Source organism: Fundulus heteroclitus, unplaced genomic scaffold, assembly GCF_011125445.2.
Source record: "Fundulus heteroclitus isolate FHET01 unplaced genomic scaffold, MU-UCD_Fhet_4.1 scaffold_45, whole genome shotgun sequence".
Taxonomy (NCBI): domain Eukaryota; kingdom Metazoa; phylum Chordata; class Actinopteri; order Cyprinodontiformes; family Fundulidae; genus Fundulus; species Fundulus heteroclitus.
The window spans coordinates 2739522-2811610 of record NW_023396868.1 but is presented as its reverse complement, the minus strand read 5'-3'; the positions used below and the strand labels follow the sequence as shown (position 1 = coordinate 2811610).

The window sequence follows — 72089 nt, the reverse complement described above, 5'->3', positions numbered from 1 at the left end:
ACATAAACTGTTGCTCAAAACCCAAAGAGTATGGTTTTAGAATGATTGTTATGGTGAAAGAATCCAAAATGTATTATGAAATGGCATTTAATAATACCTATTGATTAAAAAATTGTATGTGGCTGAATTGAGGCAGGAAGGACATACATTACTTTACAAAAATGTTGCATGACTGTTCAGTGATGAAGTAACTTATATACCTGCAGTATCAAATATGATACACACATTTTAACACGGTTTAACTGTGATATAAATATTTTTCTGAGTAATTGGGCAATGTCTCAAAACATAAAGCATTAATCTGAAAAACTGAATAAGAATGCTTTGGTTATTGTTAACTTAACCCCCCTAAAACTGGAAAAAAAAACTTTCCTGCAAATCGCATGCGACCCAGCTCACGTGAACAGACATTTTGAAAAGGGAAAAAAAAGCCGTTCCACTGCCTGCAGTGCAACGATAATCCAGTAGGGTGCAGAATACATGTATCAAAATATATCCAACAGGTTGTTGAGGTAAATATTGCTCACGTTTAAAGAAAAGAGTCCCTAGAAACCTATGTAGCAAATATGATACAATTGGCAATAAAGCGTTAAGTTGAACAGGTATACAAATCATGCTTGAAAACTGACACACTTACTCTTGTTCAATACATTTCAATTTTTATTTATATAGCGCCAAATCATGAAACATGTCATCTCAAGGCACTTTACAATGTCAAAATCAATCAGATTATACAGATTAAGTCAGATTATACACATTGGTCAAAAAAATCTCTATATATAAGGGAACCAGTTGATTGCATCAAAATCTTGACAAGCAGCATTCTCTCCTGAAAAAGCGTAGAGCCACAGGGAGAGTCGTCTGCATTGTCCATGGCTTTGCAACAATCCCTCATACTGAGCAAGCATGAAACAACAGCGGGAAAAAAACTCCCCATTAACGGGAAGGAAAAACCTCTAGTAGAACCAGGCTCAGTATGAACCTCATTTGCCTCGACAGACTGGGGGTTACAGAAGACAGAGCAGAGACACAACAAGACAAAAAAGCACAGAAGTTCTACATTAGATGGTAGTAGCGGGTGATCTGTCTTCCCTGGATGATGCCACAGCTAACAGAACGCAAGACCAGGTGTACCTACTATGAAGAAAAAGAGAACAAAAAAAGGTAAAAGCTTAAATGACAACAAGCAATGCAAAATTATAGAACAATAGACCCTAAAGTCCTCCAGCAGCCTAAGCCTATAGCAGTATAACTATAGAGGTAGCTCAGGGTAACATGAGCCACTCTAACTGTAAGCTTTGTCAAAAAGAAAAGTCCTAAGTGCCAGCTTCTAGTGGAGGAGTTCAAGTATCTTGGGGTCTTGTTCATGAATGAGGGGAAGATGGAGCGGGAGATCGACAGGCGGATTGGTGCAGCGTCTGCTGTGAAGCGGGCGCTGTACCGATCCGTTGTGGTGAAGAGAGAGCTGAGCCAAAAGGCGAAGCTCTCGATTTACCGGTCGATCTACGTTCCTTCCCTCATCTATGGTCATGAGCTTTGGGTCGTGACCGAAAGAACGAGATCACATATACAAGCGGCCGAAATGAGTTTTCTCCGTAGTGTGTCTGGGCACTCCCTTAGAGATAGGGTGAGGAGCTCAGTCATCCGGGGAGGACTCAGAGTAGAGCCGCTGCTCCTCCACGTCCAGAGGAGCCAGTTGAGGTGGCTCGGGCATCTGGTCAGGATGCCTCCTGGACGCCTCCCTGGTGAGGTGTTCCGGGCACGTCCCACTGGGAGGAGGCCCAGGGGAAGACCCAGGACACGCTGGAGAGACTATGTTTCTCGGCTGGCCTGGGAACGCCTTGGGATTCCTCCTGAGGAGCTGGCCCAAGTGGCTGGGGAGAGGGACGTCTGGGCCTCCCTATTACCCCCGCGACCCGACCCAGGGTAAGCAGAAGGCGATGGATAGATGGCTGGATAAAGGAAAGTTTTAAGATTAGTCTTTAAAGTAGACATGGTGTCTGCCTCACGGACCAAAACTGGGAGTTGGTTCCACAGGAGAGGATAGCTAAAGGATCTAACTCCTATTCTAGTTTTAGAGACTTTAGGATACACCATAAGACCTGCAGTCTGAGAGTGAAGTGCTCTGTTAGAAATTACTAAAGTTGGTACACAACATACACATGTGGAATATTGCTAAAGTAACACTTTAGCAATATTCCAATTGCTAAAGTGTTACTTTTACATTATTATGGTAGACAAATGCATTATTATTATTCAACGGCTGTACCTCCTCGCTGCATCAAACGGTCTGCACCAGATTTTTTGTGAGTCGTGGGGGAGTGCTGCCCAACACGTTCGTGTGTATCGGCCGGTGGACAGGCGGGGAAAATGCGTGACAGCTTCTGCGGTGGCTGGCGACCGGCGGTGCGTGAACCCCACGGTGGTCAATAGGTCGGAGCGGCGCTTGGCTGAGAGGGCCGATAGACGCCGCATGCGGCTTTAATTTAGATTTATGATCCAAACTTACTCCCAGTAGTTTTGTCAGTTTAGGGAGGTAAGATGTATACACTTGTTGTTAAGAATTGAAATGGTAAAAAGTAACATTGAAGGTTACTTGTGTTCTATGTTGGCTGCACATCTTATTTGAAAGTTACACTTTTCAACACTCTGAAAAACTCTGCATAATTTTTAGTTAGTACAAAATACTACTTGTTTGTATATATATATATATATATATATATATATATATATATATATATATATATTATATATATATATATATATATATATATATATATATATATATATATATATATATATATATATATATATATATATATAAATAAATAAATAAAATATTACCCCGTTTACACTACCCGTTTTTAACCGTGCCAAGAACGGTTCGAGCTCGGTAACTGAGATAACTATCGAGTGTAAATGGAACGCAAACTGAACTGAACCGAGCCAGACACAACCAGGCCGCGCTAAATGCAGACCAGTTCCAGAGGTGGGTTCAGCTCGGTTTTTCCTTATCTCGGTTATCTGATAACGAAGAGCGCATGAGCAGACCGTGTCATCTCCATGCGGTCAGCTGACATTTCAGACATTCATAAAAATACTAGCTACCCTACCGTGACACACAATTTCCAGTGATGATTCTGCTTAGCAGAGTGATGAACCTCAGCGTCTGTAAATCCTTATTAGACGTTCGTTTGTCTTATCCACTTCCCAAAAGCCGACTGTCAAGTAAATTCACCAAAAGTTGCCGTCTATACCTGACTCCGTAAACAACGAAATATCACAATTATAACCAAGCATAACTTCCTGAATGTTACGGGCGGCGCCATTTTTATTTGCTTGATTTCCTCCTTCAATCCCAGAGAGCAGTAGTACCGCACATTGTCACTAGGAGGCGAGGAAACCAAGGAACCGAGATAGCGTGATGTGTAAACGGTCATCAGAACCAAGCTAGGATTGGTTAACTGATCCAAGCTCGGACCGAGCTCGGCATGGATCGGTTTAACAAGGGTAGTGGAAATGGGGCTTATATAAGTTATATAAAAATGTGTGTGTGTGTGTGTGTGTGTGTGTGTGTGTGTGTGTGTGTGTGTGTGTGTGATATTGGTAAATATCGGTTATCGGCCATACTAGCAATGTTAATATCAGATATCGGTCCAAATTTTTTCCTAAATCACTGTTTTTAAACCCCATTTTTGTTATAGCAAAAGCTTCTCTTTCCCACAGCCTGGGTCACAAAACTAGTTTGTTGGTTTCAATGAAGTTTTCACATGGAATTGTTTTATAAGGAAGTACATTTCCCTACATTTTCCCCTCGCAGAAAGTGTGGGAAATGTCACAAATGTAGCCAATAGGTGCGCTCAATTATCATGGGTAAAATCTGTGGAGAGTCTGCGCACTTCACATTTCGCACAGAACACCCAAGTGTGTGGGAGCCTTTAATGTTGCTCCTCTACTTTTAGCTCAGTCACCTGGGTTTGCACGCAGGTAAACTCACACTCTCCCCAGGAGACAGAGCGCGCAGAGTCGCAACATATTTTTACCTGCCTTGGTTAATGTTTTTGCAATTTGTAAATGGATCCAGTTGTTGAGGATGGCTGCACTAAAGACTACTGAGTCAGCATCACTGAGCGTCTCCTGGCCGTGAAGACGTCAGTGGAGTCTGTTCTGATGGGGGAACATGGGGCGGTAAACATTAAAAGGTCAATATAGCACGTTCTCAACAAGTAAACGGCCCTACGGTCATTTCCAGAGGTCCAATAAAAATCTAATTTGCTTAGATTGTTGCAAATCACCAATGGTTTATCTGTTGAAAAAATAAATAAATAAAAATAAAGCAGCCATCTATGAAATAAGATGGCTGCTTTATTCTAGGAAAACATATTTTTAAGTGGCTAGTTAGACCCTATGAATGGATCAGAAGCACATTCTAAATGTAATAAAATTTTAATTTAATAAAGTTAAGCTCAAAAATATTCTAAACTCTGGTAGATGTAGGTTTTAAAGATATATTTATTCAATCGAGAAGTAGGAAGAAAGAAAGGTAGCCTTCAAAATATAACCATGTATAAAGATACATGATGGAGGCAAACATAAAAAGAGACAGAAAGATGGATGAATAAAAGAAAAAGAGACAGACAGAAGATGGCTGCTCATTTAAAACTGTATTCCACAATATTAATGGTAAGCTAAGTGGAAGTAAAATCTTTGCAACTGCCAAAAAAAAAAAAAATAAATAAAAATCAGCACTACATCAAAACAACATTTCTAGGGGAAAAACTGAAAAAATACTGCATTCCTGATATTGTTGCTGAGTCCTTGTCAGGGGTTGAAGTTCATCCAACTTCTTAGTTTAACAATCTCACGTTGCCCATGAGGATGGATGGAAGTGAAGACTTGAACTTCCTCCTTCTCTCGCTCCTCTTTGCTCCTGCTCTGCAACCACGACGCCTCCTTCTCAACTCCTGTGGGATTTCTGGCTTCAGTTGTCATATTGTTTCTGCTTTTGTGATGTTAATCTGCTGTTCCCTGTTGCTATGGTTATGCATCATAACAAAAAAGAGTAAAATATAGAAAAGTATTGGGAAAAATCTATCCAGCTGCACAGCATCCAATACAAGAAGAAACAGTCGTCCAAAAATGTTTTTTCCAAGAAAAGCAAGAATGAAATATTGAAAAAAAAAAAAAGAAAAATCAAAGTAACGGAGCTACTTAAACGTGCTGCCACCCTGAACCATGCAATTCTAGAATGTGGTAAAAAAAAAAAAACAATAATACATAAAAACAATAAGGAAATAGTCAAATCTAGATTTCCTTGCGACATACCAGTCCACAACAAAGATGTTTGTAAAAACATAGGTGGCTGTGTGGTTGCATGCTACACAAAATGCTACACAAAAATGGGTTAGAAGAAATGTCTGTAGTTTCTGCTTTAAGATCTATCAAACCTATAGATTATGTACAGGAACAGACATGTTGTCGGGAGAATTGGCCTGGCCCGCTGGCCCATAGAGGTTTGGGTCAGTTTTTAAAAATTCTGTGCTGTTCATGCGACTCACTCGGGTAGCCGCCTGACTGAAACTCCCACAGATTGCAGCTGTAAAAAGGCAAGCAGCTTATCCGGTACAAGAGTTTAAAGAGGTTAGACTCACTGTGAGGAACCAAGCGTCAAAACTGACTCACTTAAACAAAGGTTTTACGGTTAACAAAGAGCTAATGGAAAATAAATGTAGGTGTAAAATGTCCTTGAATTCAGATTTTATGTACCCTGCATAAACTCAATAATTTGTAGGAAATATTGAAATCCTTGTTATTGTATTCACTGTTTAACCTGGTAAAATCCAATTGAGTTTAAGAAAATATTTATTATGTAAATATAGCCCATGCATTAAATAGTCAATTAGTAAGTTTAAAAATTATTAAAAAATTAAAAATTATTTTTTACAAGAAAGCAGTGTCAATTCAGTGAGTAGCAGTAGTGCTGCAATAGCTTCTGCTGGCATGGAAGTAGCGAACAGCAGCAAATAAGGAGTCAGAGCTGGAACCTTAGAAGAGGACAAAACAGACCTGCAGGTACAAAGGTTATGCTGGAGGCGGCATGGCCTGGAATGGGATGAAATTCCCGGCCAGTCTGCCCCTGGCAATGTATTTACGTAGTTGAAGGATGTGAAAGGATAAGTAGATTTTTGGGAGCACAAAAACACGCCTCATGAGGAGGCTGCACTAAAAAGTCCATACAGATTAACCTATAAATCACCTGGCACACCCGGTTAAGGGAAATCCTCCCTAAAGTGCTAGTAGCAAGTTAATATCTGTCATTTCAGGCTTTTACCCAAACATAAACACAACAAAATCCCAGTTATGAACAAACGTGGACCTGTTGATTACGGGCAATATCAATAAGGAAACATCTTAGTCTTAATTTTGCTCTTAGTACAATGTATCGTCACTTTATTCTCTACACAATACAATGAAGTTTAACTCTCCCTCAACACTCTAACTTGAGATCAAATTTCAAACTTTTACTCCATTTCTGTTTACTCTATTCTGAAAAGAAGAGGAAAAATATATCCATCCTGATACCCCACCGTATCGACTGAACTTTAAGGTATATAAACAGTGTTTATAAACTTTTAGAATTTCTGCAAGTGTTTTAGCCTCATGATAAAGATGTTGAAATAACTGTCATATGACAGGAGAGAGCGTAAAATCATAAAACCAGTCATTATTTAATTTGGCTCTTGAACATTGCAAAACTTGCCAAAAAGGGCGCTCACATACCTTAATTACCCCTAGTCCCTACAGTCCCTGACAAAAATCTTGTCACATATCCATTTTGTAGAAACAACAGCTCATAACCTGACTTTTAATTAATCCCTTGGTTTTAGAAATGGCTCATATGAAAGCTAAAACACTCCCAAATTATGTTGAATAACCTAAAATATGTTTGCTTCACTGAAGAAAGACTGATAATTTAATGAACACAAGGGTCTGATTTTGGCAAGACAAAAGTTTTGTCGTCTACAGAGAGTAAGGTGAAAATTTAACAAAAAATTTACTTCAAATACAAAAATAAGTTGCAAAACATCAGTGAATTAAGTAGTGCTGATGTGAGATTCCATATTTAATATTTTGTAAGACTACCATGAGCTTGAAGGACTACATCCATGTGGTTCGACAATTGTTCATACAATTTATTGATAAAGTCTTTAGGAATAGCACAGAAAGCAATCTTACATGCCTCCCAGAGTTCATCAAGATTCTTTGGTTTCGCCTTCCATACTTCCTCTTTCATTCTACCCCAGACTTGCTCAGTAATGCTCGTGTCTGGTGACTGGCTGGCCAGTTCTGGAGAACTTTGATCTTCTTCGCCTTGAGGAACTTTGATGTAGAGATGGAAGTATGTGACGGAGCACCATTCTGCAGCAAAATTTGACCCCTTTTGTGGCTGGGAATGTAAGAGGTAGCTAATACTTGATATTTTAGTCTATTGATATTGCCGTCCACCCTGCAAATCTCTCGCACACCCCCACACTGAAAGTAACCCAGAACATGATTTTTCTGCCCCCAAACTTAACTGTTTTCTGGGTGAATCTCGGATCCACGCGGGTTCCAGTAGGTCTCCTGCAATATTTGCGGTGGCTGTGATGTAATTCAACCGAAGATTTGTATGAGAAATCCACCTTCTGCCACTTCCTTCCCTCTAATCTGGAGGGACAGTCTATTGTTGTATAACAAGACCCTTCGCAGAGTTAGAGCAGCATATTTTTCATCATTAATAGACCCCTTGCAACCACGTGACTCCGTTACCCAGAACCCCTTGCGTGGCGGCCATATTGGTTGGCACGCCATTTGACAAAATGACGAGTTCTCTAGGTATTTTTCTTCTTTAGATAAGGTATCACAAGATCGTTTTAAGAGTAAGTTGATGGTTGATGGTATCAGATTGCCAGATCCACACAGCAAAAGCCTGAAGGGACGATGCAAGTCTGTGAAATGCTGGCCAAGGTTCTGTACCGCGACACAGCTGCTTTATAAACACGCAGGCCAGTACGGACAAGAGAGCACGAAAGCCCCTGAAACCACTGGACGGCTGCAATTATTTTATATCAGGAAAAAGGCTCCAGCAACGCCCGCGACGCCATGAGGGATTAAGCGGTCAGAAAATGGATGGATGGATGTTCAGACATGTTTGTGCAACAGCACAAAGCAGAGAGGAAGACCCGCCTGGTAGGTTAAAAAAACATCACTCACTACGGATTATTTAGGTGTTTTTGTCTTGTTAAAATGGGTGGGGGTGTCGGCGACATTGCAGCGTAAGCATAGAAGTACTAGCGCCCGTCAACGGGCGGAGGGGAGGTGGCGATCGTTACACGGGCCGGAGAGCCGCCGCTGTCTGGAGCAGCAGGAAGCGGGTGCAGCAACAGCGGCTCTCCGGCCCGTGTAGCGATCGCTATAGCAGCCGCCGTAGCCGCCGCTGTCTGGAGCAGAAGCCTGCTCCAGACAGCGGCGCTACACGGGCCGGAGAAGCGGCCATGTAGCGCCGCTGTCTGGAGCAGGCTTCTGCTCCAGACAGCGGCGGCGGCTACAGCAGCAACAGCGGCTTCTCCGGGCCGTGTAGCGATCGCTACCTCCCCTCCGCCGCTATTTAAGTAGAACAATGAATAGAGCAGAATTAAGTTGTATTTACCGGAGATGAAGTGTAGACTGCAAATTCTCTCGTAGTATGATGCCCCCCCAGTCCATTGGGAGTGTCTGCCTGCGCTCTTTTCATTGAAAATATCCATTTCTTTCTTCGTCCTTTCTCCTTCGGTAAACGACAGAAACGTACATCCAACAATTTGGAATGCCTCTGTGTGCAACCGGGAGCACAACAAGTCGTAGGCATTGCTTAGATTCAAAAAATAAACTAACTAAAAGTACGCTCTAAATCACCCGTTTTGTCTTGTAGTAGACGGGCTGTCAGGCTAGCGTGCCCACCAAGATGGAGGCGCGCACCCCCAATCACGTGACTGTGACGTCAGATGCAAGGGGTCTATTGAGAACAAAAATAATCCTAGATTTCTCTTCAGTACAGTTGCCAAACTTACCCAGAGCCACAGCTCTGTTGATCCATCCATTCCCTTAGCTCTTAGCAGTAATGATTTTATGGGATTCTTCATAAATAAAACTGATTCCATTAAAAATAAAATAATTGGCATCCTCCCAAACATGATTACCTCATCCTCATTAAGTGAGGCAGCGTTGGAGGAATCTTTAGAACCTGCGCAGTGTTTGAACTGTTTAGAAGCAGTAGAGCTTTCTGAGCTATCTAAAATTTTAGCTTCATCTAAACCTTCTACCTGTATGTTAGACCCAATCCCAACCAAGTTGTTTAAGGAGGTATTCCCTCTGATCAGTGGTCCTATTTTAGACATGATTAATCCATCCTTGGTAAATGGATATGTACCACAGGCTTTTAAAACAGCTGTTATTAAACCTTTACTTAAGAAACCTTCTCTTGATCAAAATGAGTTAGTAAATTACAGACCTAAATCTAATCTTCTTTTCTTATTTAAAATTCTTGAGAAAGTGGTTGCTAATCAACTTTGTGAACATTTACAAAGTAATGACCTATTTGAACTGTTTCAGTCAGGCCTCAGAGCTCATCATAGCACTGAAACAGCTCTGGTGAAGGTCACTAATGATATTCTCATGGCCTCAGATGATGGACTTGTGTCTGTACTTGTCCTGTTAGATCTCAGTGCTGCATTTGATACAGTTGATCACAATATTATCCTACAAAGACTTGAGCATACCGTAGGGATTAAGGGGAAAGCATTAGGCTGGTTTAAATCTTATCTGTAGGACAGATTCCGGTTTGTTCATGTTAATAATAAATCTTCCTCAAACTCTAGGGCAGGGGTTAAAGCAAAAATAATTAGTTTGACTGAAATTTATTTCCAGTCAGCCCATATATTCCCGAGCCATTGACGTCATGCCACATTAGTCTCCCCACTTGCTTATTGTGCAAAGTTAACTTTAACCAAATCTGGTAGTTTTAAAATATCCATTGACCATTCCTGTATCTCTCCCACCTTTCGGCTTCAGAGCCTTGCCGCCATCCTGGACAGCCCTCTCCATAATCTCCTTCACTTTCCACGTCATCACCTGGTTAACTTTCATCTCTGCAGCATCAAGTTCTTCCTTCACACACTTGACAAACTGGTTCACAGTCCACTCACCTCTTGACTTTACAATTTCAGCTCCCTTCCCTCCCTGTCCTCCAGAAAACCCTCCATAAACTAGAACTAGTATAAAAAAAAAGACGGCAGGTTGCATCATTACATTATCTTCTTCACACCTGTACATTAACTCCCTGTCACATTCAATATAAATCAATCCTATGATCATACAAGGCCAACAACAGCCATGGACAAAAAGGGACACATAACCAACACTATCATGAGATCATACATTTTAATTTGACACAGATTGCACATTACAATAATCAGTCGCTGCTTTGCCCGTTATTGCTCACAAATTAATTATCACAACTCATGAGTTTATAAAAAGGCATTATTTAACTTTTATAAAGTTTAATAAAAAGTTATATTTTAGCCATGTGACTGGAGACCTGTCCAGGAAAGATGAGCACCAATCACCCCCACGACCCTGTGAGACGTCGAGCCGCGTTTCCCCATCAGATAGCGCATGACGTCACACCAGTATGGAGAAGCGGGTATAAAAAATCCATGGATGGGATGTTACATTTTTAAAAAGTTTAATAAAATTTATCTAAGTTTATCAGAAAAAACGCAACTTCTTTTAAAGATGAACATTTTTAATTAGAAAAATTTTATTAAACTTCTGCGTAAAGTTAAATATTGCTGTAGGTAATCTTGGCTGGTGTTGCTTGTCTGTCTGGCAGGTGTTTTTGGTTGGAGTATATTTAGTCCATAAATCCACAGGAGGCTTTTTCAGCGGTTTCTGGTGCGACTCGCTTCTATAATGTCGCTTCACATCACGCTCCACTCCATGTAAAAATTAAAAATAACTTCATAAAAGCTCTCCGAGAATCGCCTTTCTCTGGCCTCACCCTGTTAGAACCTGTTCTCCAGTCCATTTTGTAGCTGCAGTTTATTTGTTTTATCTTTTTGACGTAGCTTCCTTAATAATCTGTATGCATCAAAATCCTTGTGATTTTATTTAACAAGTGTTCTGGAGCGCAGCGGCTCATTAGATGGACGCTGCTGCATACTGACTTAAAGTCGCTCTGACTGCAGCTCTGCATTCTTTGTTTCAGGCAAGCGCAGCTAGAATTATTTTTTTATTTACTTTTTCCGAATCGGACCTAGTCAAATGCAGAACACTGTTTCACATTCCGACTCAGGCTAATTTTGCATCATGCTAAATTAGCCTGAGCTAGAGCGTTACTCTTCTTTGAGTTTTAAATAAAACGTAACAGTGAATCTTTAGGAGATCCCTGATTGATCACCGTGTTTATCAGCTAAATTACTGGAAGCGAGGGAATAAACACTGACGGGTGACGTGGCCACAGGTGGAAATAATTCATTATTTAACTCCAAGAGCAGACAGAAACACTTACCGAGGGAAGTTGTTGTAGATCAGGGGTGTCAAACATACGGCCAGCGGGCCGAATCCGGCCCGCCGAACAATTTAGTCCGGCCCTGTGGCTATATGCTTTATCATTATAAAAATAAAAAATAAAAAAAAATAAAAAAAAAATTTTTTTTATTTTTTTTTGCCCCAGTGTCCTGTCTGGCAATGTGGCAATAATAATTGTTGTCTTAATGCCAAAAACAGCTCATCAGATTTGACTTTCATAAGTGGAGCAGTATAGTGCTCCGCTTGATTTATGAATGTGAATAGTTTTATTATGATTCATGTGGGGAATATTTCAAATGATATGGACACTACAATGGGAAAGTAGGAGAGGAAAGGAAGAACAAGAAAAAAACAAAAGGTGAAAGAAAGAGGAGATAAAAGGAAGAGAATGATAAAACAATTATTGAAAAAAACATGTACTTCGTTTAATTTAAAATCTGCAGTTCCTATATTGTCCACGAGGGGCGCTGTGTTTTAATTAGCAGATTAAGCAACAGGTGTGGAAAAATTTAAATAATTTCTTAATTTTTATCTGTTTGATGTATTTTGTCATGTAGGACAGTGTTTTTAAGTTCCAAAAATGTGAATAAATGTTTTTCAACATTGTATAATCACTGTGATCATTTCTTATGCATAATGCACAAGTAAATGTTTAACTGAGTAAAAGTATTGTTGAAATTGCACCTACTTTTCTTAAAAACGCTGAGGTTATTCATAATATATTGTGTAAAAGTGAAATTAATTTAATATAAAAATCAACAACAAGTCCACATTTATTAGTTCTATTTAATCTTGCAATGAGTTTACTCGTGTGGCCCTCTTGAGATCAGATAAAGCTGTATGCGGCCCCTCAACCAAAATGAGTTTAACACCCCTGTTGTAGATGTTCAATCCGCTGAACTTTCTGACTTCCTGGTTCGCATAAATCCACAGAAACCTTTGACTACCGCTACTTTCATTTATGCATCTGTGGCCAGTTTGAGACGCTCTTTTCAAAAGTTAAAATGATGAACGCGATAAACCTGAGATGGCAGATGTCTGCTTTGCAAAGACCCGCCCCACTCTCTGATTGACTAATGCTCCAGCTCTGCCAGATTTCATTGGTTGAGCGCAGCTTCTGTTTAAAACCTTGAATAAAAGGTCTACAAGGAACTTTTTGTGCTAATTTTCCAAATAACGGAAATCTGTCGCAGCAACGGAGAACTTTAACCCCTGCTCTAGGGTCACCTGTGGAGTACCACAGGGTTCAGTCCTTGGACCAATTCTCTTTACTATATATATGCTTCCAATTGGCAAAATTATTAGACAGCATGGGATTAATTTCCACTGTTATGCTGATGACACTCAGCTATATTTATCCATAAATCCTGATGAATCCAATCAGTTACTTCGACTGCAGTCATGTCTTGATGACATCAAAAGCTGGATGACTTTAAATTTCCTGCACTTAAATTCTGACAAGACCGAAGTTGTAATCTTTGGACCAGAGTCCTCAAAAAATAAACTTCTTAACCAATCACTTAATCTGGGTGGCATTAACCTGGCCTCTGGTAATAAAGTAAAAAATCTTGGTGTTATTTTTGACCAAGACATGTCATTTAAATCCCATATTAAACAGGTTTCCAGAGTTTCCTTTTTTTCACCTCAGGATTATCGCCAAAATTAGAAACATTCTGTCCAGGAGTGATGCTGAAAAACTAGTCCATGCATTTGTTACTTCAAGGCTGGACTATTGTAATTCTTTACTATCAGGAAGTCCACAAAATGCAGTTCAAAGTCTTCAGCTGAGGGATCATATTTCTCCTGTTTTAGCTTCCCTTCATTGGCTTCCTGTTAAATCAAGAATAGAATTTAAAATTCTTATTCTAATGTATAAAGCCCTTAATAATCAAGCTCCATCATATATCAGAGCTCTGATTACCCCGTATGTTCCTAACAGAGCACTTCACTCTCAGACTGCATGTCTGCTGGTGGTTCCTAGAGTCTCTAAAAGTAGAATAGGAGGCAGATCCTTTAGCTATCAGGCTCCTCTCCTGTGGAACCAACTCCCAGTTTTGGTCCGTGAGGCAGACACCCCGTCTACTTTTAAGACTAATCTTAAAACTTTCCTTTTTGACAAAGCTTCTAGTCAGAGTGGCTCATGTTACCCTGAGCTATCTCTATAGTTATGCTGCTATAGGCCTAGGCTGCTGGAGGACATCAGGGTCTATTACTCTCACTCTGCTGATTTCTACTGTTCTCTAGTTTTGCATTGCATTACATTGAAATGACTGTTGTCATTTCAGCTTTTAACGTTTTGTTCTCTCTCTTTTTTCTTCATAGTAGGTACACCTGGTCTGGCGTTCTGTTAACTGTGACATCATCCAGAGAAGACGGCTCACCCGCTACTATCATCTAATGTAGAACAGATTACTAGATCAATGTGTGCTTCTGTGCTTTTTGTCTCTCTTGTTGTGTCTCTGCTCTGTCTTCTGTAACCCCAGTCGGTCGAGGCAGATGACCGTTCATACTGAGCCCGGTTCTGGTTCTGCTGGAGGTTTTCCTTCCCGTTAATGGGGAGTTTTTCTTCCCACTGTCGCTTCATGCTTGCTCAGTATGAGGGGTTGCAGCAAAGCCATGGACAATGCAGACGACTCTCCCTGTGGCTCTACGCTTCTCCAGGAGTGAATGCTGCTTGTCGGGACTTTGAAGCAATCAACTGGTTTCCTTATATAGGACATTTTTGACCAATCTGTATAATATGATTGATTTTGACTTTGTAAAGTGTCTCAAGATGACATGTTTCATGAATTGGCGCTATATAAATAAAATTGAATTGAATTGAATTGAATTTTCTAGCATCCATCCTTTTAGCAGGCTGGGCTGGGTTTTGATTCTCCAGCAAGAACCAACCTCGGAGTAGTCAGTTGTCAGGGTTATCAATCTGTGGAACAGGCATCAAATTGATGTCACATAATAGGACACACTTCAAAGTTTGTGTACTTCGCTTTAAAGTTAAACCTATGACATTTTTTTCCTATAAACTGGAAATTTATTGCTGGTTTTGATCAAATTATGCTCAGAATGAGTCCTGATTTAGTAATGGATTCTAACTGGTTTTGACCAACTCATTACCAAACTCACAGACCTCGGCATCAGTTCACTCATGTGCAACTGTTTGTTCCATTTCCTGACCGGTCGACCCCAACATGTTCGGCTGGACAACCACTTCTCATCCACCATCATAAACACCGGAGTGCCACAAGGTTGTGTGATGAGTCCCTTCCTCTACTCTCTCCTCACCCACGACTGCAGACCTGTCCATGGCTCTAACGCCATCATCAAGTTTGCAGACGACACCACGGTGATCGGCCTCATCAGAGACAACGATGAGGCCACCTACAGGGAGGAGGTGGACCGTCTGGCTGAGTGGTGCAACAAAAACAACCTGCAGCTGAACACCGAGAAGACCAAGGTGCTCATCATTGACTTCAGGAGGAACGCTGTCCTACACCCACCCATCCACATCAAGGGGACAGCGGTGGAGCGTGCGGACAGCTTTAAGTTCCTAGGAGTCCACATCTCAGAGGACCTGACCTGGATGACCAGCTGCTCCAAACTCATCAAGAAGGCGCACCAGTGCCTCTTCTTCATGAGGACCCTGAGGAAGAACCGCGGGTTTCTGTCCTCAGAGATCCTCACGAACTTCCACCGCTGCACCATTGAGAGCATCCTCACCAACTATATTACAGTTTGGTACCGGAACTGCTCTGTACCCGACTGGAAGGCGCTGCGGAGGGTGGTGAAATCTGCCCAGCACTTTGCCAGGGCACCGCTCCCTACTAATGGAAGGTTAATGGAAAACGTACTTTACTCCTCCTCTCTGCCTGCTCGTACGCTTTTTTCTCTGCTCCCTGCTTGTTGCATTTTCCTGCCTTTTACTTTTTATCTCCTTCTTATCTCTTAGCCAAAACCACAGAAAGTTGGATTTAGTTATTTTATTTATTTTCTTTTATTCATTTTTGATTTTGATTTTGAAAAGATGCCTACCTTCACCACAGTGGACTTTGACACGCTTCTACAGGAGATAGAAGCGTGAAATGTGAAAACGACAAACAAAAAATTTAAAAAGGACAGACAGAAATGTAAAAAGGACAGGCAGAAATAAATAGCATCGGAGAAATAAATAGGGCAAAAAAATACAAAGAAAGAATAAAACAGACAAAAATATTATAACACGCACATAAATAAATACTTTAAAATGTAAGTAATTAATAAATAAAGTAGCTAATTAAAAGATATATATATACATTTGTCTCACTGTATAATTTCATTTCTACCTACATTTATTTGCTTATTGTATTTTTGGTGGCAATTAATTGTATGCATATTTATTTATTGAGCATTTATTTATTTCTGTATTTATTTTTAAATATGGAAGACTTGGTCCTCCATACACCAAAACACCCTCATATAATGATATATTTTGTGAGCTAAGCCCCTGATGATGAGAATGTCTAGCCTTGCCCCTGCTGAAGAGACATGTCAGGTGGGAGTAAGAGTTTTTTATGCTGTCCCCTATTTTAAATGTTATAGTTAAAGATCATGTTTGTGTTTACTCAGAACAATTTGATTTTATTAGTTTATATAGTTTTCAACAGTGAACAGTAAGGACCAACCAATATACTATAGTAAACCACCCTGGAAATCAACTAGGATGGGGTTCATGAAGTATTGACAAAGACATTTGAGATACTAATTTAATCCCTTTGAATTTATTTCAGTATCAACTATACGACTGTACTGGAATGCATCACTGCTCTAAAGCGCTGAGTAGAGGCGCAGTAAACGGGGTGCATGACAGGGAAACTTATCCCGACACAACACCAACTCTGAGGGTTCTCGGGTTGGCACGTTTAGCTTACCTCTCCTCGCAGTCCTTATGTTTCACGTGAATCTGTAAGACTTTGTTGTATAGTTCCTCCATGGTGGCGGTTTTCAAACTAAATAGTCGCTGAATGGAACGAGTGAAGAACGCTGCTTTGTTGCCTTGAACTTTGCCGCTTTCAGCTTGTCACAACCCGATTTGTACCGGTAGCAACTTCTTCTTTGTGTCCTTGGTGGAGTACAATATCATCTTACACTGTATACTGCCACCTAACGGAGTGTGCAGGACAGACGTTTAAAAGTAAAGTCTGGAATATAGCGCTCTACGTCATATACGTAGACGCCTCGTTGGGCGCGGGTTCGTACGTCAACGTCACCGCCATATTGTATGTGGCAGAAAGAAGTTAAGTTCTGTTGTAGTGAAGGTCGATCAGAGAAGATGCCTCATTCCTGTGCTGCATGGAAATGTACCAACCGTTTCATATATGTGTATGTATATGTATGTATGTATGTATGTATGTATGTATGTATGTACGTATATGTATGTATGTATGTATGTATGTATGTATGTATGTATGTATGTATGTGTATATATATATATATATATATATATATATATATATATATATATATATATATATATATATATATATTTATATATAACTAGTGTGTGCTGCTATTAAATACCTGCCTGGGCCATTATGTCACAGATGATCTGGCTAATGACATGGACATTTATAGACAATGTCATTTGATGTATGCCCAAGCTAATGTGCTTGTAACCAGAAGAAATCCCTGATCCTACAAAAACCGGAGCTCTGAACGAAACATTAATCAGCAGAAATTCTTATTTAAGGTTCCTCACTGCAGTGGGAGAAAAGGAAATTCTAGATATTGTCAATAAATGTAAAAACAAAAGGTCAACTGACTGTGATGGCATTGATATGACAATAATTAAGAAAGTAATTGAGGTAATCATTCAGCCTCTGACTTACATCTATAATTTGTCATTTCAATCAGGTAAATTTCCAGAAAAGATGAAAATTGCCAAAGTTATTCCACTTTATAAATCTGGGGACGGACACCATTTCACAAATTATAGGCCTGTTTCTTTACTTCCAGAGTTTTCCAAAATTTTGGAGAAATTATTTGTGGTTAGATTAGATACATTCATTAATAAACATAAACTTTTTTCCGAAAGTGAATATGGATTCAGATCACAAAGATCTACAGCAATGGCTGAAATTGACAGAGGAAGTCCCCAGCGCCTTAGATAATAAAAAAATCTGCAGTTGGTGTATTTATTGATCTCAGAAAAGCTTTTGACACAATAAATCATGAAATATAAATTAAGAAATTGGAGTGCTATGGCATCCGGGGAGTAGCCCTGCACTGGATGAAAAGTTATCTAAGTGACAGGCAATAATTTGTGCAAATGGGTGACTGCCAGTCATCGTGCTTGGTCATTGTTTGTGGTGTCCCCCAGGGGTCAGTATTGGGGCCAAAATTGTTTATTCTTTATAGACCAATTCACCCGTGACGTCATGAGCTACATCAGCGCTACATCCGGGTCCCGCGGGTAGGCAAAAGCAGAACTGTTCCCGTCTACTATCATTACAAAATGGGTGATTTAGAGCGTACTTTTAGTTCGTTTATTTTTGGAATCTAAGCAATGCCTACGACTTGTTGTGCTCCCAGTTGCACAGAGAGGCATTCCAAATCGTCGGATGTACGTTTCTGTCGTTTACCGAAGGACGAAGAAAGACGTAAGAAATGGATAATTTCAATGAAAAGGATGCAGGCAGACACTCCCAATGGACTGGGGGGGCCATCATTCTACGAGAGAATTTGCAGTCTACACTTCATCTCCGGTAAATACAACTTAATTTTGCACTAGTCATTGTTCTACTTAAATAATTCTCTAAATAAAAATTAGGATATATATTTAAGTCAAGACGTAAACATTTGTTTCGTAATAATATATGTACATGTACAATATATACAAACCCTCTGGCATGAGTCTGTGAAAAGGATTAATAAGACAAAAACACCAAAATAATCCTTTGTGAACAATGTTTTTTTTTAACCTACCGGTGGCAGGTCTTCCTCTCTGCTGATGCGCGGTCTGTGTCCGACTCCGTTGAGTCCATTGATAAGGTAGCTGTATTTGTCGCTATACGGAACACTTGGCCAGCATTTCACAGACTCGCTCCATCCCCTCAGGCTTTTGCTTTATGGATCTGGCAATCTGATACCATCAGCCATCAACTTACTCTTATAATGATCTTGTGATACGTTATCTAAAGAACAGAAATACTACTGTTGTGACTACTGTGTGTGTAATGATAGACAATAAGATTTGCTGGAAACCTCATATAAAATACATAAAAACAAAAATATCCAGAAGTATTGCTGTTCTCAGCAAAGCTAAACATTTTCTAAATTATGCTGCTCTTCATATTCTGTATTGCTCACTTATCTTACTTTGCTTGAGTTACTGTGTGGACGTACTGTATGTGGCAACACCTATAAAACCTCAATGCGGCCATTACAAAAAATGGCCATCAGAATGGTTCATAAGGCAGGATTCCATGACCATACTAATGTACTATTTATAGAGTCCTGCTTCCTCAAACTCCCTAATCTGGTAGAATTTCAAACAGTTCAGCTGATGTATAAACCAAAAAACAAAAAACTACCAGAGAATATTCAAAACCTGTTTACTGACAGAGAGGGGGGTTGTGACTACAGGGAAAATCTTAACTTCAGAACCTTGAGGGTTCAAACCACCATGAAGAGAAAGTGCATTTCAGTCAGTGGAGTGAATTCAATTCAATTAAATTTTATTTATATAGCGCCAATTCATAAGACATGTTATCTCAAGGCACTTTACAAAATCAAGTTCAATCATATTATACAGACTGGGTCAGATAATACAGATTGGTCAAAAATGTCCTATATAAGGAAACCAGTTGATTGCATCAAAGTCCCGACAAGCAGCATTCACTCCTAGAGAAGCGTAGAGCCACAGGGAGAGTCGTCTGCATTGTCCATGGCTTTGCAGCAACCCCTCATACTGAGCAAGCATGAAGCGACAGTGGGAAGAAAAACTCCCCATTAACGGGAAGGAAAACCTCCAGCAGAACCAGAACAGGGCTCAGTATGAACGGTCATCTGCCTCGACCCACTGGGGCTTAGAGAAGACAGAACAGAGACACAACAAGAGAAACAAAAAAGCACAGAAGCACACATTGATCTAGTAATCTGTTCTACATTAGATGGTAATAGCGGGTGAGCCGTCTTCTCTGGATGATGTCACAGTTAACAGAACGCCAGACCAGGTGTACCTACTATGAAAAAAAAGAGAGAGAACAAAAAGTTAAAAGCAGAAATGACAACACGTAATGCATAATTGAAGAACAGTAGAACTCTAAAGAGTGAGAAAATTAGATCCTGATATACTCCAGCAGCCTAAGCCTATAGCAGTAAAACTATAAAGGTAGCTCAGGGTAACATGAGCCACTCTGACTAGAAGCTTTGTTACAAAGGAAAGTTTTAAGATTAGTCATAAAAGTAGACGGGGTGTCTGCCTCACGGACCAAAACTGGGAGTTGGTTCCACAGGAGAGGAGCCTGATAGCTAAAGGATCTGCCTCCCATTCTACTTTTAGAGACTCTAGGAACCACCAGCAGACCTGCAGTCTGAGAGCGAAGTGCTCTGTTAGGAACATACGGGGTAATCAGAGCTCTGATATATGATGGAGCTTGATTATTAAGGGCTTTATACATTAGAAGAAGAATTTTAAATTCTATTCTTGATTTAACAGGAAGCCAATGAAGGGAAGCTAAAACAGGAGAAATATGATCCCTCTGGTTGATTTTCATCAGAACTCTTGCAGCATTTTGGATCAGCTGAAGGCTTTGAACTGCATTTTGTGGACTTCCTGATAGTAAAGAATTACAATAGTCCAGCCTTGAAGTAACAAATGCATGGACTAGTTTTTCAGCATCACTCCTGGACAGAATGTTTCTAATTTTGGCGATATTCCGGAGGTGAAAAAAGGAAACTCTGGAAACCTGTTTAATATGGGATTTAAATGACATGTCTTGGTCAAAAATAAGACCAAGATTTTTTACTTTATTACCAGAGGCCAGGTTAATGCCACCCAGATTAAGTGATTGATTAAGAAGTTTATTTTTTGAGGACTCTGGCCCAAAGATTACAACTTCTGTCTTGTCAGAATTTAAATGCAGGAAATTTAAAGGTGGTGGGGGCCGGGTCAGAATTCGGGGGATTCCTGTGGATGCTTTGGTGAGTTGGGGGGTATCATGCTGGCCTGGGTTTCTGGGTCTTCTCTACTGGTGCTGGGTTGTATATATATATATATATATATATATATATATATATATATATATATATATATATATATATATATATATATATATATATATTTGTGAATTTTGGACTGTAACATAGTTGTTGAACAGGAAGGTACTTTAAAGTTTCTTTAAGTGCAATTAGATATGGAGGACCAAGTCTTCCATATTTAAATATAAATACAGAAATAAATGAATGCTGAATAAATAGATAAGCATACAATTAATTGCCACCAAATTAATAAATGTGGGTAGAAATTAAATTATACAGTGAGACATAAATGTATATATCTCTTTTAATTAGCTTCTTTATTTATTCGCCTTTGTAATAATTACCTTATTTATTTATTGTCCGTTATAATCTTCAACTTTATTTATTAATCACTTATTTTTTTAAGTATTTATTTATGTGCATGTTATAATATTTTTGTCTGTTTTATTCTTCCTTTGTATTTTTTTACCCTATATATTTCTGTGATGCTATTTATTTCTGCCTGTGGTTTTTACATTTCTGTATGCATTTCTGCCTCATTATGTAAATGAGGAGGGCTGTGTCTTAAGGGCTCAACTTCTTCCCATTGGATGGTTAGCATTTTACAGCGCCAAATGTGAGTAAATTTCCCGTTAGGCCAGTGGATTTCAGAGGGCTAGCTGCATCATGGCGAGTAAATCTTTGTGCCAAATAAATAAAAAATGACAAAAAAATAACAAAGCCCATCTGGGCTGCGGATGATCCGTTCACAGTTCTGTCCATCCAGAGCTCAGTCTAGACCCGCCTTCTGCGGAGCTGGTTCAGCTTCTTTCACATCTTATTTGTGCTGCAGGTAACAGAGCAGCAGAAAGAGCGATCAGAGTCATGATTTTTTAAGCGCCTTCATTCAGAAAACGGTTCTGCTAACCAGATGCAGTTTAAAACGCCACTTAGTCTGTTCATAAGTTTCGCTCTTATTTCGCTTTTATTTATCCTGCATTTTTTTTTTTTTTTTTTTTTTTACTGTGTATCATTTATTTGTTCATCAGGAGATCATACATATATTGTTAATACATACATTGTACAAAGCATACATGACTTCTCCGATTTCTTTTTTACACAGATTTTTTTCCTTTTTTCCCCCATCCCTCTTCCTTCACTCCTTCTTCTCCCCTTTCCCCTTTCCCCCTTCTTTCCCTCTTCCCTTCCCTTTCCCCGTAACGAACATAAATCCCCGTATTGACATAACAAAAACGAGACCAATTAAGTATAATTACAAAAACAAAAAAAGAATTAGGGGTGGGTTGGAGGAGGGATTGGACGACATAGAAAAGCTAAAAGGCAACAGCATTTCACTCAATTATTCTGTAAATTTAAGTCACATGACATGATGGGTCAGTCACATCAATCTATACATTATAAAGGCAGAGATTTTATGTATGTCATAAGAGGTGCCCACTTGTGAGTAAAGCTTGCTGAATTACCTTTTACTGTTAATAGGATCTTTTCTACCCTTAAGTATGATCTAACAGTATTAAGCCATTGAGAAGTAGACGGAGCTATAGGAGATTTCCAGCAGAGTAAAATGCATCGCCTGGCAAGGACAGAACAGAAAGCCAAGACCTCCCCCTGCAGGGGCGACAGATTAAGTGAGGTCCCTGGAACTCCAAAAATGGCAATTAGCGGATCGCTTCGAATCTGGATTCCAAAGAGCCCTGCGAGTGTGGAAAAGACATAGTCCCAAAATTTTTGTAAACTTGGGCAAAAGAAAAACATATGACTTAGGTTGCAGGGAGAGGTCCGGCACCGATCACACTGGTCCAAAATCCAAGGAAAAATTTTAGAAAGACGGGATTTTGAGAAGTGGACTCTGTTTATCACTTTAAACTGTACAAGCTGTAACCTGGCACATGGTGTGCTTTGGCGTCTACTGAGAATAACTTTATCCCTCCATGAATCAGACAGCTCAACACCCAATTCACGTTCCCAAAGAGTTCTGGATTTACCCGATGAGTCAGGCTCCATTCCCATAAGTTTTCCATATATATTAGAATGGGGTGATTTCAGATTGGGTTTCAAAACTAGTAGGTCGACCCATGGTGTGTCAACAGGAAGAGTTGGAAAATTTGGGAACAACAAAGAAACACAATGTCTAATTTGGAAATAGAGAAACAAATGAGAAGTAGGTAGGTTAAATTTTAAAGACAACTCTGTAAAACTAAGAAATAGACCATCTTTGTAGAGATCTCTCATTGTACAAATACCTCTCTCATGCCGAACTCTATAGCCAACATTAGTGGTCGCAGGAGAAAATATAGGATTTTTTAATAACGGCATTTTATTAGAGGGAGACATAAATTTATAATGGGATCTAAATTGTGACCAGATCCTAAGCGTAGAGAGCACTATAGGATTTGTAGTAACACAGGGTAGTTTAATTGGTAATGATGAATAGATAATTGAGGCAGGTGAAAAAGATGTGGATATTGATTGAATTTCAAGTTTACACCAGAACAGATTGGGTGAATTTAGCCAATAAATCAATTTATGAATATGTGAAGACTAGTAATACATTGCAAAATTGGGTAAGGAAAGACCACCACTTGTGGTGAACTGTTGGAATAGAGAAAGCCTAAATCTGGAGGCCTTATTGTTCCATAAAAATGAAGAGACCATCTGATCCAGGGACTTGAAGAACTGTTTAGGTAAGAATAAAGGGATACATTGAAATAAAAAAAGAAATCTAGGTAAAACATTCATTTTAATAACATTAATTCTGCCAATTAGTGAAAGAGGGAGAGAGTTCCATCTCCGAATATCTGATGCGATTTGAGAGACTATGGGGGCAAAATTCTGAGAAAACATTGAGGGCAGAGTACGAGTAATATTAATTCCCAAGTACCTAAACCCCGAAGGGCTGAGTCTAAAAGGAATGTCAGACTGCCCAAGTTCCAAAGCCAATGAATTTACTGGGTAGCATTCACTTTTAAGCAAATGAATTTTGTAGCTAGAGAAAGATCCAAATATTTCAAGAAAATCCAGAATTGGAGGAAGTCTATGTAAGGGATCCGAAACATATAAGAGAAGGTCGTCTGCATATAAGGAGAGTTTAAGTTCAACACCAGAGCAGATAATTCCATGGAAAGAAGAGAGGGATCTTAGCGCAGCAGAAAGAGGTTCAATGGCTAACGCAAACAAGAGAGGAGAAAGAGGACAACCCTGTCTAGTACCACGTCCCAACGGAAAATAATCAGATTGGACGGAGTTAGTGACAATACAAGCTTGAGGAGATGAATAAAGTAGCTTGATCCAGGCCAAAAACCTCCCTCCAAAACCAAACCTGTCGAGAATGGCAAAGAGGTACTCCTATTCCACTCGATCAAAGGCTTTCTCGGCATTAAGAGAAATTATCACCTCCAGAGACGAGGGGGAATGAGCTGAAAAAATTGTATTCAATACTGTACGAATATTAAAGAACAAATGACGACCTTTGATGAATCCATTCTGTTCGTGCGAAATAATCTGAGGAAGCACCATCTCAAGCCGAGTAGCGAGTATTTTAGACAAAATCTTAAAATCCACATTTAAGAGCGACAGGGGCCTATAAGATTCGCAAGCAGTGGGATCTTTACCCCTCTTCAACAGGAGAGAAATTGAAGCCTGAGCCAAGTTGGGGGGCAACAGGCCACGTCCTAAAGATTCATTATAGACCTCGAGAAGAAGAGGGGCCATCTTGTCTTTGAATTTCTTAAAAAATTCGGCAGGAAATCCGTCCGAGCCGGGGGCTGTACCACTCTGCATATTATTGATTGATGTAAAAATTTCTTCCAATGTAATGGCCGCATCAAGTTGATCAGAAACCAATTTATTTATCCTGGGGATGTCAATATTCTGAAGAAAGGCAAATAAATCATCCGAGCCAGATTGTAGTTCAGATTTATACAGATTACAATAAAATTTCTTAAAAATGTCACTGATAGAAACAGGATCGGAAACGAGATTGCCTAACTGATTTTTAATTTGTGATATTGTGCGAGAGCTAGCTTTTCATTTCAGTTGATGCGCCAGAAGCCTACTTGGTTTTTCTCCATGCTCATAATGAGAGGCTCGAGATCGAATCAAAAGACGCTCCGCATCAGAAGTTGTTAGGAGATCGAGTTCAGTGTGAAGATCCAGTCGTTGCTTCAGTAAAGCGAGTGACGGATTCATGGCATTTTGCCTGTCGATTTCCTGAATTTTTGATGATATTTCTGATATCTTAGCACGTCTATTTTTAGTAACATTAGCTGAAATAGAGATAATCTGACCCCGAAGATAGGCTTTTAATGTTTAACCATAGTAATGAGAAAGAAACTGAGTCGCTCTTGTTAAACGTAAGGAAATCATCAATTGTTGATAGGATAAATTTATTGAATGTTTCATCTGATAACAGGAAACTATTAAATCTCCAACAGGGGCAAGAACGAGGTTTATTCATGAAGTTTATATCAAGGCTTAAAGGGGAATGATCAGAAATAATAATCGGATGGTATTCAGAAGATGTGACTCTGTGTATTAAAGAACCATCAATAAAAAAATAATCTATACGGGAATAGGACTGGTGTACCTGAGAGAAAAAAGAATATGTCTTTGTTAATGGGTTACGTGCCCTCCATGGATCTACATATCCATTTTGGGTCATAAAATCCAAAATAGATTTAGACATATTTGACTGCGTAAAGGCCCGAGATGAAGAGCGATCTAATGCTGGGTTCAATACACAGTTTAAGTCCCCAGCTAGAATCAACAAATGACAGTCAAGAAAGGGAAATGTGCTAAATAGATTATTTATAAAATCAGGATTATCAAAGTTTGGTGCATAAATGTTCACTAGCCAGACTGGAGTATGGAACAGAGTACCTGCAATTATATGAAATCTGCCGTTCGTGTCTTGCATTATTTTTGATGCAGTGAAATGAACCGTCCGTCCGTCCGTCCGTCTTCTTCCTCTTATCCGGGGTCGGGTCGCGGGGGCAGCAGCTTCAGTAGGGAGGCCCAGACGTCCCTCTCCCCGACCACTTGGGCCAGCTCCTCAGGAGGAATCCCAAGGCGTTCCCAGCCGGGAGACATAGTCCCTCCAGCGTGTCCTGGGTCTTCTCCTGGGCCTCCTCCCGGTGGGACGTGCCTGGAACACCTCACCAGGGAGGCGTCCAGGAGGCATCCTGACCAGATGCCCGAGCCACCTCAACTGGCTCCTCTGGACGTGGAGGAGCAGAGGCTCTACTCTGAGTCCTCCCCGGATGACTGAGCTCCTCATCCTATCTCTAAGGGAGAGCCCAGACACACTACGGAGAAAACTCATTTCAGCCGCTTGTATGCGGGATCTCATTCTTTCGGTCACGACCCAAAGCTCGTGACCATAGATGAGGGTAGGAACGTAGATCGTCCGGTAAATCGAGAGCTTCTCCTTTTGGCTCAGCTCTCTCTTCACCACAACGGATCGGTACAGCGCCCGCTTCACAGCAGACGCTGCACCAATCCTCCTGTCGATCTCCCGCTCCATCTTCCCCTCATTTGTGAACAAGACCCCAAGATACTTGAACTCCTCCACTAGGGGCAGCACATCCTCCCTAACCCGGAGAAGGCACTCTACCCTTTTCCGGTTCAAGACCATGGTCTCGGACTTGGAGGCACTGATTTTCATCCCGGCCGCTTCGCACTCGGCTGCAAACTGCTCCAGTGAGAGCTGTAGATCACGCCCTGCTGAAGCCAATAGGACCAAGTCATCTGCGAATAGCAGAGACGCAATCCTAAGGCCACCAAAACGGATCCCCTCAACACCTTGGCTGCGCCTAGAAATTCTGTCCATAAAAGTTATGAACAGAATCGGTGACAAAGGGCAACCTTGGCGGAGTCCAACTCTCACCGGAAACGAGTCCGACTTACTGCCGGCAATGCGGACCAGACTCTGACACCGGTCATACAGAGACCTGACAGCCCTTATTAAAGGGTCCGGTACTCCATACTCCTGGAGTACCCCCCACAGGATCCCTCGGGGGACACGGTCGAATGCTTTCTCCAGATCCACAAAGCACATGTAGACTGGTTGGGCAAACTCCCATGCCCCCTCCAGAATCCTGCTGAGGGTGTAGAGCTGGTCCAGTGTTCCACGGCCAGGATGAAAAACCACACTGCTCTTCCTGAATCCGAGATTCGACTTTCCGACGGACCCTCCTTTCCAGAACCCCTGAATAGAACCTTCTTATTAAATAATATGACTACTCCTCTAGCTTTCGAGTTGAAGCCTGAGTGGTAAATCTCTCCCACCTATGAATATTTGAGCTTGGACCAATTTGCGTTCTGCAGATGTGTTTCCTGTAAAAATACTATATCAGGGTTTAGGCGCTTCAGATGAGAGTTTATTTTAGATCGTTTCACTGGAATATTAAGACCTTTAACATTCCAACTTAGGAATCTAACCGGAGCTGAAGAAGCTTTCAAGTCAACGGACATGTGACCAGTTGTTTATAACAGAAGTTGAAGGATATTGCCACCCCCTCCAACCCCAAGAAGGGACAAAAAAAAAGACATATACAAACAATTTCCCCCACCCCATGCTTGCACTCTGCCCTTCCCCAAATGAAGGGACCGTGCAGACTCCAACAGGAGCCACTAGAAAACGTATCCTTACAGCCAAATAGCGCAACATCAACATAAAAAAACTCCCTGTGATACTAGGCGAGTCCTGCAGAATCAGCAGAATAGAGAAAAAATTAAAATGTACAATAGGCACTATTCTAGCAAATCAACAACACCCACAGAAAACAACCAATATTCGAAATACACAAGTAAACTGCAACCATTTCGAAACAGTTTTTTTTTTTCCCCTTTCCCTACTTCCCATTTCTTCTTAATGTGAAAATATTATTTAACCAGACCAAACAAAGTTCCCAGAATGTGAAACAAATCTTTGTGATTATAGCTCTTATTTGGCAATAGACCCGATGTTGATATTGGCCTCCTCCGGAGAGGTGAAAACTCGCGTAGTTCCACCATGGGAAATCCGCAATGCGGCCGGATGAAGCAAGCCAAACCGGACCCCTTCAATGCCACGGAGCCGGCGCCGGCGGTCTGTAAAGGCTGCTCGTGCTCGGGCCGTCCTGGTAGTATAATCGGGGAAAACGAAGATGGACAATTCCTTCTTGAAGGATAGCAGCTCGGATTTAATCGAAGAAAGACTGTCACCAAGAATAGCATGAAGCTCTGCTTTAAGTATAGCAGTAAAGTCATCCCGGAGAGCCGCAAGCAGCTCCTGTTTAAGACTGCTGGTATCACTAATTGCAGCGGCACGGGCCGCTGCCCCCGACCCAGTAGCTGTGTTTCATGCTCTTTTGTATTTAACGACACAGAGCCAGTGATGCTTCGGTGGGCTGCTGGCTTGCGCTTGAATTCAGGTGCGCAAAACATTATATGTAATTTAGGTGCAGACTTTTTAAGGAACTTGTAAAATCAGGGGCTTCAGCTCAGATCGATTATTCCTTCTCTTCCCTCCAAATGAGCCCTTTACAGTCTTTATTTATGCATTCTCCCCACTGTTTATCCCTCGCGCGCAGCGCATGAGGATAAAATCCAGCAGCTGGATCAACCGCGGTGAAGTTTGTCTGAAGTTGGATATTGGACATTCAAGCTCCACAGAGTCAGCGGGATCTAGCTCATGGTTGATCCGGTTGAGGGACTCCGATTTCGGCCAGCGTCTCTCAGCTGCTCCCTCCTCCCACACGCGGTGGTGCAGTTAGGGACCGTCAAAAATATTTGAACCAAGCACTCTTGATAAACACAGCGTGAACCCAACTGTTGCAGCTGAGGGGAAAATGTTGGATCGGCTTGATGAAACTCCACCTCATTCACAAATTAGACCAACATGGATAGAATAATGATAATCTGTAGTGTTTTTTATTGCCTGGATGTGAATCTGATAATTCATATTGTGCCTTTTATAATCAACTACAGTATTTTCTTATCAAGCGAGCTCTGCATAGGGTCCAATGTAATTCACCCAGCGAGATGGGAGACTCGTTTTGAGGAAACTACGGTTGTAGCTCAGTGTCTGCCTTGCTGTGGTTGCAGAGAGGTGTCTGTTTTGTAGAATAAATCATCCGCCGATGAGTTATTGATCTGGAAAAGCCGAATCTGAAACCACCGAAAAACATTCAGATCCCAGATGTACAGCATTCTAATTCTTCCAGTCTATTAGTAGCTTCCCTTAAGAGGTTGGACACTGAAGGTCTGCCTGCTGAGTTTGACATTACTAAACAATGCTTTAGTGCAGGGAAAAGCCATGTAGATTTGACCGATGCAGTAAAATGCTAACCAACCAATGGGAAGAAGTTGAGCCCTTAAGACACAGCCCTTCCTCATTTACATAATGAGGCAGAAATGCATACAGAAATGTAAAAAGGACAGGCAGAAATGTAAAAAGGACATGCAGAAATGTAAAAACGACAGGCAGAAATAAATAGCATCACAGAAATATATAGGGTAAAAAAATACAAAGGAAGAATAAAACAGACAAAAATATTACAACATGCACATAAATAAGTACTTAAAAAAATAAGTGATTAATAAATAAAGTTGAAGATTATAAGGGATAATAAATAAATAAGGTAATTATTACAAAGGCGAATAAATAAAGAAGCTAATTAAAAGAGATATATACATTTATGTCTCACTGTATAATTTAATTTCTACCTACATTTATTAATTTGGTGGCAATTAATTGTATGCTTATTTATTTAGCATTTATTTATTTCTGTATTTATTTTTAAATATGGAAAACTTGGTCCTCCATAATTAAGAGGGAGAAGGGGTATGGAACTATAAGTATGAAATATAAGTTTTACTACTTCATACCCCTTTTCAGACAACTTACAATAATCAATGTCAGATATCAGGGTAAATATACTGACACGTTTATTTAGAGGAAAATTTTGTTTCTCTCATTTCTATTTATGTTTAAATGATTTTATTGATTTGGAACAGAAAATTTTATGTTTACCAATTACTTTTTATGTGGTACAGAAGTATTTCTGAAATCGATTTATTTATCATCATCATTTGTTAATTTCTCAAATTGATTTATTTATTCATTATTATTATTTGTTAATTGTCTGAAACAAATTCCTTTCTGTCATGGTTTTCAAATGTTTTGCCCACATGCAGAAACGAACAGGAGGCCAGGCACAAGTTTAAGATGTTTATTGGAAGAACAATCGGCAGGGAAAACAACAACGTGTTGCTCAAGCGAGGTCTGAACGTCGGGGCTGGAATGACTGTGGAGAGAGAGTGAGTTATGATTACGGGAGAATGAACCAGGGAAACTTCCAGGCGCTGCGCTATCATTTAGCTGGGCAGACCTATGGGGGGCGGAAATAATGCCGAGGGGACTATGATCCTACCCCAGTTGTTATTAGCGGCTCGAGGGCTGGCAGATGATTGCTGGTGAGGAATCCCGAGCGCACCACAACAGACAAGAGTGACTGATGGATTAACCAGAGTGCAGGGGAACCAGCAGAATCCAGGGGGGGGGGGATCTCAGGCCCGTCTTGGTAACGCCAAGGGGTAGTGATGTTCACTTGATACGCTTAGCTTGTTGTCTGCTTGGCTTAAAACTTTTTTTAATTATTCATTTTAATCGCTTTATATGTGCAGCTGTAGCATAAGCTAGCGAAAACAGCTCGCTAGCTATGCTAGCTTTTCTTGGCTTTTACATGTGGAATGTAGGTCTAGCTAATATCTTTCCAGAAAGTGTGAACTATTGTGAATAAAGTGAATGTTTGACAGGGTCTGTCGCCTCAAGCTGAGGTAGCAGCTCGGGCTTTTGTCCAATTACTGGCCAGGGCGCTGTCCTCGGACCCAAACACAGCAAGAGAGAGTGCAGCAGTGAGGGCTAGAGGCAGTTCTCCTCTGCCGGTTAGCGATGCTAGGGTGAGACAGACCATGAAAAGGTGATTATTTAAACGTTTTATTTTTACATTTCCTATTCAAGTATTAAGAAACAGCATAATCTCTTATCTACAACGCTTTTGCTACTGTTATTTCAAACTGTGTGGTTCAATTGGGAATCTGACCTCCGAAAAAAAAAAAAAAAGGGGGGGGGGGGGTTAATAATAATATTTTCTTTATAAGCCCTAGACCCAATTTTAACCTTTCCTTTTGCAACAAAAAGGCTTTATGTTTTTAAGTACCTATCTATATGTCATGGGCTGTCATCGCATCTAGTATATGGGCTTATACTTTAATGCTTCTTTTGTTTTTTGTCCTTAAAAATGTAAAATTATTATTACTTTATATGTACATGCTTAATACCTTGTCTATCTTTGTTTAAGAGGCAACAAAAAAAATTCGGCATGACATTTTTATTTATTTACATATTTGTTTCCACACTATGTAAAGATCAGGACGTTATTAGTGATTTAGCCATTATAGGCCAGAGTTTAAAATTTTTTCGCACCAAGATGTTTTCATTCAAAATCTCAATAGTGCTTGAAGATTTAAAAAAGGCCTGCATTCAGTCCAGAAAAGTTTTTGGTATGTAGCTAAAGCATCATATAAGTAAAACTTGTTCACTTTCCTGACAGTAAGGGATATTTTTCGGACACATTGCACATTGGTGTATGGAACAGTAATGTACACTGTGTTATTGAGACATTTAGTATTTAACTTATTGAGCCGAAGTAAGCAACACAATCTTTGGTCCTCCTACCAATCTTTTGGTCTTTCCCACATCAGGCAGTTCCCCAATATGTTTAACACTGATCAGCCAAGAGGAAGACAACGGTTTTCAACCCCTGCCCCTTGCATGGTGAAAAGGACAGACTTTTCTCTGTATGTTCTGTCGGAACCCAGTCAGCTCACACCAAAGGTCTCAGAAGAGCTGGAACTTGCGCATGCTGGCCTTGGGAAAAGAATATTAAGCATACCAGACAACCTGAAACATGACGAGGTAATGTTAATTCTTAAAATGTTAAATGTTGAAATGTTAATTATTTTTAGAATAGTAAATCTTATATTACCTTTTAAGATTGTGGCTCTTCTTGAGGAGGAATTTCCTAAACTGAAGACCTTACAAGGAGGCTGGATGTTTTTTAAGTCTACAGGTAGAACCTTTATAAAGTTTAAATTAAGCAAAATATATTGGTTAATCTTTGTCAATTTCAAAACCATAGACGTGTCTTTTCTTTTTCATTTTAAAATAGGTGGTAGTGGACGTCGCAAGCTGTCCATAATACCAACTGATGCTGAGGGTTACTCCACAAGGCTTCTTAAATCAGCATCACACAATGGAAAAAACATAGTGTTTGTAGTTCCACTACAGGAGAAGCTATCTACTGAACCTCTTTCCAGTGATTCAGTAGAGTTTGCCAAAATGCCACAGTCTAAATGCATCACATGTGGCACTCAAATGCCTTTGCAGCTGTTACCATTGCATGTTGAGGAATGCAATGGCACATTGACTGTAAGTTGTATTACAACATGCCTCTTATTGTTATTTTATTTTATTTAAACCACTTTCCAAAATGTGTGTGTGTGTACCTTTTAGGAGAGTGCAGCTGGGACGCCTATCGAAGATTGTTCAGTTCTTGAGCAACCAGTGCCATCTGCCATAGCCTTGGAGGAATTCTTAGGGGTAATAGTTGGTTTATTTTCTGTTTCTTTGCTATTTAGGAAGAAAGCATTATGATTTTTTTCATAACATTAAGTAAGCAGAGATAAGAGAACATAATTATGTCGTAGGGGAGTGTTGGCCTAGTGGTTAGAGTAGCACGCTTGCACTCAGAGAAGGATGCAAGTACCCGGTTCGATCCCCAGCGCCTGCACTCTGGGTCCCTGAGCAAGACCCTTAATCCCTGATTGCTCCCCGGGCGCCGCACATGGCAGTCCACTGCTCCCCAAGGGTGATGGGTTAAAAGCAGAGAACAAATTTCTTTGAAATGTATGTTGCTATAAAATAGATGATATTCAATATTACGGCATTTGATGTTTGCAGATATATAATAACCTGACACTAGCTAGTTGGATTTTGTTCCGTAGAGCTCCATATATTGATTTTTGGAGCAGTGTGGAGTTTATTGGAACTACATCCATCTGGTGAGAGTCAGGTTAGATAAATCGATATATCTCAAACTGAATTATTACTTTAGTTTGAGATACATACTGATTTTATAGATTTCATAGCATATTTATTGGTAAAATTGCTATAGAGTTTGCCAAAATGCCACAGTCTAAATGCATGACATGTGGCACTCAAATGCCTTTGCAGCTGTTACCATTGCATGTTGAGGGATGCAATGGCACATTGACTGTAAGTTGTATTACAACATGCCTCTTATTTTTATTTAATTTTATTTAAATCACTTTCCAAAATGTGTGTGTGTACCTTTTAGGAGAGTGCAGCTGGGACACCTATCGAAGATTGTTCAGTTCTTGAGCAACCAGTGCCATCTGCCATAGCCTTGGAGGAATTCTTAGGGGTAATAGTTGGTTTATTTTCTGTTTCTTTTCTATTTAGGAAGAAAGCATTATGATTTTTTTCTGATTATTATTATTATTTTTTTTTATTTTTTTTTTTTACTGATTTTACAGATTTCATAGCATTCTATAACATGTGCTTAAAAGATATACACTATTATAATAATTCATGTATAAAATGTAATTGACATTTCTTGACAGGGTTGCCCAATCTGTTTTGGATTTTACCCAGCTGATGTTATCTCATCCCATGCAAGCACATGTGGTGATGACAGGTATGAAGTATATGTCTAATCCTGTGTTCAGACCCAGTGCCTTTTGAGCATCAAGGGCATCAGGTTTACATACTCAGTGTGCGTTGATAGGTTCTGTGGCGCATCTTGCACTGCGTGTTTTGAAGCTTTCCGTGTGTTTCATGCTGCCTATTTGGACTGGCGTGCTTTAAGAGCCTCTAATGCAGCAGACGACTTGAAAAATCAGAAATTTTGCAGCTGGACACGTCAAACCAAATCAGAGAATACTCCGCTTTGCGATGTAGTTGGGAATTTTCTGACAGGAAAAATATTGTTTCTTCTTATCACTAAAAAAATGACATTGAGATGCCCACTTTACTGAGACAAATGGATACTCTTCATCGGTAATGGGGCACGTGTATTTAGCCAGAACAGGCTGGAAATGAGGGCACCAATGCTGGTCAGCAGGTTGTCAAATTGGGCTTGGGTGAAACATAAATGGCACTGAAAGTGACCCTTGTCAGTGTGCAGCTCCTGTGGAATCCAGAGACAGCTTGGAGGTGTTCAATGATGACATTCTCTAGAATTATTCTGTAAACGAAACCAAGCCACTCCGGATTTAATCTGCAAGAACAAGAACATGGTAGCTCCTTTCAAAGAGAGTCACTATGCCAATGGCCTTCAGAGTTGAGGCCATTGACAGGACATCGAACTTGTGCTACTATGTGCTACTACAAGCACAGTATGTGATAATTTCGTTTCCCATTCTTCCAGACAATGTTTTGATATTAATTATCTTTTGGACTGTTCTAAGATTGAACTGTGCTCGACCAAGAGAAGCAGCCATTTCCCAAAGAGGAGAAGAATTGCCGGGACCCTCAGTTCCACAATTGTCATCAGGTAATCTATGCACAAGTAGTTCTATGGTGTTGCACATTTGAACATTGTATTGATTAAAAATAAAGTTGTATCAAGTCATTACTAAACAGGGAAATTTCCTAATAAATGCTTTTGAAATATTATTTTAACGTGTAGGGATTCTAAACTTTCGCTGCTGAGCAAAGACATTGACCACTGGTCTCCCACAGGGGTCATTGTGGGGTTCCTATTATTTATTCTTTACATTAATGTTAAATGTTTAGTTTCAGAAATATTACATTTTATATTATTTTCAGATGATACAGATATCTTTAGTTCTGGTACAGATTTAAAAACCCTAATGGAGACAACTGAAAAATTATTTAAAAAAAAAATCTTAATGTACCATATATATAAATCTCGCAATGAATATGAACACAAGACAGAAAATACATGACACAGAAGTCAAGAATAAGTGATGTGAAATTTCTTATTAACAATCGTAAATAACTAAAGTTAGAAACCACATGTTGATTATATGTATTTTTTTGTGATAAATTACAGTGTCAACATTGACCAGTGAAACCGACCCACAAAAAGCATGTCAGTTGTTCAGAGAAGAACTACTGAACTGCAACTCTGACAGCCCACGCCTCTGTCTTTCACTGGACATGTTTGAAGATGAAGAAGAACAAGACAGCGCATTCATCTCATTTTATAAGCAAAGTAATGTGAACTGGGCAGCTCCGTTCAAGTGCAAACTGAGAGGTATTATTAAACACTAACTTTATTCCATTAGCTATTATTATGGGAATTTAATTGTGTTTTTTAATGTCAAGTCAAAGTCTCTTAACCCGTTGGATTTGTTGTGCTAGACACTCTTGACATGCTATAGTTGATTGTTCTTTTCATGTAAAATACTTTTTCTCCAAGGAGATGCAGCAGTTGATACACGCCTGTGCCTCTCAGCCTGTTCGGACGCTTTTTTCTCTGCTCTCTGCTTGCTTGCATTTTCCTGCCTTCTACTTTTTATCTCCTTTTTATCTCTTAACCTAAACCACAGAAAGTTGGATTTAGTTTTTATTTATTTATTTTCTTTTTATTTTCTTTTACTTATTTTTTTATTTGAATTTTGAAAAGATGCCTTCCTTCAACACAATGGACTTTGACAAGCTTTTACAGAAGATAGCTGTTACGGAACTGAAAATCTGTCGACTTGAAGTGAATTATGATGTAAACGCCGCGAATGGAAATGATACGACCCTGCCCGTGATTCCGAGCGGTGACCACCAGCCCAGCGACTCAGCGAACAAACAGTTCCCTGAGGAAAATGAGAATCCCTGGACCACTCTGGGTGCAAGACCAAAGGACCAACGAACCCCACACCTAACAGAGAGATGTCCCAGGACAAGGAAAACAACAGCGGGCTGTTCTCAAAACAAATGATGGGAGTAAACCTGCTGGAAATGCTGGAAGTCCGTTACTAAACAGATTTGCTCCGCTCCAAAATGTGACCCAGGAGGACAAAAATCAGAGGTATGTCAACGATTTTCATTCTAAGACATCAGAGAAAAGACATGCCACAGGGCCAAGGACCCTGATATTATGCAATGGATCTGTAAAGGGGATTAAACATTTCTGTAACAAGAAAAACACAGAGGTGTTGATTTATAATGATCTGAACAGTGGCCTGGATCTGATTTAACAGACATCCTTCAGACAGACCTTCCAAGGGTCTTGAGAAACCGTCCGACCTTGGAAAACCTCATAATACAAGCTGAAGCCCTGAAGGACGTCAACCATATAAGAAAATCAGAAGTATTAAAAGAGGATTACATTCGTTTGTTGAAACTTGTTGATGGCCTGAATGTCAAGGTTTTTCTTGGCGGGCCTCACCCACCCGCTAACTGCGGAGACGAGATTTTTTCCAGAATTCTGATGCTAAACAAATGGCTGGAAAAAACATGCAAAGAAACAACTGTAACCTTCATAGACAACTTTAACATCTTTTGGGAAAGAAGACATCTGTTCAACAGAGATCGTTTCTCTCTAAATAGGTCAGGTGCAAAACGGCTGATTTCAAACATCTTCTATTCTGTGAACCATGCTCCATCAGCTTTGTCCCAAAACAAAGAACATCCAGTGCCTAAACAAATGATAAGCCCAGTGTAGCCTGAACAAGCCAAGATAAAGATGGCCAGAAAGATGACACAGAATGAGGCGTTGTCAGAGCTACAGGAGGATTCATCCCAGATCTCAGCAGGACAAAGACAGGACCAAGAACCGCCATCTTCACAAACACCGGTCCAGACTGGACCCACCTCTCCTTCTTCTCCACAAAGCCCAGAAGTTCCTTTTCTGGAATTTTCTCATAACATGAACAAAGTATTTAAGATTGGCCTACAGATGACATCCTCTCCACATAGCCATTCTGCTGTGAATAAACCAGGATTCTCCAAAGGCCTCAGAGCCTCAGATCCTCCTCCTCCACGTATCACAGAACACTCTGGTACTGAGGAACTCCAAATTACTTCGCTGTGATACAGTTTGGGCCCTGGCCGCACGTTTATCAGACATGACAGTTCCCAGCATCAGCCGGGGCCTTTCGCCGGAGATTATGGAATATCTGTGATAATACGTGGCAGAAATAAGAATAACAAAAGGATAAACAGGAACAAATACTTAAAAATCATAAACTGTCAGATGCAACCTGTCACAGAGACATCATCAACCACTAAGTCATATAAACTGGGTTTATTAAATATTAGATCTGTCAGGAAAATCCCTTTTAATTAATGACTTCATTATTGACAATAATCTTGATGTAATGTTTTTAACAGAAACATGGCTGCATGAATTTAGTGAAGCAGCTATACTGATGGAGTCGACACCTCCAAACTACAATTTTCTTTGTGAGAGCAGACAGCAAAGGAAAGGTGGAGGAGTAGCAACATTGTTTAATGATTCACTAAAGTGTAAAAAGGTGTTTTTAGGAAAATTTGACTCTTTTGAACATTTGGCTCTCCAGGTAAGGAGCCCGATATGAACTATGTTTCTGAATGTTTACAGGCCTCCTAAGTCCACATCAAACTTTTTTAATGATTTCAGTGACCTCCTGTCTGTGATATGTGTTGATTATGACTGTTTAATTATTGTGGGAGACTTCAACTTTCACGTTGACAACCCTGAAGACAGAAGTGCAAAAGAACTGTGTGACACACTTAGAAACTTTGGTTTAACTCAACATGTTAAACAGCCAACACACAAACAGGGACATATTTTAGACTTGATCATCACTAAAGGTCTAAAGATTTCACAGGTCAATGTAACTGATGTTGCCTTATCCGATCACTTTTCTGTTACCTTTGAAAGCATAATTACCAGCGACTCATTTAGCCAAAGGGACATCGTAAGAAAACGCACCTTTAAGGACAATGCCGCGGAAACCTTTATTCAAGCTTACTCTGATACTTCAACCTTGGGTTGCAACTCAGTAGATGAGCTAGTAGATAACTTTCATTCTAAAGTCTCAGACATCATTGACTACATTGCTCCAGTCAAAGTGAAGTTTTTTTCCGGGAAGAAAAAATCTCCTTGGAGAAATGCTCCATTAGTTAGAAGTGAAAAAAGTGAATGTTGGAAAGCTGAACGCAGGTGGAGAAAGAATAGACTCCTGGTTCACTATGACATCTATAAAGAGAGACTTTACAGATATAACTTACAACTGAAAAATGCAAGAGAATCTTTCTTCTCTGAGATCATCAAGAAAAACATTAATAATGCTCGTGTCTTATTTTCCACAGTTGACAGGCTAACAAATCCTCCTGTGTCCGTGACTTCCGAACTCCACTCCACCAGGGCCTGCAACGAATTTGCTAACTTCTTTACTGAAAAAATCCTAAAAATTAGAGGATCACTTTGTACTACCATATCAACACCAGAACCAATGCTTTATTCAGCTGGAACTATTTCTGACAAAATGTCCCATTTCAGCGAAATAAACCACAAAAGCTTAGAGCAGATCATTCAGCAGCTAAGTTCCTCCTCCTGCTGCCTTGAAGTTCTACCCACAGTTTTCTTTAAAAAAGTTTTACCTGGCATAGCGTCTGATTTGACCCAGATAATAAACACGTCCCTTCTGTCAGGTGTTTTCCCCCAGTCCCTAAAAACAGCAATTATCAAACCACTGCTGAAAAAGAACAATTTAGACAAACTACTACTCCAGAACTACAGGCCCATCTCAAACCTCCCTTTATCAGTAAGATTATTGAAAAAGCTGAGTTTCAACAATTAAACACCTTCTTAACAACGACCAGCCGATTTGACGTTTTCCAGTCAGGTTTCCGCGCTCACCACAGTACAGAGACCGCCCTGATCAAGGTTTTTAATGACATCCATATAAATACAGACTGTGGAAGAACCACCGTGCTGGTTCTATTGGATCTCAGTGCAGCATTCGATACTGTCGATCACTCCATTCTGTTAGAGCGCCTGGAGAACTGGGTCGGCCTCTCTGGTACAGCACTCAACTGGTTTAAATCCTACTTAAAGGACAGGGACTTTTTTGTATCAGTAGGTAACTTTACATCAGAGATGACAAAAATCCCATTTGGGGTTCCCCAAGGGTCCATTCTGGGTCCCCTCCTCTTCAATATCTACATGCTCCCTCTAGCTCAGATAATAAAAAATAACAACATCAGCTACCATAACTATGCAGACGACACACAGCTCTACATCACCATGTCACCAGGTGACTATGAACCAGTTCAGGCACTGAGTAAATGCCTAGAAGAAATCAATACGTGGATGTGCCAAAATTTTCTTCAGTTGAATAAAAACAAAACAGAAGTAATAATCTTTGGACCAATAGAGGAGAGATCAAAAGTTAGCACACAGCTTCAGTCGCTTCAGCTAAAAAGCACTAATCAGGCCCGAAATCTGGGAGTAGTGATGGACTCAGACCTGAACCTTCAAAAGCATCTAAAGACAGTTACAAGGTCGGCTTTCTATCACCTGAGGAACATTTCCAGGATTAAAGGACTAATGACTCAGCAGGATCTGGAAAAACTAATCCATGCGTTTATATTTAGTCGAATAGATTACTGCAACGGCGTTTTCACAGGTCTGCCTAAAAAGTGGATCAGACAGCTGCAGCTGATCCAGAACGCTGCTGCCCGCGTCCTCACTAAGACTAAGAAAGTAGAGCACATAACCCCAGTTCTAAAGTCCTTACACTGGCTCCCTATATCTCAGAGAATAGACTTTAAAATACTTCTGTTAGTCTATAAATCCCTGAATGGCTTAGCACCTAAATACATCACAGACTTGTTATCAGTGTATCAACCCTCCAGACCACTCAGGTCTTCTGGCTCCAGCCTACTCTGCATACCTAGAACCAGAACCAAACACGGAGAAGCAGCATTTAGTTCCTATGCTCCACTTATCTGGAACAAACTTCCAGAAAACTGTAAAAGTACTGAAAGCCTGAGTTCCTTTAAATCGAGATTAAAAACACATTTGTTTAGAATTGCCTTTGAATGTTCAAGTTAAAATGTTTTACTGTTTTCAAATGTTCTTTTTTGTTTCTACACTATCCCTACTTGCTTTCATTCTGTTTTATTTTCCTATATTTTAATCATGTAAAGCACTTTGCATTGTCTCTGTACTGAATTGTGCTATATCAATAAATTTGCCTTGCCTTGCCTTGCCTTGCCTAGCAGTTGGTGATGGTATCAACAGACATGTTTTTTCAATGGCCATGGGAAAACTGAAAACAGGCTTCAAAATCAATTTAGGTTTGTATATACATGACTCTGTGTTTGTGTCATCTATCTTATGTTGAAACCTTTTAAGATGAGTGTTATTTGTAGCCTATTTCTGTCCTCTTTGGACACTAGTTTTATCAAAAGAAGGAGTAACATTGACATGTAAACTCTACTTTAATCAACAATATCTTTCAATATAATTAAAATTAACAGGCCTAAAACTTCATAGTACATTTAGGCCTGTGATTAAGCAAGCTTTTTTATTGCGTAATTTTCTTGCCCTATTTTTTTTAAATGAAGGGTCTGCTGCAACAACAACCCTTTTTGAGGGCGAAAAAGAACACCTGGTTCCCTCTGCAGCTGCTGTTCTGCGGGAGAGCAACCTGTTTGAGATGGCAGGTCGTATGATCGCTCATTCTTTCCTACGCAGTGGGTTCAGCTTCTCTGGACTCAGTTTGCCTGTTGTGACCCTGTTGACTGGTGGGAGCATCAGCTCTCATCCTGGAGGACTGTCCTGACATTGAGCATCGTCAAACAATTGGTTTGGTGAGTAACCTGCTATCAAATTGCATATAAATTATTACATTTATGTTAATGTCAAACATTTAATAAGGTATAACCTGGTATTTTACATGTACTATCCATTCTATCCATTCCGTTCTTTCAACTTTTGGTGAACGTGTTCCTACTTTAGCTGAAAAATGATGAACTTACTGCAGAAGAAAAATCGAAATTGATGGATCTTTGCCTCTTCTGGGATCTTCCATATCCAACCTCTACGAACCATGTCTGGCTCTTCCAGGAACTGCTCTCACATGCAGTAAGTATTTCATAATTTACCTTTTCACTATATATATATTGCATGTTAGTCTTGTAACTCGTGTTACATACTTTCTTATGTTATAATGCTCTTGCAACTTCTGTTCTGCCACATCTGTCTGCAGGTACTTCGCCGTGTTAAACAGCAAATAAAACAAATACAGAAGGGTCTAAAAGAAACGGGGATTTGGCAGCTCCTTACAGAGAGGCCAGATGTTCACCCCTTCATTTTCCCTAGGGAGTCAGATGAGAAGCTTCATGCACAGGTAATAAACATTGTGTATATATATATATATATATATATATATATATATATATATATATATATATATATATATATATATAGGTTCATTATTTATATATATCTCATGAACATTTTTGAGAATACTCAACACCGCAACATTTAACATAACCCTGATATGACATATGTTTGTATGTGATCCCTTGTAGACCGTGATCCAAAGTATTACCTGGCCACAACCCAACTTTGACAGTGATGAAGATGAAGATGAGAGTGTTCCATTGGAAAAAATAAGTCTTGTCACTGGATTTTTGAGAAAATTCATAGAGGAAGGTAATACATTGTCTTTTTACTTACTATCAATCTTTATTTAACTGTTTCATAATAAAATCCCAGTTGTAAAATTAATTAAATGGTTTTTCACATTCACCAGGTTTATGTGAATTTATTTTCTGTTAATCTGTTTAAAAATGGGCATTATTATTGTATTGCAGGGTTTCTGCTGCATGTAATAATTGATTGTGGCGCACTGCCATATCAAAATGAAAGGCTCCACACCTTCAGAATACATAATAAACACCAGTTAGGATTTATCAAGGCAACACATGCGGTGACCAGTCCATTCAGTTTTGTACGGCAGCCAACGTTTACTAAGAGCTGTGCAGCTGCTTGTACATAAGACAGCAGGACTATGATATTTTTGAAGTTTAGCACATTGATATGTCACATTTGTCATCTACTTTTAAACCACACAAATCAAAATTTCTTTTCCACAGCATCACCAGACCTGATGAAGTTTTGGGTCGGGTGGGAACTGCCAACGAAAAACCTCAACGTTGAGGTAGTAACCTCAACATATCCAGTGGTTCTCACCTGCTTCTTCAAGTTAAAGCTCCCCAGCCACTATGAGACCTACAGGATGTTTCACCAAGACTTAATGATGGCACTCAGCTCCATAAGCTCTGGTTTTGGACTGGTTTAGGGGTGAATGTTTTCTACTTAACCCTTCTTTAAAAATGGTGTCACTTAAAAGAGCATTCACTGTTAATTTATGGTCCAATTAGTTTCCAGGGTTTAATTATTCTAGTTTTGATTAAGCCACAGTCATCTGTTGAGATAAAAAAAAAAATTATAGTTGATTCGGTGACTTTGTGATATGTTCCACGAGTTAAATACTCTTTTTGAGATACTGTTGCTTTTGTACTAGCAGTATAAATTGTTGAATAACTCTAAGATCAGATGTTTAGGTAAAAAAGTTTCTCTAACATTGGTACTTTGTTCAGTAATAAGTTATACATGACAGTTTGTGCACTTCACTGTTGGTTTGGTAAAGCCATTGTGTCAAATACCACTGTTCCCTTTTAGCATTTAATAAAAAAAATGCTGTACCACTACATTTGAAGTTATTAAAAGTGAACCATTTATATTCCTTTGAACAGCATTAAAATAGTTTTTGCAGCCACTTTTATGGTTGATTCTTTATGCAGCATGATTGCCCTGGTTGATCTGACCAATTCCAAGTGTTTCCTTCACCATAATGGGGACAATGGTAATTATTTTATTTGTTATAACTGATTTCATGAATGTAAGCCCCCGGTGGAAAAAAAACACACACCCTATAATGTAGAGTCAATGCGCCATAACGTTAGAGTAACCTATCCACCAATGATTCTGTATAACCGTAGACCAGGGGTTAAAGTTCTCTGTCACTGTGACGGATTTCCGTCATTTGGAAAAAGCAAGCAGACATCCACCAGTCTCACGTTTATCGGCGTTCAATCATACTAACTTAGAGGAGCGTCTCAAACTGCCCACAGATGCTATGAATGACAGTATGCCAGCAGGAGCTATTGCAGCACAACAGCTGCTCACTGAATTGACTGCTTTCTTATAAAAGAAAAAGTTTTCAAATTAATTTTTATTTTGGTGTAAATGACTTTAATGCATAACCTACATTCACAAATTTTTATTTAAGCTCAATGGGATTTTTAACACTTTAGGTTAGGTACAATAATATAACAAGGATTTCAGTATTGATTAATTAAATTCAATTTTATTCATTACCATGTCCGTCTTTCCCTTTGCAACTTCAATCTTTTTTTTTTTTTTTTTTTTTTTTTTTAGACAGGTATAAACATATGCACGCCACATGAACAGCAGGATCTTGTTTTTTATTTACGGACGACTTGAACCTCTGCCATCGCTCAGCGGGCCAGACCACTGTGCATGAGACAAGCAATTATCACAATAATTGAAATTTTCCACAATAGTTTGATTTTTAAACAGTCATTGGGGGGGGTAATGGCAACAGAGAGCCATGCGGTTCTATCTTGCTTCTAGTAGGTTTTCAACATATTGGACAGTGTTTATATATATGTCTGCTCCAAAACAGTCAGATGGTTGCAATGGATCAATGCTGTCTTGCAGTGCCAACATTTCCAGATCCGAAAGAGGACTGTTCAGTTCAGGAATATTGACCCCGTGATGAGGTTCATTTGTGTAGCCACTCTCCTCCCACTGAATCTCTGGGATGAAACCTTCCTGACAAAGAGAATCAGAACACCACCTTAATTTCTGACATTTGGCTTTTTAATGAATTTAGGACCAACTTTACTAATGCATTAACTCACCTCGGGATCTGCAACAGGGTTGAGGGCCTGGCCCACCTGCCACAACTGATTGGGTGTTAGGTTCTGCTCAGTGCTGATGGGATGGTTGTCCCACGCATCCTTGAAGACATCTAGGCTGGCCTGCATACGTGGTAGAAAGACATAGTGGCAGCAGAATATGTGCAGGATGTTGCTGTTGCTCAGGAAGTGTTGGTCCTCAAGACAGTGCAGGATGTTGTAATACACTCCTGTAACACTCATGAACACGTCACGCCAAAGGCGCTCAATCCTGTTTCGGACAGTAGAAAAGAGGTGACAAATATTTCAAATTGTGTCTTTTAAGGTAATTTATACAACATACCTTTACTCCAGCTATGACATATACTGGTGTGTGTGTGTGTGTGTGTGTGTGTGTATCTATCTATCTATCTATCTATATATATATATATATATATATATATATATATATATATATATCTGTTTATATATATATATTAACAAGCAAGTGACACGGTATAATATAATTTCAAGTCATCACAAAGGGTTTTTTTTCCCCCTCTGTTAAACTTTTACGATCATGTCCAGAAGATTTTGCGTGGATGTTTCACATTTCATGATTGCAAGAGTTTTAATAAAACTACTGCTAAACTTCCAAAATCATCCAACCTCTGATTATGCACGCTTTTTCCGGCAATGAAGCTGTTAATCTCAGTTCGTGGAACTGAGAACATAAATTCTGCTATCCCCACATTTTCTCCTCCGTGATCACCTCTCACTCTGAAAATAAAACATGAATTTTAGATTTCAGTAGACATATATAGAAACACTTTTAGGAAGAGTACTGAAAAAAAGCGATCCCTCTAGGTCTACCTGCATTTTTACAAAATATTGAAATGTAATCTGTTCTGACAGATCTATGAACTGTGTATCTACAATGTTTCCCAAAGGATTTTTGGAGACTGTGGTGGGAGGGGTGTTAGTGTGCACATAGTGTCAAGCCCCATGCATTACAAACATACGTTTGCAAATAAGACCTTACAAAGATCATAAGTATTTTCAGTTTAATCCAGAAAAAGTCCCTCACTCACACAATCTTTTGAAACAATTTACTGAAGAAACAATACCTACCTCAAAGGAAACCCATGCTCATTTACAGCTTCATTGAAGAATGCCAAATGGCTATCAGAGCGGTTGTTGTCTGCTACCTTAAGATACATAATCTACACAGACAGGAAAATAAAAGATTAATATGTATTTTTCCCTGTTTTATAGATCAACTATAGCAATCTGTAGCATTTTGAATATCTAAGACATGCGGAAGAAGGAGGCTGAGGTCCTTAAACACCTGTGGGACGATGCTGAGGATGCACCATAATGCTTGTCTACAAACAAAAAAAACAAAACAAAAAAACAATAATTCAACCATCATCAGCCTCAAGGACTACCAATTCATTGCTGTGGTCCCCGTCATTATGAAGTGCTTTGAGGGGACACTGCTGAAACATATGACGGATGCCATCCCTGCTGCACCACACAGTCTGCAGTTCACCTCCAGAGAGAACCACTCCAAAGAGGATGGTGTATTGACAGCAGTTAACTGAGCTTTGACCCATCTACAGCATTCCAGCAGCCATTGTTAGGATGCTCTTCATGGACTTCAGCTCAGCATTCAACACAGTGCCTCCAAACATGCTGGCTCTGAAGCTCCACAACATGGCATTATCCGCCTCACTTAGTTCCTGGATCAGTGACTTCCTCACCAACAGACTCCAGGTGGTGAGGATAGAGAAACACATTTGCTTCACTGATCCTGAGCACAGGTACGCAGCAGGGCTGTGTCCTCAGCCCTGCTCTCCTCACACTTCACCCAGGACTGCACTGCTAGCCACTCTACAAACACAGTTGTGAAGTTTGCGGACCACTCCACTGTAGTGGGTCTCATCTCAGATAATTATGAGTTACACTACAGGGATGAGGTCAATAAACTGATATAGTGGAGCCCCATGAATAATCTGATCCGGAACATTAGTAAGACTAAGGAGGTAATAATAAACCACAGGAGGCCTGAACATCATCTCCTATGCATACTGGGGGAGGTGGTGAAGCAAGTGAACAGCAATAAATTCCTGGCCATCCACATCTCCTCAGACCTCTGCTGGACAGTAAACTCCTCCCTCCATGTGAAGAAGGCCTAACAACAGCTCTTCATCAGGAAAACTAAAGTCTGCTAAATTACTAAAAGGCTATTAAGGAGTTACAATAGAAAGTTATTTATGTCTTAACCTAATTGTATGATATGGGAGCTGCACGATAAAGGAGAGATAGGACTTTTCTCGGGAATTGAGGACACAACAGGGATTTGTGGGATGCTATCCGCAAGATCTGGACTCTGTTTATGCTGCACAAGTCCAGAGAAGAGCCAGATGCATCTACACTGATCCCACCCACCCAAGCAAGTTGCCGTTTTCCCCTCTGCCATCAGGTAAAAGTTCCAGGAACATCAAATCCAGAACTAATAAACACAAAGACACATTGGCAAAAGTGGTACGGGCTATCACCCTTTGCTGAGAAGACTGAGTCTATACATGTTACAATATCACTACTGTGAATGTTTATTTTTTTGCATCCTCTGAACTATCCGGTATGTTTCATTGCACAGTCTCATATTTAAATAGGACTGACTTTTGGAAGTCGGTGCAAGACCTAGCAGACCCTAAACACTACATGCTTAATTTCTATTAAAAAAAAACTTGTGTACATTGTTTATTGGGTGTACCCCAAGCTGGAGTATGTTCTGGAAACAATTTCACAACAGTAACAATAAAAGGTTGTCGATTCTTGAATTGGGTAATATGTATTTTAAAAATTTTATCACTATGATATTCACCATCAGTTCAGTACTTGTTCAGGCTTAGCATGTACATAAAAATAAGCTTTGTCCTTGACAGATAACATTCTTACCTTTCTTGAATAGCCATCTATTGCACCAAAGATAACAAAGTTGTACCTACGTTAAAATACAATCAGAAAAGAAGTCCACACCACATGACATTTGTCTAATACTACAATATTTACACAACACAAACTGAACAGTTTATAGTGTGCATACATACCTGATGAGCTTGTGATTAGTGTCGATGTGTATCATGTACTTTGGGTATGGAACTGTGTACGTCCTCTTTGCCACACATCTCAGACGGGTCAACCTACACTATCCACACGATGCATGGATGCATAAACTCTGTCCCATTGCACTCTATGTCCCTGTGCAAGCAGAGCACCTTTAACTACTCTGCATCCAGCATCTGGCATTGTGTTCTTAATTCCTGTGATCAATGAGTCCAATTCCTCATCACTGCAGCTACTGTATGAGGCAGATATTGACAGATTGTTTTCAGCCATTCGCCTAAAAAGTGTAGCTCTTGACACACCAAGGAGTCTGCAGATACATTTTGATGGAATCCCAAGTTCTACAAGATGAATGAGGGTATCTACAGCAATTGTCATTCTCGGACGCCCTCGACAGCCCTTCTGCAGATCCAGTGTAACAAATGTAAGCTCATTTTCTCTTTCCTGCTGGAGAATAGTGGTTAAATTTGTAAGTTCCAACAGGATGTCTTCTCCTACATGTACTGTATGACCCAAAGCGCTTAATAAAACTAAATAGTGACGGCAAACAAAAAGTAACCCCTCCATGTCAAGAGGCTGCCTCTCCAAGATGTTTAGCAGCTGGTCATGCAACTCCTGAAGGATTTCACCCCTCAGTATTTCCTAAGGTATACAGACAAAGAGATAGTTTCATTTAATTCACTTGTAAGTTTTTTATATTTGTTTCTTCTTTATTTTCCCCCTAAATGTCAGAATAAGAAGCTGCGATTTGGAGGACAGCTGCAGCTTCATATAAAGATAGTTTCACATAAAAATGTACATATTCATTTTCACTATTTGCACCAGCATTCACGTATAAGTGTATTAGAGAGGGGGAGACATATTTTGGCCAATGGCATCCCCAGCCTCTGACAGAAAAAGTAAAATAATCAATTAGGTGCATTACAGTGCAATTTAAATGCATTATCACAAAGTCACGTTGTAAGGGCAGGCGATTATTAAATATTTTAAATATTAAACCAAAGGCTATATTTAAACTTAGGGGAAACCAACTTAAACTTAGGGAAACTTATGGGAAAAAGTATATAATGGTACACTCAGTTCAATGCTTATACAGATCCCCAGTAACATCTGCGTATAACAGAGAGGACAATGCTGAACTGCAGCAGGTTACAAAAGAGAGGAAATGAGGGCATACTTTCCTAAGTATTACGGATGACAGGGTGACTGAATCAGTGTTTAATTACAAAATCCTAAGAATATTGTCAACAAATTTTAATATATAGTCTAACAAAATATAGTCGTTTTGGTTTTTCAGTAAGGGTACTGAAAAATGTAACTGCTGCACTCTCTCTTGTTGTGTTTGGGTCTGAGGACAGCTCCCTGGCCAGTAATAGGGTAGTTCATTGTTATTGTTTTGCTGCAGGTTTTTCGCGCATGCGCACCGGACTGGTAGGCAAAAGGCGAACACAATGGCGGACGCAAACAGAGAAACTGGCGAGTTCTCCACGTATTTTTCTTCTTTAGATAACGTATCACAAGATCGTTTTAAGAGTAAGTTGATGGTTGATGGTATCAGACTGCCAGATCCACACAGCAAAAGCCTGAAGGGACGGAGCGAGTCTGTGAAATGCTGGCCAAGGTTCCGTACTGCGACATACAGCTGCCTTATAAACACACAGGCCAGTACAGACGAGAGAGCATGAAAGCCCCTGAAACCACTGGACGGCTACAATTATTTTATATCGTGAAATAGGCTCCAGCAACGCCCGCGACGCCATGAGGGATTAAGCGGTCAGAAAATGGATGGATGGATGGATGGATGTTGTTCACACGTTTGTGTAACAGCAGAAAGCGGTGTCGGACACAGGCCGCGTCTCAGCAGAGAGGAAGACCCGCGCGGTAGGTTAAAAAAAAACATTGTTTACTACGGATTATTTTGGTGTTTTTGTCTTGTTAAAATGGGTGGGGGTGTCGGCGACATTGCAGCGTAATTCTACAGTCAGTGGATGTACTAACACTATCAACTACTAGGAAATTAGGTGCTGAAATATTTTACATGTTATTCATATTATATATATATAACCCTAAGTATGTGTATATGTATATATGTATATATATGTATACATATATATGTTTTTGTATATTGTTATTTATATATTTATAAATGTTTTAAATATATATTTAAATGAATAAAATGCTAAATATTTCAGCACATGACTTTTCAGTACTTGATACTCTTAGAACATAAAATAAACATATATGGCATTTGACATTTGAAAAGTTTTAAGCCACCCCCCCCAGAACATGAGAAAATCCTCGTTATTCGATGCTGTAGCGCACATATTCCCTAGTTACTGGAGGAAATAGGGAGTACCAATATGGCGGCCACCTCGCCAACATTCCAAAAAAAACAACAACTAACTCGATATGCTTGCATGTTTATTTGACGTGAACACGCGTTTTTTTGTTGTTGCTTTCTCGCGTGCTTATAGTGAATGGCAGGCAAAAAACAGGCAAAAATACATGGATATTTTAAAGCGAGAAGCGACTTTAACGACGCACCCTCACCCCCCACCCCCCCAGTCATCCGCGCAAAACCGCGCATTACTATATTACAAACACACTATCACAATTTTTGCATGCTGATGTTTGCTTGTTGTGCAAATAAAGACAGGTAACAGACACTGTATTTATTGCCTTTTAACCAGCCACCAGAAAACAAGAGTTGGATGAAGCTCTAGTCTCCATGATAGTGAAGGATACTCAGCCTTTCACTATTGTGGATGATGTTGAATTCAGGACAGAGGCAACCATAAGCAGGCTGGAGAACCCCCTGGAGTACTGGGCTAATCATCGGTCACTGTACCCCAATCTGTACAAACTTGCACTTATTTATTTATGCACCCCGGCATCATCTGTGCCATGTGAGCGTGTCTTTTCAAAGGCTGGAGAAGTAGTGTCAAAAAAGAGAAATCATTTGAAACCAAAAACTGTGGAGAAATTGTTGTTTCTTAATAAAAATGCATGAAATCATCCAAGTTACACAAGCATTAGCCTATTCACTACCCCCTGCCTGGTTCCACAAGCACTTTCACTGTCCTCTGCCTGATTAAGCCCATGCCATTTTTATAGAGTCACAGAACAACATTATTACACAACATGCCATATCACATGACACTACTATTTTGGGAATAATTACACACAGAGCATACATTCAAACAATATTTCATTATACACATATGTGTATACATGATTTATGTAGACAAATGATTTCGTCCTACATCTTTTGTGAAGTCATTCCCAAGAGCCATAATAGACAAAAAATCAATACATCGCACATGTTAAGATACAGCTGGCTGTGATTTTACACCTGGCCAGTAGGTGGTGTCGTGTGCACATGAAGCTCCAAGAAATGAACCCTTTCTCGAACCAGTTGGCTCAAGTGGTTCAATGCCTCATGAGGCTTCATCTCGCCATCACTACCAAGGGGGTATGAGGGGAAAGCCAGAGCAAAATCTGAGCGCCGGGATTCTGGAGATCTGGTTCTTCGAGCGAGACTTCAAGGCAGGTGAGTGCATTCAAGCGCACAAAACTAAGACAAAAAAAACAGGAGATCCAAAGTTAGTCAAAGATCAGAGAGTGAAGGATTCACAGATACAGGTTTCATGATCTGGTCAGGGGCCACGTCATACCATGACTGGTTTAACACTCTGGCCTCTTCCATCTGTCAGAGCTCCGCTTAAGAAGCCAGAGGAAGCCGCTTCAAATGAGTCGCAGATGTGGGCCACGCCCCCCAGCCAACTAGAACCACCTGTGGAGCAGAATTAGGGCACGGATGCACAGAGAACCCTGACACATTCATTCATTCATTCAGTCAAGTTTAGGATGTGTTCTGTCTCAGTGAGAGTGGCACTTTTTAAAGCATATTGTATCCCTTTATATACTACCCACTTGTTGAAACGTTTCATGCAAAGCCATATGCAGAAACTTAAAGTGGCATATAATGATGCATTGAGGATGCTGCTTAGAAAGCCAAGATGGACTAGAGCAAGTCAGCTATTTGTTGGTTTTGGTATTTCCACTTTCTATACTGTATTACATAACCTTATGTACTGCTGCATATGTAGACAAATGAGATTACCTTGGCGATGATGAATATTGTACCAAGTTCAGTTAAGTATTATATATTATATTCTAAGACTTTTTTACATTTGTGATTATTTTTAATTGTTTTTATCTGTATTTTTTATTTGATTGTTTATTTTAGTATTTATTTTTTTGTATAGCTGTTAATATGGACCTGTTTGTGTCTTCAGTAAAGTCATGATGATGTATACACTCAAAAATGCAAAGAATCTACCTTCACAATCACTTTATTAAAATTGTCATTCTTTCATTAATATATCATTTGGGTTGTTTTCCAGAGTCTTATTTTCAATAATGTAATAGCCATAGGGCTTACTGTTAGTATTAGGTACTAACTGTAATCATTATTAAAGTATGATCTTCCATTAAAACACATTTATTTGATCATATACGTTCACATTTAGTACTTACTTGACAGGATTTGTAAAGAGAGTGCAAGATAACATCCTCTGAGTCTGTTTCTACCCCTCCCGAAAGAGATATAGAAAAAAACAACAAAACCAAGTCTATCGCAGGGCAACACAGAGACAAACAGGACAAACAACCATTCATGCACACACTCACACCTAAGTAGAATTTAGAGAGACCAATTAACCTACCTGTCATGTTTTTTTGGATTGTGGGAAGAAGCCGGAGTACCCGGAGAGAACCCACGCATGCACAGGAAGAACATGCAAACTCCATGCAGAAAGACCCAGGGTAGGACTTGAACCCAGGACCTTCTTGCTGCGCCACTGTGCAGCCCGTATTTAGCGACAACCAAAGCTAATTTTAGGATTTATCTGTGTAGAAGCGTATCTGTAACTTGTTTCAGAGTCTCGGGGCATCAACTGCAAAAGCCTGATCCCCCCACCGTTTATACCTTGACCTTGGGACTTGTAAAAACCAACTTATTTGAAGACCACAATGACCGGTTGTGCTTCTGCAAAGTAAACATTTCGGACAAATACTCTGGGACGAGACTATTTAAAGCTTTAAAAACAAACAATACAATCTTAAAATCTATTCTAAAATGCACCGGGAGCCAATATAGTCTGGGCTTTAAACCAAAACAGAGAAGGATGGAGGAAGGGGTTTAGTTGAAATCCGACAACAACAACAACGTCAAGGACGGAGTGATATTACACACTTGGGAAGAATATTTCATGGTGCACTTTATGTATGGACTTACACACACAGACACGTTAATTCACAGTGTGCCTCATGGTCCAAAAAATACAGTATATTTATAATAAACATTATTTAAAACAAAGATTTTCTAGCTTGTCCCAAGAACAGACACAATAACACCTCTATAGAAACCTATTGTATATTATTATACCAGAGATAGTGATGGCATATCGCGCCCATGTATATGTCAGGAACTGCAGAGAACTGCACTGCATGAAAAGTGTGATTTTCGTCACTATGCGGCACTGTAGATTGTCGTGGAAGTTCAGGTTAACGTCTGTTTACGGTAATTTGCAGTCAACACCGAAAACTGCCATGAATTGTCAGAAATTGACGTGGGCTTTCGTAGGCAGTGGTCCCCCCATAACCTCCCTCCTCCTAATTCTAGGGGAGGCTTTAACATGTAAATGAAAATGCTGTGAGCTATACAAACGCAAATCAGTGTTGCAGGGGGAGGTGTCGCCTTTCTTAGCAAGACAGAGTCACATTTCTTTCTTAATGCAGACTTTAGCTGTGGGTAATTGTAGAATGGTATGTGACCACAAGTCTTACAAACCTTTGTGCCATCGCGTCTGAGCTCGTAGGTTTCAGTAAGCATGTATACTGTCATACATTTTGGACAAACCACATACTGTAAGAAGTTGTCACGGAGGACACCAGTCCATTTCCTCAAGGAGAATAAAGTCTTTGGAATATTGCTTGCAAAGGCAGTGAGGGAATTAGCACACACAGACAACATTTCCAAGTATCCACATGAAATGTTCGATGCACAGAAGAAGTGATGTGATGGCATTGTCAGAAATCTTGAAGGTTGATTGCCATGACAAAAGCATCATGGCCAGAAGTTTCATCAACAAGTCTCCTGGTTTTTCAGTTGTGGACTGATCACTTCGTAAAATGTGTTATTTAGTTAGAAGTTATAAATTTACTAAAGGCGGTGGCTGGAATTAATTGCGATGCAGATAGACAATCATTATTAAACATATATAGGGCTCTCATGAGATCAATAATACATTATGGCAGTTTCATTTATGGAGCAGCAGCTAAAACAACATTACAAAGAATAGATAGATTACAAAGTAGGGCTTTACGTATATGCACAGGAGCAGTGAAAACAACACCTATCAACGCTCTTTTAGTAGAGACTGGAGAAACTCCACTGGAATTCAGAAGAATGAAATTAGGTTTAGTATATAAGATGAAAATTAAAAGTAGTATGGATGAAAATGTAAGTTCAACAATTTTACAAACTTGTTGGGAATAAAAGGACAGGCCAAGAATGGAGTCTTAAAGGATTATTGGGAAATAAAGGAAATATAAAGGATATTTATAGATTAAGGAAAGCATTATTTATTTAGTATTTATTATCTTCAGAATACAAAATTAACAAATAGAATTTAATAGATGTAAAACAGTGTTGCTACACACTCATGAACAGTAGGTGGCGGTATGCACCTTAAAGTTGCTTGCGATCCGCCATGATAGAAGAGAAGAAGAAGAAGAAGTAAAAAAAACGTGCTGAGCGCTCCGCTACTGTGTGTTCATGTCCACTTCTGAGCCTGAAGATGAAATAAAACCACAACTGCTGGTAAGTGATCAATGGCTGGACGACGTCTCGCGTTCAACTCGCCTTCAACTTGCAAGAACAAGCTTTATTAAAGTGTATTTTTTGTGATTCACAGTAAGCAGGACGCCGTCTTCACAACTCGGAGACAAATTGCAGGCGCTATGAACCGGAGCAAGGGTAAGATTTAAAGAATATGCTTTCATTCTGCGGTAGAAGGAAATAGATACGGATAGATACCAATCATAACTGTACATTTTGTTTTCACAGACTAAGCACGCCTCATAATGAGGCGGTGACCTCCTATTTGCTCGGAGCAATAACTACAAGTCCAGATTTACACGATGTTGATAAAGACGACATTGTGTGTAAGTGACTTGTTTTACTGTTTTCTCCTTCCTTGTTACTGTGACTTGCGTTTGATTTTTATTCATACCACTCTCATTTAATTGTTTTCCAGCCGCCTGTAAGACGTATTATGAGACGGTACACAGGAGCTGAAGCTGCCAAGAATTCAGCTCAGAGTCGAGCTAGAAGAAAGAGGGTAAGACATTATTTGGTGACTATTTTTCAGGTGCATTGATAGATGTGTTGTGTCCATACGCAGTGCATCCCATCGCATAGTACTGATTCATTGTTTGTTTGTTTTTTACAGTTGCTGGAATCGAGGCAGAGTGTGCTCGCGGATGAGGAAGTGGAAGTCCGCCACCGTAGACCTCATGGCTGACGAAGAAGATGGTGTCGTTGGCGGTGTCTCTGGATGGATTGTACGGCCGTCGTCATTTCGTAGGCCGGATCTCTCTGAACTCTGTGTGAAGCTGCAGTCCCGGTTAGAGGCGACGCCGAAGTACAGAGCCACGCACAGCAGGCGTCTGCACAATGGACCTGCCTCGGGGAGAATGCTGCCAGTTACCTCCAACCCCGAGGAGGCAAACGGGCAGTTCACGGAGTAGTAATTTTTGGATACGCATGTGTGGGCAGATCCTCGTGTTGTATATAGTTGTGTTTGTTTTAATAAAGCTCTTTCTTTGCATAAACATCTTCCTGGCAAATGTTCATTTCCTGTATAAATTCATTCATGTCCTTGATGGTAGCCTAATAATAGTGTAGTAGCCTACATAGGATAACATGAATATACAGCATAATATATATATATATATATATATATATATATATATATATATATATATATATATATATATATATGGCTACACAGTGGTGCAGTGGGTAGCCAATACCGAGTAAGGTTATTCAAGCCAGACCTGGCCAGCCGCGCGGGTTCGCTGCATTCATATGCTAATTAGGGCCATTAGTACAGCTGATCGCTCTCCACATATGTCATAGTCCGGTTCCGACAATTTGTGGCACTGACAAACGGCGACAAGCGCTGGTTGCAAATTGTTGTTAACTGCCGAAAATGAGGGAGATCTGCGGTAGTTTACGGGGACGAAAATCTCACTTTTCATGCAGTGCTGGGCCCAAATGCAAACGCTGGTAGAGACAGGTAGGAGAACAACAGACTTTATTTTTACTGGGAAACTGAACTCGCACACAACAGGAGGAACACAGTAACACCAGGCACGGAGAAAAGAGTACAACACAGGACAAAACACAAGCACGGACATACAAGAATACAGGACACTGAACTTAAAAAAAAAACAGAAGCACAACAGGGACCAAAAACACAGAGCATGACAGGACATTTGTAGGGGTCAGGGTTCAAGGCAGCCAAGACCTGCATTTGCCTTTTTGTCCACAATTTCTTAGCGAAATGTCTCATAATCATTCTGTAAAGTATAAAGGAACACGAACGGTTCCCTCTGCTCATCAATCTCCTCTGGATCCAGGCGGAAGTTTCAAGGGAGAGTTTCTCCTTAAATGTTGTAGTGCCACACCACCCTGCTACTTCTATGGTGTAGAGTAACCTCCTATTCAAAAATAAAGAAAACAATTATTAAACTAAGGATGGGACAAGGCAAAAAACAGTGAAATAAGAAAAGACCATAGCAGGCAACATACCCCAGTTCTGTCATGTTCTCAGTTTCCACTCGAAAGGAAACAGATTATGGTTCTTATCAGCACAATGACAATGCAAGATGTGAAAAAGGGAGAAAGGAAAGGATTTTAAGTATACTGGCTTAATAAAAACTGAGAAATGACTGCAAAACGAACTGACAACCCAGCTCTATCACTCTGATTGATGTGTGTATAACAATGCTGCTTTGAACAATACCTGATGCTTCAGAAACAGCTACAGAATGCCTGAACATTTTAAGAGGGACCTCTTCCACATCCTGAAATAAGTGGAGTGGTTAGTGTCATGATGCAGCCTGGAAGCTGCATTCTTAGCAGTCCCTGCCTCCTCCCTCCCAGCGCAGCATAATTACGAGCACCTGTCAGGCTGCAATTATCTCATTACTGGCTCCACCTGTTCTCATCCCTTCTTAAGCTCACCTCAGTTTGTTCTTGGTCGCCGGCTCGTAAACGTCAGTCTATCCTACATCATGCCTGTCTGCTCCTGTCCTCCTGTCTTGGTTCCCGTTTGTCCTGTTTCTGTTTGCTGCGCTGCTGGACTCTGTACCTCTGTTCCCGTCTTAATGGACTCTGGATTTACTCCCGGTTCTGTAGCAACTCTGCTCCTGCCAGCCAGCTCCTGCATCCCTCATCTCCGCCTGGTAACAGACTCTGGTTCTTCATGTCATCATCATCCACTACTTGCAATAAACTCTCTTAAAAGCAGCTCTGTGTGTGCGTGCTGTGTCCAGGTTCATCCAAGACAAAATCAACACAGTTAGGGTCATCTTACATAATTCATCACATGACCCCTCACCTGTAGTCCTTTTTGATCATGTCGCCTTTTTCTTTCCCACAATTGGTCTTCTTGACTTCATGAAAACATACATTCATGAAGAAAACATTCCTATTAGTCAGCTGACAGTGAATACATTAAAACAAGTTATTGAAAAGGATCTGATTATGATCTGATCCAATGTGATATTAAGGGCACTTACAGCATGGGGAAGTTCTGCAGGAAAGGGGTGGAAGAGAGGGAGAGACATGTGGCAAAGGACTGCAGGTCGGATTCACGTCAAGGACTAAGGCCTCTGTACATGGGTCGCGCTACCCGCTGCACCACAAGCGCAGCCGATACAAGAGGATCTTGAGAGATGGAAATCGCTTCCAATCTCACTTATGGGTAGGGTTGCTTCAATTAAAATGATGGTTTTGCATAGAATTATTTACTTATTTTCAATGATCCCCAACAAACCACCATTCAACTTTGTCAGGGTTTTGTTTACCGACGAACTCAGGAAGCGCACACAGGACTAAGGTTTAAGAGTCTTTATTTAAGGAAGGGTGGTGATGGCTGATGACAAAGACCGGAGGTTCAGGGCTGCAGAAGGTCAGGGTTGTAGGTGATGGCAGGAGCTGACGGCCCGGAGAGAGTCCACACTCGCTAGGTGCTGCTCGGCTAGCAGGCCTCATAGCATCACCAGGACTCAGGGCGGCTAGTCAGGTTAGCAGTTATTCGGAGACACCAGGGCACAGAGCAGAGCTTCACCAGAGCAGCTTGACAGGTTAGCAGTTCTCAGGAGACACCTGGACAAAGAGCAGAGCTTCTCCAGGAACGAATAGTAGAACACAAAGACTTAAAGAGGGACTGGCATGGAGTGGTGGATAGTAGATGACGGCCCAGTGCTGAACTGAAGCCAGAGGGAGGTTTAAATAGAGCACTTAACAGGTGGAACAAGGGTCTGGCTAATTGACTGGTAAATTGTTAACAGGTGTGACTGACTTCTGAGGAGGTGAAGTGAAGATGACAGAAAATAACTGATGACAATAAAAACTAACAATAAATAAAGTCAAACCTAACCCACATGAGATGAAAAAATGAAAATAACAGAAAACCAGTCAAACCAGAACTCAACCATGACAAAGTTTTAAACGGTGGTTTAAATCTCTCGACTCCTCCATCTCTAGTGGATTTGGTGTTAAACACTGACAAGGTTATTATAGTGGGGGATTTCAACATTCATGTTGACACAGAATGTGATAACCTTAGTGTAGCCTTTAAAACTATCCTAGATTCAATTGGTTTTGCTCAAGATGTGCATAAACCGACACACTCTTGGCTCCATACTTTAGACCTTGTGCTGACATATGGCATTGATTGTGAAGAATTACTAGTATATCCTCACAACCCTGTCCTATCTGATCATTTTTAATAACATTTGAGTTTAATCTAACTGAGTTCTCCACACCCAAAGAGGGTTCTGTTATAGTAGATCTTTATTGGATAATGCTGCATCAAACTTTAAAGAGTCTCTCTTCTCTTCAGTACAGTTGCCAAACTTACACAGAGTCATAGCTCTGTTGATCCATCCATTCCCTTAGCTCTTAGCAGTAATGATTTTATGGGATTCTTCATAAATAAAATTGATTCCATTAAAAATGAAATAATTGGCATCCTCCCAAACATGATTACCTCGTACTCAGTAAGTGAGGCAGCGTTGGAGGAATCTTTAGAACCTGTGCAGTGAGCTATCTAAAATTTTAGCTTCATCTAAACCTTCTACCTGTATGTTAGACCCAATCCCAACCAAGTTGTTTAAGGAGGTATTCCCTTTGATCAGTGGCAGTATTTTAGACATGATTAATCTATCCTTAGTAACTGGATATGTACCACAGGTTTTTAAAGTAGCTGTTATTAAACCTTTACTTAAGAAACCTTCTCTTGATCAAGATGAGTTAGTAAATTACAGACCTATATCTAATCTTCTTTTCTTATCTAAAATTCTTGATAAAGTAGTTGCTAATCAACTGGTGAAGAGGAAGCCTATGATCACAAGGACTGTGACGAGGTGGTCGGAGGAGGCTTATTAGGCACTGCAGGCCTGCTTTGAGGTGACTGACTGGTCCGCACTATGTGAGCCACATGGGGGAGACATTGATGGGCTCACAGAGTGCATCACAGACTACATCAACTTCTGTGTGGACTGCAATGTTCCAGCTCGGACAGTCACCTGTTACGCCAACAATAAACCATGGATCACCAAGGACATTAAGGCCATCCTGAATGAGAAGAAGAGGACGTTCAGAGATGAAAACCGTGATGAGGTGAGAGAGTGCAGGGGGGTACTGAAATGTAAAATAAAGGAGGCTAAAGACAAGTACAGGAGAAAGCTGGAGAATAAACTCCAGACCAACACGATGGATGTGTGGAGTGGGAGGAGAGCCATCACTGGGTTCCAGAATAATGCTGGCATGGGGTTGGAGGGCTGCGTGGACCGGGACAATGAATTGAACCTATTATTCAATAGGCTTCCCCACAACGACCACTCCACCTCCCCCCACTACTCCTCCTTAGAGACCCCCTGTCTGCTCCTCATCACCTCAGTCCACATCCACCAGCAAGAGTTCTGATGAAAATCAACAAGAGGGATCATATTTCTCCTGTTTTAGCTTCCCTTCATTGGCTTCCTGTTAAATCAAGAATAGAATTTAAAATTCTCCTTCTAACGTATAAAGCCCTTAATAATCAAGCTCCATCATATATCAGAGCTCTGATTACCCCGTATGTTCCTAACAGAGCACTTCGCTCTCAGACTGCAGGTCTGCTGGTGGTTCCTAGAGTCTCTAAAAGTAGAATGGGAGGCAGATCCTTAAGCTATCAGGCTCCTCTCCTGTGGAACCAACTCCCAATTTTGGTCCGTGAGGGAGACACCCCGTCTACTTTTAAGACTAATCTTAAAATTTTCCTTTTTGACAAAGCTTATAGTCAGAGTGGCTCATGTTACCCTGAGCCAACTCTATAGTTATGCTGCTAAAGGCTTAGGCTGCTGGAGGACATCAGGGCCTATTTTTCTCACTCTACTGAGTTCTCCTACTTTTCTCCAGTTTTGCATTGCTTGTTGTCATTTCAGCTTTTAACTTTTTGTTCTCTCTTTTTTTTCTTCGTAGTAGGTACACCTGGTCTGGCGTTCTGTTAGCTGTGACATCATCCAGGGAAGACAGATCACCCGCTATTACCATCTAATGTAGAACAGATTACTGGATCAATGTGTGCTTCTGTGCTTTTTTGTCTCTCTTGTTGTGTCTCTGCTCTGTCTTCTCTAAACCCCAGTGGGTCGAGGCAGATGATTGTTCATACTGAGCCCGGTTCTGCTGGAGGTTATCCTTCCCGTTAATGGGGAGTTTTTCTTCCCACTGTCGCTTCATGCTTGCTCAGTATGAGAGATTGCTGCAAAGCCATGGAAAATGCAGACGACTCTCCCTGTAGCTCTACGCTTCTCTAGGAGAGAATGCTGCTTGTCGGGACTTTGAAGCAATCAACTGGTTCCCTCATATAGGAAAGTTTTGACCAATCTGTATAATATGATTGAATTTGACTTTGTAAAGTGCCTCGAGATGACATGTTTCATGAATTGGCACTATATAAATAAAATGTTATTGAATCTCTAAATTTCTTTGGAAAGATAAACCCCCTCGTATCAGCTTCAACATGCTACAGTAGACTAAAGACAGAGGGGGACTAGACCTGCCTAACTTCCATAACTACTGTTACGACCCCTTGTTGGTCTAGGGGAGTGGAGTCATAAACATATAGGCAGAAACTGGTAAGTTCTTATACAATGATAATTTATTTGATAACAAGAGGTGCAGGCAATAAACAAACAGAGGAGATTTTTACTCAAACCCCCCCCCCCCCCCCCCCCCCCCCCCCAAAAAAAACAGAGCACAGCACCCACTACACCTAATGAAACTAACACAGGAAAACTCAGTGTGTCAGTCAGTGCGGACTCTGGCCCTAATTCCACCCTCTTTCTGGCCTCAAGCTAGTAAATGCACATAAGCCAAACACACAGGAGATACTGGCACAGGGTTCTAAACACAAATCCAAATGGGTAACTATTAACTTAAATGAGCCACTCCACTAAACACAAACGCAGCAGCTATCTAACAATGTCTGAATCACACGTTGAATCAAACTTTCAAAATGACTAGAAACCCAAATTTACAACAAATACAATACAAAATTATTCACAGAGTACACTATACAGGTCAAAGATTATTCAAGATGGGTTTTGCACATCCTCTGTAATTGGAACACACCCTCCAGATTGATCTCTTTGGGTTCCTTTGATCGGCTCCATCACTTTGTGTGGGCGGGGAGCTGTGGGATGTGTCCTGTAGGGCATGGTGGCTGATTCAGAGGGTGCCTGGGTCTTGGGGCTCTGGGGATTGCCCGGAGTGTGGTATCTGGTGGGTCCGGCCTTGGGGTCTATGGTCCCCACCTGGGCGGGGCTTGGGGGGCCTCAGGGCGGCCTGCAGCGGCCGCTTGCGATGCTCTTGGGGGGTTCTGCGCTGACGGATGTGGGTTACTGGCCTGGTAGTTGTGCTGCCGCTGGGTGGGTCTGGGGTGGCTCCGGGGCTCTGGGTTCCTGTGGTGTGTTGTCCTTGGGCGGGTGTCCTGGTGTGGCCTTGGGGGTTCGGGTTCTGTGGAGTATGCTGCTTGGGGTTTGGGCTGGTGCATGCCCAGGTGTCTGGCCCTACTGGGGCCTCTGGTGTGCTGGGGGCCCCTGGGCCTGTTGAGCTGGTAGGGGGCATGGACATTACCATCTAATAGCAGATGCCTTTTCATTCAATGGGGTTTGCACTCTGCTAGTGGGGGGAGGGGAGGGAGGGGAAGTGGGGATGAGCCCAGCCTGGGTGTCTTTTGTCGTATGTGTGTTGAGAGTTGTTTGAATGATGTTGTGAGAATTTTTATTGATGTATGTAACTCTGCTCATATCTTCTCTGGGTGCACCTGCATAACTTTGCCGTGTGAAAGAAGCTCTCATGCTTACAGATTTACCACTGTGTTTTCACTTCGAGGACTCAGGGAGGAGTTGAGATTTACAACTGTGTTTGGTGTTGGTCCTGGTGAGTGAGTGCCTGTCCCTAACCCCAGGTTGTGCGGCGGGCGGAGCCTCCCTCTCCGGGTGGGTTTTCGGGGAACGGAGATGTCTATCAGAGTCAGCAGGGGATGACCTAGTTGACCTGCTCGTCCAGGTCCGGGTCATGTTGGCATCATCCTCTGGGGCCTGTGCCAAGGGCCATCTGGCCTGGGTGCGGGATGGAGGGCCAGGACCTGAACAACATGTCGGAGAGCACCCCCACAAGATCAAAATTTTCTCTTGCTAACAGCATTATAAAATTATGAGTTATTTACACTAGAAATGTTCCTCCCAAATGTGATGCTGTTTTGCTGTGTTTTTATCCTGTTCAAATATGCGCATATGACGCAATGGTTAAGAACAAAAATGGAGGGGCTGGAAGTGCGGCTTGTCACACATCTTGTTTTGGTCTACAGAAAGTGGTGAAATATCACTTATTGCTTCTTTAACAAAATAATAAACTTCTTTTCACACTATACAGTGGTTCTGCATTCCATCATGTTCCATTTCCACACTAGCTCATCTGACCCTGTCACTGAAGGGAAGATTTTTACTGACTTAGCTGTTGGATATGCTGCATGTTCTGTTTCTTTACTTCCTCTTCTCCACACATCTTCCTTCCCTCTCATCTTTCTGACTTGACTGATGTGAAATTATTTTCTCCTCCTGATGAACGCAGAAGATGGACCTGTTCTGGCTTTATAGTCCAGGATGGTGTCTGAGGGAGACCAGACTGTACTCCTCGTCTCCTTTCGCAATGTTTTGCTAAAGTCTCAATTTGCTTAGATCACAGGTTAAAAATAGAATAAAAACACACAAAGACAAAATCAGTTGCCCAAAGAATTTCCTTTGTGTGGCATATGCTTGTGACAGAATGCAAACTAGGATAATTCTTTCTCCTGAGGTCTCAGCTGTAGTTTACAGGTTGGTAAAACAGTGAAACTGTTTGGGTACATGCCATACAAACTAGGTTGGATTCCTCACACATGGGGTAATCTAAAAGCTCCCAACATTGAATTAAGCTTGTTATATGAAACATCTGTGGGATTCTTTCAACCTTGTACTCAGGCGCACACTGAGAAGGACAATTAATCTCATTGCTTAACCTGGAAGATGCCACTGTTAAAGTAAACTGATATTTTGTATGAAATAAACAATGAAGCATTATAGGTGAATCTTTGTTTAGATTCTAAAAATTGTTGATTTTATGTCCAAATATTGTCAAGTTGTCAGCTCAGTTGTGCAGATTCCCCAACTTGAAAGGGATTTTCACCCGTCTACATGGAGAATAAAACTGGAATCCACTCAGTTTGTTTCTTTTCCACTTTTTTCTTTAGCAGTGGTCAAACAGGTAAAAAACCTTTAAACAACCAAAAAAAAATACACACATAAGTAATCGCATAAACACATAAATATTTACATGTAAATGTCAGCCTTAAATATTCCATTCAATACAAAATGCTACTTGATAAATAACACCAAACACTGAAACACAAGCTTACGTAGCACCCACCACATATTGCCACTTTAATTGCACAAACCCCATTTAACCTATTTATCCTTTAAATTTGTTAACCCAATTAAAAAGCAGACCCTCTTATTACACCAATCGACCAAACACTTTCTAATAATATTTAAGAAACACGCAGCCTATGGCCATACTAACACACATTTCATCAAGACAATCAAAGCATGGCAAACAACGCGTATTAAACAGAGCTACGCATCCATTTTCCTGCACACTAACACGTAAACAAACACCATTCCCGAACGGCTCAGCAGCAGCAGTAGCAACTCTGTAGCACAGATTTTAAGTTTAGCTTCTTACCGGCTGCCTCTTCAATCGTTGTAGACGTTCAAAAGTACTTTGCTGCGTTGGTATTCATTTTAACAGGATCCTCGTCCGTGTCTCAACAACTTCTGCTCTTACTTGGGTCCATACCTCTCAACTTTTGACGACAGTTGAGAGTGAGATTGTGGTCCGATGGGGGGGTTGGTGTTGGTCGATTCAAGATGGTCACTATTTTAAACGGACTATCTTACTTTCTTACTTCACATCATTCGATAGAGAAGGAAAGTAATGGCGACAGTTTGCTTTCAGAAATTATTAGGCAATTTGAATTATTTCAAACTAATAAAACATGACGAGTTACCATTTAATTCGCACGCAACACGGACCGTAGAAGTGTTTCACTTTGGATGAGGGAAACTTGTTTGCGCGGCGGCGGTCCTTGCAGCTGTGTTCCCTCTACTACTGGACGTGCGGAAACCATTGTACCGCAAATTGGTTCCGCCATGACGCGAAGCGTCCGCTCGCGTGCGTTTCAAGAGTGAGATTTTGATTGTAAGATTGAGATTTTCAAAGTAATGCGTGTGAGCGTGTGCAATTGATGAAATGCGTGTGTCACATGGTCAATGCGTGAGAGTTGAGAGCTATGCTTGGGTCTGATATCACACCTGTGCTTCAGGGATGCGCCGCGTGCGTGACGTCATGAGCTCTTGAGCGCACCAGGCAGCAATTAAGCAGATTGTCTCCGTTTTGTTGCTTGACGCTACTGCCGTCAGTGAATTGTACACCCCCGTATTAATCTCTTTTAGTGCAAGTTATATCTTTATTTATTTATTAAAAGTGCACTCATCTCAAGTGTAATTTGACTTGACAAATATATTTTTTGCTAATTATTAGTGAATAATTGAATGAACTTGACTTTTGATATGTTAAATTCTCAGTAATAGTAAACGCATTTATTTCATGTTGTTTAAAGGGAAATATTAGTAACTGTTACTTCTAACTGCCACTTTGATTTTGATTTTTTTTCTTTAATGACAGTAGGACTCTAAAGTCTCAAGTGTTTAGGGGTAGGAGTTTATAAGTTCTCACTTCTTCCTACCCCATTTTGAGCATGATATGTTAACTGAAACAAAAAAAAAAATCTGTATTTTCTCTTCTTTCTTATGCACTTCTTGTTACTGTGCACTATTTTATTTTTATATTTGTATCAGGTTCGAATAAAATTTCATTTCAATTTCAATTTCGAAAGGTTATCATTCTCAATGAAGAAAATAATAGGCAGGAAAGACAAAAAGTTGGTCCATGTGTTTTTTCAGGTTAACCAAACCTTTTAATGTTTGGGAAGGAATTAGAGTGACAAGAACTAGAGATAGACACCCTGTCCACTTTTAAGACCAGGCTTAACACATTCCTTTATGTTTGAGTGGCTTAGGTTATCTTTGTAGTTATGCTGCTTTAGGCTTAGCCAGCTGGAAGACATAAGACCACATGCTTTATTATCCTACTACTGAATTTGCTGTTAATTAAACTTTTAAGTGTAAGTTCTATCTCTATTGTTTTGCCCTGTTTTTCAGTGTTTAAACCTGTCTCATTTCTAGACATAGCCATTGACTGAGCGTTTACTGCAACAAACGGCTAAGTTGAAAGCCACATGAAACACAAGACTTTTACAGGCCTTCAGGAGACTGCCTCTCACAGCAAGAGGGCTCACTGTATAAAGACTTGCATTTCAATCGCCCTCTTTTGCACGCTGTTCCTCAACAGCAGCATTGGAGAGACAGCCACCAGGGTCTGAATGGGTTCGCACACCCACAAACATTTAAAGTGACAATCAGGCTAAGTAAAGTCTGTTTTTTGTTTGTCGTTTTTGTGAAACCAACATCGGAACTTAACTGGCCAGGAGACGCTGGAGATGCTCTGCTTGTACCCTTTGTCAGCTGTTGCAGGAAAGCTGAGTCGAGGCGGCACGAAGTTCCTCTCCTGTCCGGCGGCCAGGCTAAGCTGAGAGGAAAGCTGATCTGAAGTCGCCCACTGCAACCTGCACAGGCTCAACGAACACAGCCAGCAAAGGCCATGGGAAGGTCCCAATGCTGTGAAAAGCCATGCTGGATGCATGAATTAATCTTCTTAATTCCAAAAAAGTAAAAAAAAAACAAAAAAACAACTGGACTTTTTTCTCAAGTTTGAATCAGAATCAGAAGTCAGACATACTTTATAATCTCAGAGGGAAATTACTTTTGTTCCATGCTCCAGATATATATATATATATATATATATATATATATATATATATATATATATATACACATACATATATATACATACATACATATATATATATATATATATATATATATACACATACATATATATACATACATACATATATATATATATATATATATATTATATATATACATATATATACATACATATATATACATACATACATATATATATATATATATATATATATATATACATATATATATCTATATATATATATATATATATATACACATGTATATATATATACATGTATATATATACACATTAACTTATATACACAATATAAGTTAATGTATATATATATATATACTATATATATATATTCTATATACACATATATAAGTTAATGTATGTATATATATATATATATATATATATATATATATATATATATATATATATATATATATATATATATATATATATACATATGCATAACTACAGATCCAAGTAAAGTGGTAGTGACTTGTGCAAGAACAGTGCAAAGAATGAATGAATGTCAGTTACAGAGGGGGGGTGTCTGAATCACTGAGGGAGGTGTTGTAGAGATTGATGGCCACAGGCAGGAATGATATCCTGTGGCGCTCTGTGGTGCATCTAGGTAAGAGGAGTCTTCTGCTGAAAGAACTGATCTGCTCGGCCAGTGAGTCATGGAGAGGGTGTGAGACATTGTCTAAGATGGACTGAGGAGCATCCTCCTCTCTGCCACGGTCTTCAGAGTGTCCAGCTCTCCCCCATGACATCACCGGGCCCTCCTGATCAGTTTGTTCAATCTGCTGTTGTCAGCGACCCTCAGCCCACTGCTCCAGCATGTGACAGCAAAGAAGAGCGTGCTGGCAACAACAGACTCAGAGAACATCCTCAGCATCGTCCCACAGTTTTTAAAAGACCTCAGCCTCCTCAGGAAAAAGAGTCGGCTTTGGCCCTTTTTGTAGACCACCTCGGTGTTTCTAGTCCAGTCCAGCTTATTGTTAAAGTACACAAGACGTTTCGCTTCCTATCCAGGAAGCTTTCTCAATTCAAAAAGTCTGGAGTAGTGTGGAGTACCAAGCTTTATACCACTGCCCAACAAAGGCCTTGTAATGGCTTAGATAACATGCAAATTGAACCGAAACAGGTCCACCCCCTTAGTAATGGGGAGTTGTTAAGGTCATTGTAGACCTGCAAGTTGAACCGAAACTGGTCCACGGCTCTGCAATGGGGAGTCGTTAGGGTTGTTATTGGCTTGGTTTACACGATGTTTTGATCACCCGTATGGGGGTAAGGATTGAGGTGATGACAGGCCGGAATCAGCCCTATAGCTGTGTTGTAAGTTTTTGAGAGTTGGAACCTAAGGCCTCCTCCTCTGTTTAAGGTTGGTTATTCTCTCTTAACGTAGATGTCTTCCTTCACACCCCTTTCAAACCATCTGTCTTCTTTGTCCAAAATGTGAACATGTTGGTCCTCAAAGAGTGTCCTTTGTCCTTAAGGTGTAGGTGGACAGCAGAGTCTTGTCCTGAGGAGGTAGCTCTCCTGTGATGAGCCATGCGTCTGTGGAGAGGTTGTTTGGTTTCTCCAATATAAAGATCAGAACATTCCTCACTGACTGAACTGCAGACACCACTCCTCTCATCTTAGGTTTGGGGGTTTTGTCCTTGGGATGCACCAGCCTCTGTCTGAGGGTCCTGTTTGGTTTGAAATGTTCTGGGATTTTGTGTTTGAGGAAAATCCTCTTGAGTTTTTCAGAGACTCCAGCAACATATGGGATGACGATGTTTTTGCGTTTATTCTTCTCACTATTATGTTCTGCGGGCGGGTCTTTTGGATTTCTTGCTTGTTGTGTTATTACCGCCAGGATTATCAAAATAATTGATCTCAGATTGAATTCTGAACAGTGGAAGGGTCACTAAGGAATTCCACTCTGCCCGTAACATGAGACTCTCAAGGCTTGGGTGGCCTTTTTTCCCAGCAGGAGGTCAGCTGTGACCACTCCTGCTAAGATAAAACCTTCCTCCCACAGACAAAGAACTTCTCTTCTCTTTGCTCTTCTCCTGACTCCAAGCTGCTGAGACACACACCTCCAAACCCTCTGAGGACCAGCACTCAAGGAGAGGGGGGAGCCATGTGACTGAAGGCCTCCGGGAACCATCGATGGGGCCTGGAAGAGGTCGCGAGCTAAGTGAGATTGAGCCTTTCTGAAACTCAGTTCCTCCCTGGCATAGGGAGAAACTGCAAGCCGATTCAAAGATAAGTCTCTCACTTCTGCTTAAAACAGATGCCGAAGTGAAGGAATCCGTCTATGCCAGCTTTGTTCTGCTTTCTCAGCGCACCACAGACGGAGCTGGTTCCAGGCAACGCAGAGCTGAAAAGCCGGCACAGAAGCCACCTCCCCATGCTGAGGAAAAATCTGCTTAAATCGTGACTGCAAACCGGGTCAGAGTCTGCCTGGAGGACCAGGCCTCCAACCCAGACCATGCCGTTAGCCATATGCTGCTGCAAGGCTAACGCTAGCCTGCCAAGAGCCAAGCGCTAGCCCGCTAGCGCTAGCTAACAACTTCCCTCCTTCAACGCTCCTCCCGTGAATGGCCAAAACTGGACCGAACTGACACGAAACAAACGGACAGAACCTTAAATACTTTAAACAGTGTATAATTGCACAAGCATGCTGATTTGACAAAAGCCCAGTAGGGTACACACAGGTTGGTGAGGGCGATCTGTTGATGTCTTTCTTGTCCTTGTGGCTTCCCTTCGTTTTAGTTGGGGGACATGCTCGGCCTGGTGTTGTAAGGTTTCTATGGACCCGAACGTTTGTGCTTCAGTGGGTGGTGTGAGTCAAAAAGAAGATATTTGAATATCTCCAGACATTTTGAATTGAGAAGCTTTCTGGATAGGAAGCGAAATGTCTTCAATTACTTCGGAAAAAAGTCCAGTTATTTTGTTTTTAATACTTTTGGAATGACCATGACCTGGATGACTGAGAATCTTCACCAGCATAATCTTCTTAACTCTTTCAGGGGTTGCCACAAGCAAATCATTTGTCCCCATTTTTTTTTTATTATTTTATGGGTTTTTTTCAGCACTAGTGGCTCATTTTTACAAATTAGGCTGGCAGGAAAGGGGGTTTGAGAGGGGGGAGGACAACGCGGCAAAGGACCTCTGGCGAGAAATCAAACTCGGCTAAAACTGCATCAAGAACTATGTACATGGGTCCTGCTCTCTACCCCTCCTTACTCCATTGGAACACGCCATCAACCCAACCCTCTACATCTTCTTGTCCCACACCAACTACCTTCATGTCCTCTTTCGCTCCATCCATAAATTCAATTCAATTCAATTCAATTCAATTTTATTTATATGCGCCAAATCATGAAACATGTCATCTCAAGGCACTTTACAAAGTCAAGTTCAATCATATTATACAGATTGGGTCAGATTATACAGATTGGTCAAAAATATGTCCTATATAAGGAAACCAGTTGATTGCATCAAAGGTCCCGACAAGCAGCATTCACTCCTGGGGAAGCGCGTAGAAGCCACAGGAGAGTCGTCTGCATTGTCCATGGCTTTGCTGCAATCCCTCATACGAGCAAGCATGAAGCGCGACAGTGGGAAGAAAAACTCCCCATTAACGGGAAGGAAACCTCCGGCAGAACCGGGCTCAGTATGAACGGTCATCTCCTCGACCGACTGTGGTTACAGAAGACAGAACAGAGACAACAACAGAGAGACAAAAAAAGCACAGAAGCAACCCATTGATCTAGTAATCTGTTCTACAGTTAGATGGTAGTAATCTTCTCTTTGGTCTTCCTCTAGGCCTCCTTGTACATCTTTGTACCTATGTACTCACAATCCCTCCCCGGTTTCATGTTCAAACCATCTCATTCTGGCCTCTCTGGCTTTCTCTCTAAAAAACATGCAACATGAGCTGTCCATCTGATGTACTCATTCCTGATCCAATCCATCCTCATTGCCCCTAAAGAGAACCTCAACATCTTCAGCTTCACTACCTCCAGCTTTACCTCCTATCTCTTCCTCAGCACCACTGTCTCTGAACAAGACAACATCCCTGGTCTCACCACCATCTTTTGCACCTTTCCTGGCATTCTCTCATCACACAACACACCCGACATTTTTCTCCACCTTCTCCAACCCGCTGGAACAATTTTTTTAATCTGTTTTCCATACTCACTGTTGCTTTGGGACTGTTGACTAAAAGTATTTCAAGTCCACCACCTTTTTTTATCACAGCTCCAATCGGGATGCATGAATGATAGAATGAATGAATGAATGAATTGAATGAATGAATGAATGGCATACTGAATAACACATTCCAAAGAGATTATATCAGCAGTCTCCTCATGATTCAGGTGACCAGTAATCCAGCAATGGCTTTCAATGACTCAGGACAGTGACATGTGGGTCATTTGACTTGCATCTGACTTAGAAATGCGCTAGGAGGATGGGCCTCCATGTCCTTTAAAAACAGCAGCATACGAACTGCATCTTGCTCAAGTGTGAGCAACCAGAATTGACTCGTGGATAGGTGTCGAAACGTTTTCAGAAAAAAACTAAGCGAAAGTCCAGTTACCTCCGATTTAAGCCTGTTACTGTTGCAATGACCCGGATAACTGAGAATTTGCATAGGTGTACTGAATAAACAAAAACTACTCTGAGAGCCTTACTTGGAAGTAATATTTAATAAAAAAACATTTTATATTTATGGCACCTTTCTGGACACTCAACATCACCACACATTGGTTAAGAACAATGCAACACAAACAATAACAAAAAGTGATCATAAATAAAAAAAAAAAAAATCAGGCTGCGACAGACTGGCGACCTGTCCAGGGTGAACCCCGCCTCTCGCCCAGTGAACGCTGGAGATAGGCACAAGCACCCCCGTGACCCCATGAGGGATAAAGCGGATCAGAAAATGGATGGATGGATGGAAAAAATCAGGTTAAAATTACACATTCAATTCTTTTTTTTTTTTTTTTTTTCCCCAGTGTCCTGTCTAGCAGTATGGCAATAGGAATTGATGTCTCAATGCCAGATAGAGCTCGACAGATTTTGCTTTTACAAGTGGAGCGAACAGCTTTCGCCATAGTGCTCCGCTTGATTTATGCTTGTAAATAGCTTTATTATGATTCCTGCAAGGACAATTTCAAATTATATGGACATGGCAATACACAATTGGCCATATGGACATGACAATTACACATTCAATTCAATTCAATTCAATTCAATTTTATTTATGTGGCGCACCCAAAACAGGTGACCACATTGGTCATATGTTTATTAGTAAATTAATATGATCTCTATGTACATATATATATATATATATTTACACTGTCGCTTTAAGGAATGGCACAAGCAGTTGCGTTCCGGTTGCTATGGGAATGGACCTCCGCTCGCTCGCTCTCAGATCCAATTTGGGAGAAAACATGGAAAGCTGCTGTGTCTAAATCTCCTTTTATTTCACCTGTCTTTCAGGATATTTAAATTGTTATTACAGTCCCATATTTGGGACCTGTAACATTTATATAGCGCCAAATCATGAAACATGTAATCTCAAGGCACTTTACAAAGTCAAGTTCAATCATATTATACAGATTGGGTCAGATTATACAGATTGGTCAAAAATGTCCTATATAAGGAAACCAGTTGATTGCATCAAAGTCTGACAAGCAGCATTCGCTCCTGGGGAACCGTAGAGCCACAGGGAGAGTCATCTGCATTGTACATGGCTTTGCTGCAATCCCTCATACTGAGCAAGCATGAAGCGACAGTGGGAAGAAAAACCACCCATTAACGGGAAGGAAAAACCTCCAGCAGAACCGGGCTCAGTATGAACGGTCATCTGCCTCGACCGACTGGGGTTACAGAAGACAGAGCAGAGACACAACAAGAGAGACAAAAAAGCACAGAAGCACACATTGATCCAGTAATCTGTTCTACATTAGATGGTAATAGCGGGTGATCTGTCTTCTCTGGATGATGTCACAGATAACAGAACGCCAGACCAGGTGTACCTACTACGAAGAAAAAAGAGAGAAAACAGAAAGTTAAAGCAAAAATGAAAACACGTAATGCATAATTGAAGAACAGTAGAACTCAATATAGTGAGAAAATTAGATCCTGATATACTCCAGTAGCCTAAGCCTATAGCAGTAAAACTATAAAGGTAGCTGAGAGTAACATGAGCCACTCTAGTTATAAGCTTTGTCACAAAGGAAAGTTTTAAGATTA

At 40.5% G+C, this 72089-nt stretch overlaps 3 protein-coding genes and 1 long non-coding RNA gene across 8 annotated transcripts in view; 1 reads left to right on the top strand and 3 right to left on the bottom strand.

The window, feature by feature from the left end:
* Positions 1-16720, bottom strand: part of sass6 (SAS-6 centriolar assembly protein) — a 165972-nt gene extending 149252 nt beyond the window's left edge. The window contains exon 1 of the mRNA XM_036131690.1: positions 16512-16720. Coding sequence (XP_035987583.1) covers positions 16512-16573 — 62 coding nt within the window. The 5' untranslated portion in view covers positions 16574-16720. The remainder of the gene's footprint in view (positions 1-16511) is intronic.
* Positions 16721-31161: 14441 nt separating this feature from the next.
* LOC118560566 lies at positions 31162-42637 on the top strand. 3 transcript variants are annotated; one of them, XM_036131699.1, is made up of 14 exons: positions 31162-31801; positions 31880-31955; positions 32055-32314; positions 32399-32485; positions 33243-33329; positions 33529-33602; positions 34375-34460; positions 34983-35186; positions 40139-40213; positions 40484-40729; positions 40878-41003; positions 41128-41268; positions 41453-41576; positions 42020-42637. In XM_036131699.1, the coding sequence occupies exons 1-10, from the start codon at positions 31484-31486 to the stop codon at positions 40699-40701; spliced, it is 1485 nt and encodes a 494-aa protein (XP_035987592.1). In that variant the 5' UTR covers positions 31162-31483; the 3' UTR covers positions 40702-40729; positions 40878-41003; positions 41128-41268; positions 41453-41576; positions 42020-42637. The 3 variants fall into 3 exon arrangements, with proteins under 3 accessions (XP_035987592.1, XP_035987591.1, XP_035987593.1); XM_036131698.1 differs by having other exon boundaries at positions 40136-40213; XM_036131700.1 differs by lacking the exon at positions 40139-40213.
* A 52-nt stretch (positions 42638-42689) lies between these two features.
* On the bottom strand, positions 42690-48419 carry LOC118560567. Of its 3 annotated transcripts, none has more exons than XM_036131701.1 (6): positions 46966-48419; positions 46814-46859; positions 44981-45072; positions 44519-44629; positions 43874-44141; positions 42690-43784 (listed from the first exon to the last, which is right to left on the bottom strand). In XM_036131701.1, the coding sequence occupies exons 1-6, from the start codon at positions 46998-47000 to the stop codon at positions 43569-43571; spliced, it is 768 nt and encodes a 255-aa protein (XP_035987594.1). In that variant the 5' UTR covers positions 47001-48419; the 3' UTR covers positions 42690-43568. The 3 variants fall into 3 exon arrangements, 2 of the variants coding, with proteins under 2 accessions (XP_035987594.1, XP_035987595.1); XM_036131702.1 differs by having other exon boundaries at positions 42690-43780; XR_004929448.1 differs by having other exon boundaries at positions 43874-43993; positions 46814-48419.
* A 6943-nt stretch (positions 48420-55362) lies between these two features.
* LOC118560564 lies at positions 55363-56762 on the bottom strand. The gene is made up of 3 exons (XR_004929447.1): positions 56298-56762; positions 56077-56137; positions 55363-55914 (listed from the first exon to the last, which is right to left on the bottom strand). It is a non-coding gene; the product is annotated as an uncharacterized LOC118560564 (long non-coding RNA).
* Positions 56763-72089: the final 15327 nt, after the last annotated feature.

Bases quoted from the DNA above. Each gene is read 5' to 3' on its own strand.
- LOC118560567 (XM_036131701.1), bottom strand. From the start codon at position 47,000: ATGATACACATCGACACTAATCACAAGCTCATCAG. The intron at 45,073-46,813 runs GTAAGAATGTTA...CTGTCTGTGTAG, and splicing joins TAGATGGCTATTCAAGAAAG to ATTATGTATCTTAAGGTAGC. The intron at 44,630-44,980 runs GTAGGTATTGTT...TTTTATTTTCAG, and splicing joins GAGCATGGGTTTCCTTTGAG to AGTGAGAGGTGATCACGGAG.
- LOC118560566 (XM_036131698.1), top strand. From the start codon at position 31,484: ATGTACACTGTGTTATTGAGACATTTAGTATTTAACTTATTGAGCCGA. The intron at 32,486-33,242 runs GTAATAGTTGGT...TGTACCTTTTAG, and splicing joins CCTTGGAGGAATTCTTAGGG to GAGAGTGCAGCTGGGACACC. The intron at 35,187-40,135 runs GTATTATTAAAC...TGCCTTGCCTAG, and splicing joins GTTCAAGTGCAAACTGAGAG to CAGTTGGTGATGGTATCAAC.